Source organism: Erigeron canadensis, chromosome 2, assembly GCF_010389155.1.
Source record: "Erigeron canadensis isolate Cc75 chromosome 2, C_canadensis_v1, whole genome shotgun sequence".
In the NCBI taxonomy this organism is placed as follows: domain Eukaryota; kingdom Viridiplantae; phylum Streptophyta; class Magnoliopsida; order Asterales; family Asteraceae; genus Erigeron; species Erigeron canadensis.
In genome coordinates, this window is record NC_057762.1 from 19,634,561 (window position 1) to 19,706,649 (window position 72,089).

The 72,089-nt window shown below is 37.5% G+C and overlaps 2 protein-coding genes and 1 long non-coding RNA gene across 3 annotated transcripts; all 3 read right to left on the reverse strand.

Annotated features, from left to right (window-relative positions):
* Positions 1 to 1,725: 1,725 nt before the first annotated feature.
* Positions 1,726 to 2,634, reverse strand: LOC122587824. The gene has a single exon (XM_043759988.1). The coding sequence runs from the start codon at positions 2,632 to 2,634 to the stop codon at positions 1,726 to 1,728; it is 909 nt and encodes a 302-aa protein (XP_043615923.1).
* Positions 2,635 to 5,151: 2,517 nt separating this feature from the next.
* Positions 5,152 to 5,979, reverse strand: LOC122590154. Its single transcript, XR_006322408.1, has 2 exons — positions 5,883 to 5,979; positions 5,152 to 5,358 (listed from the first exon to the last, which is right to left on the reverse strand). It is a non-coding gene; the product is annotated as an uncharacterized LOC122590154 (long non-coding RNA).
* Positions 5,980 to 24,525: 18,546 nt separating this feature from the next.
* On the reverse strand, positions 24,526 to 40,234 carry LOC122587826. The gene is made up of 5 exons (XM_043759991.1): positions 38,696 to 40,234; positions 37,807 to 38,540; positions 37,649 to 37,699; positions 37,438 to 37,510; positions 24,526 to 24,960 (listed from the first exon to the last, which is right to left on the reverse strand). Exons 1-5 carry the CDS (start codon positions 40,232 to 40,234, stop codon positions 24,526 to 24,528), a joined length of 2,832 nt encoding a protein of 943 aa, XP_043615926.1.
* Positions 40,235 to 72,089: the final 31,855 nt, after the last annotated feature.

Consider the following 72,089-nt stretch of genomic DNA (forward strand, 5'->3'; position numbering starts at 1 on the left):
AAATCACTTTTATTGACACATTGCTTCAACGTTTGGAAAAAAGGTAAAGATCTTTTTGCTGATCGTGCCAAATAACGGTTAAGGGCTGCTAACCTCCCATTCAACCTTTGCACGTCCTTGATGGATTTAGGAGAAACCATTTTTTGGATTGCCTCTATCTTATCTGGGTTTGCCATCATCCCTTCCTCTGTTATCATGTGCCCGAGGAACCTACCTTCAACCATCCCGAAGGAGCATTTCTTCGGGTTCAGCTTCATGTTGATGCTTCTCAATCTGCCAAAAGTTTCATCTATATCTCTCATCATCATTTCTCCAGTCTTGCTTTTGAGCACCAAATCATCTACGTATGCCTCCATGTTTCTCCCAACTTGGGGACCAAACACTTTATCTATCATTCGCTGATATGTTTCTCCAGCGTTTTTGAGTCCGAAGGGCATCTTCTTATAACAGAATGGACCAGCATCAGTATGAAAGGCTGTTTTATCTTCATCTTCTTCAGCCATTTGGATTTGATGGTATCCCTTGTATGCATCAAGGAAACATTTCCACTTAAACCCCACAAGATCCTCAATCTTCTCATCAATATTGGGAAGTGGATAGCAGTCTTTAGGACATGCTTTATTTATATCTTTGAAGTCCACGCACATCCTCCATGAGTTATCTCTTTTTTTCACCATCACAGGGTTAGCTACCCAAGTTTGGTATCTAACCTCCCTCAGAATACCTGAATCTACTAGCTGCCTTACTTCTTGAAGGGCAGCCCTGCTTCTTTCGGAAGCAAGAGTTCTTTTCTTTTGCACTTTTGGTTCAACTTTTGAATGAACATTTAACCGATGCTCTATGACACTCCGAGGGATCCCCACCATGTCTGATGGTTCCCATGCAAAAACATCTTTGTTTCTTTTTAGAACTCTACCAACCTTTCCTTTGTTCTTCGAGATGGCTCAGCTCCAATGGTAACGAGTTGGTCCGGGTAATGAGAGTGAATCATTACCCTTTCTTCTTTCACATTACTAGATTCCTTAGTAAATTTTAAGTCATCTCTTTCAATTCGTTGGCATTCATCTACCTTTGCAATTTCAGCCCTTACAATGGCTACTCCCCACGGGGTTGGGAATCTCATTTCTGCATGCGGAGTGGAGGTTACTGCTCCCAAAGTTCTCATCCCTGGCCTTCCTATTATCATATTGTATCTTGATGATGGAGCTCTTACTACTGCGAAATCCATTTCTTCAGTTCGACATAATGGAGGTTCCCCCAATCTAATAGGCAAAAGAATTTGCCCAAGGGGCCACACGACCTCCCCTACAAATCCCACAAATGGTGCCTCAGCCCTTGTCATTAACTGTCTGGTTTGAGCAGGGAGCTGGAGGAAGCAATGTTCATACATCAGCTCAACAGATGCACCTCCATCGATATAAATACGATGGATCCTTTCATCCCCGATGATTCCTGTGATGATCATTGGATTGGCAGTCAAATCCACCATTCCGGGGGGAGGGAATGTGATGGGAACGTTCATCCAACTTTCAGGTATCTTTCTTTTCCTTGACTCCCCCATTTGACTCCTTCCAAACATCTGAACCTCTTTCATCTTTCCTCTGTTGTCTCTTTCTTTGTTCCGGGAGCCACTTTGTCTCCACCTCTTGCACCTTTATTCTCCTCTTTAATTTCTTTTACTAAATGGGCTAACTGACCAGATTTCACGGCATCTTCTATCTGCCTTTACAACTGCCAGCAATCGTTGGTGTGATGCCCTTTGTCAGAGTGGAACTCACAATACTGCGCGTTCCTCTTATTAGGATCCCCCATCATTGGTTGGGGTCGAATGAAACCAACTCGTGCATATTCGGTGGCCAAAATTTCGGCAAGTGTTTTGATTAAAGCGGTGTCATGTTCATGCCGCCTCACATTAGCTGGAGAATAAGGAGTATTTTGATGACGCTCAGACCTCTCGGTGGATGAGGTATATGCCCTTCTATTGTTGAATTGGCGTGATTGCTTGTTGTTGCGTCGGGCTGGTGCTTCATCTAATTTTGCAGCTATGATAGCTTCTTTTGCTCTAATGTGAGCTTTAACCACTTCCATCATTTCTTTCACAGTATCAGGAACCTTTGTATTTAATTTTTCTATCAATTGCTTGGATCTGATGCCATGCATAAAACCTAACACCCGCATGGTTTCACTTGCTCCCAAGATCCGCATACTTTCCAAATTGTACCTTTCCATAAATGCGGTGAGGCTCTCATTTTCTCTTTGACGAATGTTATGGACCTCCACCGGGTTTCGAGTGTATTTTTGTTGAACCATGAAGTGAGTGAGAAATTTTTGCCTCAATTCTTCAAAGCTATCAATGCTCCCTCTTGCTAAACTATCATACCAAACTCGGGCAGAACCAAAAAGAGTTTGGCCAAACATGTGGCACCACACAGGCATGGACCATTGTTCCACCTTGGCCGCGCCAGAGAATACGCCCATGTGGTCATCTGGATCTGTGGTACCATCATACATTTTCACATTAGATGGCATTTTAATCTTGGAGGGAAACTGGAAATCAGATATTCTTTTGGTGAATTTAGAAGCTGATGTGGGGCAATAAGGTGCCGACAAGTCTTCTGTTTCAATGAGAGGCATTTCCTTCCTTGTGGGTATGAATACATAAGTACTAGATGTACCAGGAGGTGGTTCTGTCAATTTGGGTGTGACCCCTCATCGGTGCATTGGGTGTCACAAACCCTTGTGATGGACCACCGATGTTATGATTTGGAACCTGATGGTCCCTACTTGATCGAATTGGGGTTTCTTCTCCGAAGCACAACCTCGTCGGAGCTACACCTTCCTTCATATAATTGTGCATCATCATGCTTAGAGTAGCAAAGTTGCTTCTTATGAACTCTGGAGTGATTGGATCTAGATCCTTAGAGGTGCCGGGACCTTCGGCGTGAACCACATGTTGGGAAGGAGGTGGACCTTGTGGACCAAGGGTCTCGACCTCCTCCATTGTATGGTCCGGAGCCGCATTAGTGGTCCTCGAAGGATCTGGTTCAGAGGGTGGTGTGAGTTCCATCGATGCAACTGAACCTGAAATTGTGACTTTACAAGTGTTGGGTTCCCACGGATGGCGCTACTTAATGAAGTAATGGACCTACTTCGGGATGGACCAGGTAAAGTCTGGTTCTTACTTTAGGATGGACCAGGTGTAGTCTGGTCCATCTTGGTGAATGAAGGATGAACTGCACACGATGGAACACACAATCGTTAGAAGGGCCGAATGAGAATCATCCTTCGGGTGGCGATTCCCTCTTGGTAATTCAATCCTTGTTAGGAGTAGAATTAAACGCCACGGTTTGGTTGGAACCAAACCCCGGATGAAGCAGAATTAATCTATGATATTTATGTTTAGAGAGAGAAAGTAAGAGAGTAAATATTGGAATAGTGAGAGAAGTGAATGATTTATTGTTGGTGAGCATGGGGTATTTATAAGCAAATGGGATGTGGATAATAACTAGCTCTGATGGGGCAATGGTATTATCCACCATGTAATGGGGGTGACCAAACTCCACGATGTCACCTGCGGGTGGTCCCTCGAGTATTGGGGTTGTCCCTCGAGTATTGGGGTTGTCCCTTGGTTAATAACCTATACCTTTTCTTACCCATTAAGAATTCTGCTTTGATGATCCTTCTAATTAGTTGGCTCCAGATGAAGCTTGTGATTCCTTACTGGAGGTTCTGCTTCCAAGACGAAGCTCATGAAATGCTACGTCATCACCTCCATTGTCTGGTCCGAAGCAGCATTAGTGGTCCTTGAAGGATCAGGTTCAGAGGGTGGTGTGAGTTCCATCGATGCAAGTGAACCCGAACTTGTGACTTTACAAGTGTTCAAGCCCCACGGATGGCGCCACTTGATGAAGTAATGGACCTACTTCAGGATGCACCAGGTATAGTCTAGTTCCTCTTGGTAAATGAAGGATGAACTGCACACGAAGGAACACACAATCGTTAGAAGGGCCGAAGGAGAATCCTCCTTCGGGTGGCGATTCCCTCTTGGTAATTCAATCCTTGTTAGGAGTAGAATTATATGCCACGGTTTGGTTGGAACCAAACCCCGGATGAAGCAGAATATAATAAATCTATATTTTTAGAGAGAGAAAGTGAGAGAGAGAGAGAGAGAGAGGAAATTAGTGAGTAGTGAGAGAAGTGAATAATTGACTGTTGGTGAGCATGGCGTATTTATAGGCAAATGGGATGTGGATAATAAACAGCTCTGATGGGGCAATGGTTATATCCACCATGTAATGGGGGTGACCAAACTCCAGGTTGTCACCTGTGAGTGGTCCCTCAAGTATTGGGATTGTCCCTTGGTTAATAACCTATACCTTTTCTTACCATTAAGAATTCTGCTTTGGTGATCCTTTTAATTAGTTGGCTCCAGATGAAGCTTGTGCTTTCTTACTGGAGGTTCTGCTTCCATGACGAAGCTCATGAAATGCTACGTCATGCTACGTCATCAACCCGTACGAAAGTAAAACCGATAACGATACTAGCCTAGTTGGGGCATACCCGAGTCAACTAGTTTGTCTAGTCAAGCAGCTGAGATCTAATCCTATCCAGGATGGTCAGCTTAGAACAGAACAACTAATGGCCCAATATTTCATTCACATTATCGTGTGCCACACTTCTAATTTTCTTTTGTATTGCAATTTCATAACTTTTTATTTGTGTGGAAGGGCGTTTGTATTTTGTTTTTTGCTCTGTTTAAATTGTACTTCTGGATTTAAAGAGTCTGATTCTAATAAGTTGGTAAATAAATAACCGTTGTTTGTTATGTGCGCCGAATGAATACGGAATAATCACTACTAGAATAATAGCCTTTAATGAAACCAAATGCGTGTCATAAAAGGGGTCAGATGACACACATTTTGGTGTCATAAATCGACCCGTCATAAAATTTTATGACACGCCTTGCGCGCGTAATGAATTTATGACATGCTTTTATGACACACTTTTACGACATGCTTTTACGACACTCTTTTATGACACGACATTCGCGTGTCATGGTTCAAATATTAAAAAAAAAAATATTTTTTATAAAATTATTAATATCCACACATTAAATAAAAGTAAATCTCATAATAAAAATAAATACACGTATAGCAAAAGAGGGCATTTCGTATATATCAAAAACAATGCGTTTCATACACTACAAGTAATTTTAAATTCTAATATTAACCATAAGTTTACAACCGTTAAATTATATAATGTTCAAGGCCGGTAAATGAAGTTTGCCACATATTCTGCCCATTCTTCACGAACTTCATCCAAATCATCATCCGTGTATTCTTCTTTATCTTCCCCGATCTGACATATACATATACGTACAATACATTAAAAAGGAGATAAATATTATAAAAAAAAAACATGAAACTCCTACAGAGGTGGAGTTGAATAAGAGGCATGGGTACCTATTGTATATCATGAAACTCCTACATTTGATTTAAGATTATCTGAATAAGAGGCACAGACCAAGTTATACAGTACCTATTGTATATCAGTACCTATCCTGTTATTTAATGTGGAACATCTATTGTATATCAGAGGTCTAAACGTCTTTTAAGTGGAACATCTATTTTTAAGTACCATCGAGAGCACAGACCAAGTTATAGCCCCATCTATTGTATATCAGTACCTATCCTGTGTGAGCAAGCAGTTAGCCATGGGCAAATTCCATCAACACCCGAAAATTGCAAAAAACACTGAATGCTTCCTTTCTGCTTGAATAGTGAAACGACTATCATCACTAAATGTTATATATCTATATTGCTTACTATGGACTTGTTCTTTTACAATAACAGTTGTGAATATATATGGGATGCTAGACTTACGTTGTCATATTCAAGTACTTGAATTCCTTGCTCAACTATTTCCTTCATAAACTTTAACACATAATAACCACATTCAGTGCTTCCGGGCTGCATTGGACACTACACAAGCAACCAGAACCTACCCATCACCTTACAAAACCAAATTTTCAAAAGATAGCAGGATTGTCAAAGAGTAGAAAAGAGCAGGCGAAAATTGCAACCAGAAACAAAGCAAAAGAGCAGCAAAGTCCACCATATATATGGTTACCCTACCCATCACTTTCCTCCCTAAAACTTTCTTAGTAGCGTGTGTTATTTTCTACCAGACAAATACTCAGCGTGTGTTATTTTCTACTAGACAAAGAGCAGCAAAGTCCACCATATATATGGCTCCAAAACAGCCCCCCATGAAAACAGTGTAGGGCCGAAAAACGCAGCCTTGTTGTCAACAAAAGGGAATAAAAGATAACATATCAGTTTGTATTTGGTGTTTACCTTAGATGGGACCCAATTGAGTTTACTCTTCTACTTGAATCCGCTTTGTACTTCATATAATGCAATTGCCCTACAAAAAAAGATGATAGCAAGTATTACTTAAGGTTATAAGATGCTTAAAGATAAGATAATTTATTACTTACGCATCAACTATTTATTTAAACTGCAAGTTGACGCTGCTAGTCCTTAGGGAATCAAGATAATAGCAAGTAGCTGTTTTCATGTTTAGCACGCCCAACACCCAATGTCTTCTACAAAAAAGCCAAAACCAAACTATGTCAAACAACTTATATAGGGTTGTTAAGTAGTTCATTCTCTAATTTTTTTTTCTTTTTTTTTTTAATTTAAAAGCTGATGGAAAATCAAACCCGGGATTGTAGGGCAACAAGACGATGTCATTGCCATTTCTCGAAGATAATCGTTCTGCAATGCGTCTACTTGAATCATCAAAACTTTTTTTCTTTGACTTAACATCACTTTGCATGATTGCAGTCAGGCTCATAAAACAAATCCCATGATCTCTCTTTGGTCCATTCTTGATTTTCTCAAACAAGTACCTATTAAGATACAATTTTAATGCATTGAACAATCATATATACTATGTTATATGTAATCAGATTTTTTTACTTCTCAACGAATAAGTGTTTAAACCGGAAAAAAGATAATTTAAAATTAATCACTTACATGGTATAAGACATAACAACAGCACCGGTCATCTCATCCATTGCAAAAACTCTGTCAAAATCATCAATGTTTAAATACGTGAAACTCACGTGCCCATATAGAGAGTCCTCGCACTGCACTCTTATTGAATCGACCTTTGAAACTTTTGCATCAACCATCATTGCAACCAATTTCAAAGCTTTATTATTTTCCAATATGACCCTTGTCGTTCGCTGAGCTCTTGTCATCTTTCTTGGGGTAGTTATTTTTTCATTCACTATAGTTTTTTTTTCTTTTTCTCATTAATGGCGTCATCCTCACCAGGTTCTCTTTGTCGTTTTTTTCCCGTCTCCTTTTCTTTTTCCACTCTCTTTTTTGTGATGCTGTTCTCATCCTTCCTCCCCTCAACCTCCTTTGCATTTCTGTCTACATCGTTCCTCCCCTCAAGCTTCCTGTCCGCATCCTTCTTCTCCACACCCTTCTTTGCTTTTTTGGCCACGATTTTGTTCTGCATTATTATAGACATATATATTTATGTCAAATAGACCTGTTTGACTTTTAATGTCAAACATACCCTATTTTTATGTCAAACAGACCTGTTTGACTCTTTAATAACCAACATACCCTACTTTTATGTCAGACAGACCTGTTTGACTATTTAATGTCAAACATACCCTATTTTTATGTCAAACAGACCTGTTTGACTTTTTAATAACCAACATACCCTACTTTTATGTCAGACAGACCTGTTTGACTTTTTAATGTCAAACATGCCCTATTTTTATGTCAAAGGGCTGCATGCAGTTTCTGATTCTTTGTTGAGATACAGTACCACCAGGGTGCTCAGGGAGAATGAGTCTGTCCTACTTATGCTAATTTATCTAGTTAACCTATATGGCAATATGATTGATAGTGGGATTTGTTATTGAACAACAACAACCTCTTAAGAGGCTATGAAAGGCTTTGAAGATAATCATATCCGGAAAATGAGTATGATTATGGTCTAACCTAATCACTAGTGCTAGAGTTTAGTTTAAGGGATTTGTACTAAGGTCGCTCTAATTGCACTAAATCTCAATTTGCAACCAATTTGGCACTTAACTACATATAGCATTTTTAGAATCAGATTTAGACACATAATTTAGCATATAATGAAATGAAATGAAAGGTTGACTGTACATACTTTGGTGTTTGACTGTATGCGTGGCATTACGTACTTGTATTTGTAGCTCCTCGTGAACATTTAGGAAAACATCGATTTACCGCAGCTTTGTGTGGGGCAGTTGAAGCCACAAAGGTAACTTTTATATGTAATGCACTTTAATTTTCTTTCTACTGAAACAACGAAATTTAGATTTTTGACATAATATATAACAAATTAACAACCATGAAATGAAAAGGTTAAAGACTTAACGTGATATGCACCACTAAGTTTTGAATTTTCACAAACTTTGTGGCTCTGCCCCTGCCTTGCCTACTTATATATACTACAAATCATCAGAAAAAAAAACCGAAGCTAAAATTTACAATTTCAAGCATGCACTCATGTACTAATATACTCCATATAAATAACTTTGACTTTATTATAGATAAGTCTACATTAATCCAGCTTACACATATAACTGATAACAACAGAGACAAGACTATTCCTTCATAACTAGAAAAAATCAATATAGACAACAGAGTCCTATGTTCCTTCATCATAATTCATATAAAACTCAACATAGCTACAACATACATGCCTATATTTAACTGCTAACAAAAATCCATAGCAATTTTCTATAAATTCCCTCTTAACTAGAAAAAATATCAACATAAATCACAGCAGAGACAAGACTATATGTCAATTCATCAAACTCACAGATATATACATGCATATAATTAACTAAAGTATATGATGTTACTTACCAAAACATATTGCCAACAAGCTTCTTTTGTTTCCTCGTCAACTTCCAACCAAGAGTCATAAGTTATGGGAACCATAGATCTTGCCACCATTCCTTCGAAAGTAGTGAGTTTTTTTGCTCCCTCTCCAACTGGGACACCTCGTTTATTGTATTTTACTAATATTTTGCGTTTAGTAGCTTTTGATTTTACCGTCGGACCTCTTTGTGAACTCGAGCATTTTTCATGATCCGAAGTATCAGAATCCTGATCTTTTACATTACCCGAATCAGTACCAGAATTGTCATCTTTTACATCACCCGAATCAGTACTAGAATTATGATCTTTTACATTACCCGAATCAGTACTAGAATTCTGATCTTTTACATTACCCGAATCAGTACCAGAATTCTGATCTTTTACATTACCCGAATCAGTACCAGAATCCATGTCATCAGCTTAAAACCTATTTCAACAATAGCTCAAATAAAAAGTTATGAAGATCATAATCAGTACCGGTACCAGAATCAGTAAAATGCATATATATATAGTTAGTAAAAAGTTAGTAAAATGAATGCATATATATAGCTTATGAAGATCATAATCAGTACGAGTACTAGAATCAGTAAAATGCATATATATAGTTAGTAACAAGTTAGTAAAATGAATGCATATATATATAAAGCATCAGAATCAGTACGAGGCCCTACTTGTATCTTAATGTAGTCACACCTTACTCGTATTAAATAGGTGTTAAATAGGCCATTTCTGAATCTAAAAATCAATATACTTGTATGATAAGTAGTATAGAAAATAAGAGATATGAAGAGCAACACTACATATCACTAATGAAATAGCAGAGCAACATACTACGTTGGAAATTCGCACACGATTACCCAAACACAAATATGAACCCAACAATAGTTAGTTACACCATAGTGTGAGCAAATAAAGTAATTAAACAATAGTTCATGTTGATGCACGTTGATGTGACAACAGCAACTTAGATTTAATATGTTGTTTAGATTGAGACATTATGTTAATTTATGTCGTATCTATATATGTAATTGATAGATTATGGACTTTATGTTTTGGTAATGATCGATTACATGTTTTGGAGTTGTATATATATATATGTGTTATGTATGATGTTTGTTGTGTGATATACAAGTACAAACATAATATGTGTTAGGATTCCTTAAGATGAAACACTTAGGAATATAACCAAGTATTACATCTAACGAAGATAAAGTATATCTTCGTTAGAGGCAAACGAAGATAAACTTCGTTTGGTACAAACGAAGATTAACTTCGTTAGATGGGCTCGTAGCTAAGTTCGTAAGAACAAAGCCCAGCAAGCCCAGTTCGACCTGAAACATATATATACGAACGAATACCCTAAGATTATAGATCTTCGATATACAAGTACTCCAGACACCTAAGTTCGTTCTATAGCTTATAGAAACGAAGATAGCACAATACGGCTGATTATTTACTTGATAATTAGCGATATACCAGTTTACTAATCAAACTAGTTATCTCGTGAGGATTCCGCACTCACGACATAATCATAGACGATCTCGAGAGCGATCTATAGCTATCGAGGGACTTACAAGTGGTATCAGAGCCAATCGATTTCTTATCGAAGGTTCGAGATCGTTTTGTTTGATTCTTTTCTCTGAAAATCAACCTCCCGACACCCTTACTGTCGCTAACTTCGTTTTCTCAAACGAATTTAGCAAACGAAATTAACCACATCTTCGTTTCGAGTTCTTCCAACGTTTTTAGCTTTATTTTCGTTAAGTTCCTTCAAACGACTTTCAAGTTATCTTCGTTACTCTCACCTTACGGATTTTGCTTTATCTTCGTTCTTTCCTTCAAACGAAGATAATTCTATCTTCGTTTCCTCCTGCAAACGAAGTTAATCCTATCTTCGTTTCTCTCATTCAAACGAATTTAAGATCTATCTTCGTTCAGTGCAAAAAAAAAAAAAATTCCGAAATGGCTTCCTCGTCAACCAACACTGCTGTTGCTCAATACCTGAATTCTCTTGTCTATCATGATCATCTCGTTGGACGTACTAATTCTCCACCGAAGTTAGTTTCATTGGCTGACTTCTGGGCGTGGAGAGGTCGATTTGAAGATTATATTCAACGAGAAGATTTGAATATGTGGATTATGATCACTGAAGGATATGAATGGCCAACTCTTACTGTAAACGGTGTTACAACTAATTACAAAGTAGGAGAATTAAAAGGTGAAGAAAAATCCTTGTATGCTGTTGAAGTTAAGGCTCTTTCTACTCTTAGAATGTGCATTCCTCAAGAATTAGTGCACTTGTTTCCTAAACAGGAGTACAAGACTTCAAGCAACTGTTCGATGCTATTGAAGCTCACTGTGAAGGTGATCCATTATTGAAGCAAAATCGAGTTAAGATGCTTAAGAAACAATTTGATTGCTTTAATGCTACCAAGAACGAACTAGTTGAGGATCTTATCTTGAGATTTCAACATCTTCTTGCTGAGTTAGCCTATTTTGATCTTAAGTATACTCTACTGAGATAGTGGATAAATTCTTGGATGGTCTGCCGAAAGCTTATAAAGAATTTCGTCATGGATTGCAAGAAAGAGCTGATTATGCATCTCTTCGTATAGATGGTGTTATATCCACATTAAGAAACAGAGAAATGAAGGATAAGGCAAAGGATCTCCAAGACAACTTCACACAAGATCCATCTCTTTATCATGCCACTATGAAGAATCCTACAGCTGATATTAATGCATTCTTTTCTGGAGTTGGTTCTTCTGGCACGAAAGAAGGTCCTAATTGTGTTATGGATGGAGATGATTCTGCAGGTTTCATGGCTTCTGATGCTGGTTTCAAGGCTCGAAAGACAAATGAGAATGCCAAGCCTGGAAATATGTCGTTTGGTAACATTTCATCTACTTCTGCTGGTTACAAGTCTATGCCTATGGATATGAAATCTGCTGAGGGAAGGATGAATGTCTTTGCTGCAATGTGTGCTGCACATGAAGCTTTTGTTGCTGGGAGGATCACGGATCCAGCACTCATTGATGAAGATTATGACCAAATAGATCCAGATGATGTTGAAGAAATGGATCTGAAATGGAATTTGGCGATGATCACTAGGAGAGTGCAAAGGTTTATGCAGCGAACAGGTCGACAGCTTATTGGGGGTACTCAGGGCTTTGACAAGTCAAAGGTTAAGTGCTATAATTGCGATGGCTTTGGACATTTTGCCAAAGAATGTCAACGACCAAAGAGAGATGTCAACATTACCCCTACCCGTCAAGATAGAGGTGGTAATCGTCCTTTTAATCAGAATGCAAGTAGAGCTCTCTTGTTGACTGAAGATACTACTGGAAATAGCAATGACAAGGCTATCGTAGCTGCTCAACCTGATGGTTCTTATGTCTGGAATCTTCCACAGGATGAGACTAATAATGCTTATTTGGCCGAAATAGTTGATGATATGGCTCAAATAGCAGATTCTGTTGAGGATTTCTTGGACACCTCAGTTTACCACAGTGATGAGCATCTGTATGAAAATGCTCAAAGCTCGAACTTGGAATCTTCTACTCAGGTATATGACACTGATTCTGAGTCGGATGAAGAGGTTGAGGTTGCTGATACGAAAGATTCTGGAGAGGTGAACGCTGCTGAGAACAAAGACGATTCTGCTACTGAAAAGGTTGAAAAGACGATTGAAGAGCAGATGAAAGAGTATGAAATTCCAGCAGGCATGAGTGTGGATGACTTTGTTGCGTACATGGCAGACTGCAAAGAAGCAGATCAACAGGTATCTTATTCTCTTCGTACTATTGTTCATGTTTGCCAAATTGTTAATCGAATGTTTGATGAAATTGAACAAAAGAATGAACGAATTAAGCATTTAGAATCCGTTGTTAATGCTGCTCATGAAGAAAGAGATAAATTGATTAAAAAAGATTTAACTGTCACTGAAAGAGAAAGATTTTTAAAGGATAGGATTAAATCTTTAGAGTCTGACATTAATGCTATGAAAGACAAAGTTAAACATGCTGTGGCTGTAGAAAGAGTAGGTGGTGAAGCTTATGCATTATTAGCTAAGAAGTGTTCTACTATTGAGAAAGAATTGGCTGATGCTAGAATAGAAATAGTGGACTTACAAGCTAAGGTTGATTCAGGTAGACATGATGAGCTTTTGATGCATATGCAAAAATTTGGGGACTCTCCATCTAAGAGTTCTGACTCTGCTAAGGTTTCTTACAATAGCATGCCTCCTCCTTTCAACAATAATTATACTCCTGTAGAACCTAATATCCCGGAAGTCCTACTTCAACCTAGTGTTGATGTTGGTAAATCTCAAGACTCGTCTCCTAAGCCTACTTTGACTGAGGAGACAACAATGTCTAAAGGAGTTTCTTCTCAACCTACCAAGGAAGAGAAATTGAAAGGTGTTGTCCTAGATTCGTCCACTTCTTATGGTCAAAAAGACAGTATTACTCACTTTACACTTCGTAAGAGTAGTAGGGTCTACACTGAGTTAGAATTCCCGTTATCATTAATTGACCCTAAGAGGATTGATAAAGTCTGGGATGTTGATATTAAGGATATGAAGCGATTAAGTCAGTTGCGTCAAACTCCTTTACCTAAGCAGTCTAGGAATAGTCAATCTGAAGATGAATTAGTTGTTAATGTCGAAGCAACTAAGGCTTTGAAGCATATCTTAATGCCTGCTCGAAAGAAGTCCCCAAGTAAGTCTAGGACATCACCGACCAAACGAGACCATAAGGATCCTAGTAAAACAAGTAAATCAGTGGACAATAGTGTATCTGTAAGTACCAATAATAAGGTAGATACAAAGAAACAACCTAAGGTCCTCTCTTGCTTTGCTTGTCATGAAAAAGGTCATGTTTACAGTGTATGTCCTAATCGACCTCGGCGATCAGGTTCTCCTTCAAAGGTTACACCTCGGAAGGTAAAAGGGGTTGGGTAATGCTAAACAGGTTTATGAAACTAAAGTTCAATCTTCTTCAAAACTGTTTACTATCCCTCAACGACGTGACTCTCCACCAAAAGGTTCTTCTCCTATGGGACAAAGATTCACTACCCCCAGTGGGAGTTCAAGTCGGTCACACACACCTTCAAGTCGTAATTTCTTTTATGACCGAAATCATTCAAGTGTTCGACCTTCTTTTGGCCTTCATTCCCCAAGACCTTCTCCAACGAACGGTCAGAAGTCTTCTCCAGTAAGAAGACAAGTTGAGAATCAAGTCACACCCATGGCTTCTAGCAATGGATATTGGACTGAACTGATTCTCAAGGATGAGAAGGGACGACCCAAACCTATGAAGGTTTGGGTCCCCAATGATAACTAATATTTCTCATTTGATGTGCAGGGAGTTCCTAGGAAACCTATTCATTTGTGGTACCTTGACAGTGGATGCTCCAGGCACATGACAGGGGACAAGAAGCTCTTGTCCAATTATACTGGTATAAATGGGTCATATGTTAGTTTTGCTGGTTCCAAGGGCGGCAACATCACCGGTCAAGGAGATGTCGTCAATGGACAACTAACTCTAGAAAGAGTTAATTATGTGGAACAACTTACTCACAATCTAATGAGTGTCTCACAGATCTGTGATAAGGGCAACAATGTTCATTTCACAGAAAAGGAGGCATACATCTTGAAGCCGGGTTTTGTTATTCCAGAAGAATGGATTATGCTCAAAGCTCCTAGGAAGAGAGACATCTATGGTTTAATTTTAGGTGTTGATAATCCAAAGGAGCCCCTTTGTTTGTTGAGCAAGGCAAATGAGTCTGAATCTCTCCTATGGCATCGTAGAATGGGACATATCAACTTTCGGAAAATGAATGAACTTATCAGTCTTGGGTTAGTTGACGGTGTGCCTGTTAAGAAGTTTGGGATGGAAGATAAGTGTGTACCGTGTTTGAAAGGAAAGCAACATAAGAATCCGCATAAATCCAAAGTACTCAACTCTATTTCCAAACCATTCGAATTACTTCATATGGATCTCTTTGGTCCTGTGAACAAACGAAGCATTGGAGGGATGTCTTACTGTTTAGTGATCACTGATGATTACTCGAGGTACTCATGGGTATTTTTTTGAAGACCAAGGATGAGACTGCCGAACGATTTATGGATTTTGTCAAGCAAGTTGAAAATGTCCATGGAGTCAAAGTTAAGAGAATCAGGAGTGACAATGGTACTGAGTTCAAGAATAATACTATTACTGTATTTTGCTTGACCAAAGGAATTCAACATCAGTACAGTGCACCATATGAGCCACAACAGAATGGAGTGGCTGAACGGAAGAACAGGACGTTAATTGAGACAGCCAGGACGATGCTTGCTGATTCAGGGCTTCCTATTACTTTCTGGGGAGAGGCAGTGAATACAGCTTGTCACATTCTGAATCGGGTTTTGACAGTTAAACGGTTTAAGAAGACTAGTTATGAACTATTGCACAACAAAAAGCCCAATTTACAGAATGTTGAGCCTTTCGGTGTTCCGTGCACTTTTCTTAAAACTCTTCCTCAAGGGAAATTTGAACCTAAATCTGAGGAGGGTTTCTTTTTGGGCTATGTTCCAAGTACACCGATTAGGCGAGTGTACAATCAGAAGACTGGCAAAGTAGATCTTGGTACAAATGTTGTAATTGTCAGTCACAAACCTGCTGTACACCTTGGTCCTGCTAATCATTTTGATTATGACGGTGTCTTCACTTCTTTTCGTGGTCCTGTTTCTTTTGCAGGTGTTCCAACAGTGGAGGATGTCGTTACTCTTCATGATCCTTTGGATGGTGGACCGGTTTCTGGTTCTTCTTCTGGTTCCTCACCAATAGTTGAGCCTACCTCTAAATCTGGAGAATCTAGTGGGACAAAAGTAGCAGATTCAACCTTAGAGCCTGCTCCTATAGTTCCTACTGATCCTTTGCATGTACCTCTACCTGATTCTCCTTTCTATGATACTGATGACACGGAAGGTGAAACTCAGGAGGAGCCTAACACTCCAGATTACAAAACTCCAGAGCAACATGTGCAGACGAATTTGGGAGATGATCTTTCTGTCGATAAGGTTCCTCAAACCAGAGTCCACAAGGATCATCCAGTCAAGCAAATCATTGGTGATGCTTCTGCCTCTGTTCGCACGAGGAATCAATCTAAGAAACCGTCGTGTATGTTTGCTGAAGTTAAGGATACTGGGGCAATTACTTGGTACTTGTATTACTGCTTTATCTCTCAGGTTGAGCCTAAGAATGTTGGAATGGCTCTTAAGGAACCGTCATGGGTTGAGGCGATGCAAGAAGAATTGGCTCAGTTTCGGAAGCTTGAGGTATGGAAGTTAGTTGACTTACCTCCGGGTGAATCTCCTTTAACAACGCGTTGGGTTTTTCGTTGTAAACGCGATGACAGAGGTGTAGTTACTCGAAATAAGGCTCGATTGGTGGTTAGAGGATTTGAGCAACAAGAAGGTTTTGATTACGATGAGACATTTGCACCTGTAGCTAGACTTGAAGCTATTCGATTATTTCTGGCATATGCTAGTTATAAGGGTATTAAGGTGTATCAGCTTGATGTAAAGAGTGCCTTCTTGTATGGTGATATTAAAGAAGAAGTGTATGTCGAACAACCTGCCGGGTTTGAGGATCCAGACTTTCCTAATAAAGTATATCGTCTCGATAAGGCTTTATATGGTTTACATCAGGCTCCTCGATCATGGTATGAAAAATTGTCAACTCATTTGAAGGAAAGTGGTTTTACCAGAGGTTCTATAGACAGCACGTTGTTTATTAAATGGAAAGGGAAGGACTACTTGCTTGTACAGGTTTATGTCGATGACATCATTTTTGGTTCATCTGATAACCAAATGTGCAAGGAATTTGAACACAGCATGAAGGCTAAGTTTGAGATGAGTGCTATGGGGGAATTAACCTTCTTCCTTGGACTACAGGTGGATCAACTGAAAGATGGTTTCTTTATACATCAGACCAAGTATGTTAGAGATTTGCTTACTCGGTTTCGCATGTCTGATGCTAAGGATGCTGTTACTCCCATTAAGACTAATCATGGGTTGTGTCCTGATAAGCCTAATGATCCATCTGTCGATGCCACTCAATATCGAGCTATCATTGGATCCTTGATGTATCTGACAGCCTCACGTCCAGATATTACCTTTGCTGTTTCTATGTGTGCTAGATATCAGGCTAATCCGAAAGAGTCTCACTTGACAGCTGCAAAAAGAATCCTTCGTTATGTGAAAGCCAAGCCTCGTCTAGGTCTTTGGTATCCCATGTATGGTTCTTTTGACTTTGTAGCTTATACTGATTCGGATTATGGTGGTGACAACTCGGATAGGAAATCAACGTCAGGTGGATGTCAGCTTTTAGGGGGGAGAATTGTATCGTGGCAGTGCAAAAAGCAGACATCTGTTGCACAGTCATCCTGTGAAGCAGAGTACATTGCTGCTGGATATTGCTGTTCTCAGGTGCTTTGGATACAGCAACAACTGCGCGATTATGGTATGAATATCTCTAATACTCCTATTTGTATTGATAATAAGTCTGCCATAGATATTACCAAGAATCCGAAAAACTTTAAAGTCACCAAGCACATAGATATAAAGTATCATTTCATACGTGACTGTTTTGAGAAAAAGCTTATTCATTTAGAAAAGGTTATTACTGATGATAATCTTGCTGATTTATACACTAAAGCTTTTGATGGACCTCGTCTTGAGTTGTTATTTCAACTCAATGGTATGAAGAATGCCGAGTAGTTTCTCTCAAAGAACTTAAATGTATTTTTCATGTGTCATAAAAAAATACAAAAAGAGTTGTCTTAGTATAAGTTTGTATATATCTAGTGTCAAAAAAAAAATATATATATATATGAATAAAGTATAAAGTAAGGTTACTGCGCTAAATGAGTAGAAGTGACGATACTTTAGCTTTTAAGCCTGCTTAATCGTAATATAACTGATTAGTTCAGTGATTACAATTTGGGATATATCGGTAGACACAAAGTACCAAGGTTTCCTTTAATCTGAACTTAAATTATACAATGTTCTTGTGGGAAACATATTCAGATATATGGCTGAGATTGCTTGCTTTTCAGTAATGAATTGATCTAGTCCTTAAATTTTGTGAAAGATCTAGCATTACTATAAGATTTGTTCAATGAATAGGCAAGAACCTCTACCAATCATGAGCATAAAAGTAAATGTGATATTGTTATGCAAATCAAATGAATGCAAATTAAGGGGCTAATGTGGTCTTTGAGATTCGGACAAGTATGTCCTCGGGGTGTCTTTGTATACCTAGCCTACCTAAAGCTTACAACTTGGGATAGGTTGTCGGAAAGTTCGCTACATGGATCTCATAGAAAATCACGGGTTCCTTATAAATCATGAAATGCAGAAGCAAATATGTGAAATCACAAAGTAATTCAATTCAGTTATCCACAAAGTGTCTCATGATTGGTTAAGGATGTTCTTGAATATATTGAATATTTTTTATCTTAGTGCTTGTATCGATTACGAAAGTATATCTGAATGTGGGTTACATAAGTTCGCAATCTATCCAATGGCATATTAGGCTACTCGGGTTACATGGTGACTGTCCTTGGCCAGGGTATGTCGAAAGTGTCATAACACAAAGGAAACTGGACGTACCGAGTGTTTAAGAGGACTAACATACCGGTAATCGCTGTTGGTCATGGTTCAAAACTTATAATAAGAGAATTATTTCTCACCCGCAGGCTTATGTAACATGCTATACTGATCTAATCAGCAGTAATCATGCTTAATGTGAATAATGTATAAAGTCTAGTTAATTAGAATTTAGATTAGTTTATTGTTCTGCAATTTTTATTCTGTGTTATTTTTCTTTTTAATTGAGTCAAAATAAGTATTTTTATAAGTTCTTATTCCATGAGAGATCCTATTCAAATTCTGAGTATATTTTTGCTGAATTCCTTCATGTGAATTTTTAGTGAAGTTGTGTAGACTGTTCACAAAGAAGATTTTCTAATATGGACATTAATTTGTTTAAAGTTTAGAAAAAGATCTTTTCAAGTGTAATGTGAAATGTCAAAGTCATTTGAAATTTCATGATTTTCACTTGTCACCAAATTATTAATCGGTTTGTTTAAATTTGTGTGGTGACATTTTAGGTTTGACAAGAAATGACCTCCCTTGATCTTTTGTTAGATTTTTAGTTATTTCATATTTGTTAACCCTGATTGAGTATGATTGTAACTTGAATTTTCTGCATTATACTATTTTGTTCTCAATGCGTTGATGAGTTCTGTGGTAAGTGTGCAGTGTTCAGGTTAAGAAGATAACGTTGGAATGCTGACTTCTGTTACTGCATTGTTATTTACATGGATGATATCATTACAATAAGATCCTTGGTGTGTAGTGATAATATTTGTGATGCAGATTAGAGCATGTGAAGGATGAATACATGAACTGGTTTTTGGAATAGTTATTTATTTATGATTCATGTATTTAATGAAAATAATCAAATTTGATATTAGTTTCCTTTGAATTTCATGCTGTGATTTATGACATACTTTTGGAAACTTTACTAAGTTCTTCAGTGAATTTTTGTTGGATAGTTCATTGTTTGTTAAGTCTTGTAGACGGCATTTAGAATGGGACTTAAGTGTTTCAAGATGGTTTGCTGTCATGCATATCTATGATCCAAGGAAGTTCTCGGTGTCATAATCATATTGGTAATGAGGTTCATATTTACATTGATTATTTTCAGGATAGCGTTTAAACCATGGGTTTTCATTCAAGATTACAATGTTCGGTTATCTACGTACATTATGATTATGAATTTGGGTGCTAAGCAAGTTTTTATACAAGGCATGAACAGGTTGCTATCTAACGAGTTTTTGCTATGTACAGATTGTGATAAAGGGTTGTGTTTTGGAAGATTGCTTGGATGAAACTCTGAAATTTTTGCTGAACTACGGAATATTTTCAGATTTGTTCTTACGAAGATAGCTGCTATCTTCGTTCGACACACCTTTGTTCAAACGAAGTTTATCTTCGTTTGGCTAACTTCGTTTGTGAAGTTATGCCCGATCCATAGTTGGCCCATTGTTAGTTCCATATATAAAGGGGTTTTTCTTCGTTATTTCTTTATCAAACGAAAAATACTCTTATTTTCGAGCAAAAACCCTAAAACACAAACTTTTTTCTTTTCTCTCACTTTAATTCGTTTTCTTGATTCATTGTCCAAACTGAGATCTAAGTAAGTTTTTAATGTTCTTTTCATTCACGAATATGATTTAGGTTTCCATGTATCTTCGATTTGATTTGTGTTGATTATGTTTATAAAATTCTTGTAATCATTCACCTGGTTTGATCAAACGAATTTAGATTTGAATTGAACGAATTTACCTTGGGTAGAAACGAAGTTACTTTTATGCCTTACGAACTTAGATCTAAGTTGATGAGGAACGAATTTAGCTTAACACCCTTAGGTTTATTCAAACGAACTTAGACTTCGTTTATAGGTTACGAACTTAGAAGATAAGTTTTATAACTTACGAACTTGCATGTACAGTTTAGTCTTAACGAACTTAAACTTCGTTAGGTGTTAATTTAGGTTTAATTCTTACGAACTTAAGACCTATTTTCGTTTAGTTATTGCTTACGAATTTAGCTTCTATCTTCGTTCTGTCTACTTAACGAATTTATTGGTTATCTTCGTTCAGACTTATTTTGCGAAATTAAGAATTAGGGTTTTTCAGATTAGGGTCTTTTCAACTTAGGGTTTTTCAATTCTACAATCCATTTATCATGATTATTTATATTTGTTTCGATATTGTGATTGGTTTTGCAGAAATGGCTCTTGCTCCTCGTCAATTTGTGAAAAAGCACAATCTTGCCCTGAACCTAGATCCAGATCAGCATAATTGCGAACATTTTCATGAAATGTTCAACTACATTGCTCGCTCGCGATTATCTTTTGCTTTCTGTGATTCGCCGAGACTGATTAAGCTGTATATTGATTCTTTCTGGTCTACTGCTCATGAAGTCATGATTGATGGCCAAAGTTTTGTACGATCAACTGTTGAAGGCACAACATTTGATTTCAATGCTGAATCGCTTCGAACTATTTTGCATCTAGGAGCAGAATCAGACGTAGATGAAGAGGAAGACGTTGAAATGACTTACGAGTTCGAACTCCTTCTTCGCTGCTTTCAGAGAATGGGGTTTGTTGGCCAGGTCAAACTTCCTTTTGACAAGAGTGGTTTTCAGGGAAGATGGAGGTATCTGGCGTATGCATTGCTTGTCTGTTTGAGCAATCGCAAGGCTGGCTTTGATCAACTATCTGCACAGATTGCGTCGCAGATGGTTGCTTTGGTATATAATCGCCCTTATCCTTTCTCCCGATATTTTTATCAAGAGTTTGTTGATCAGATTAATGCTAGGGGGAGAAAGCGATTTCTTCTGTATCCTCGATTTGTGATGGCTATCGTTAGACATTTTTGTTCAGACTTAGACTATGACCAAGGTCCTCGCTACGTTCTTCATGCTTGGCCTTCGCGTCTTTTTGCTGATCTTGAAGCCAATACGAGTAATGTGGCTGGTCTTCATGATCCACCACTTTTTGGTCACCTGATTAATCCAAACTATCGATCTCGTCTTGAGAATGATATGTTTGTGGATGATGTTGATGACGATTCTGAGTCTGGTGATTCTGAAAGTTCGGATGATTCTGTTGATGGTTCTGATGATGACTCCGGGGATGAGTCTGCTGGTTTGGATGTTGGAAATGATGGAGATGATGTTGATAGTTTCGACGGTTCTGCTGCTACAAATGCGACAGACACAGATGATTCTACTGCTGCTGAACGTCGAACTAAGCTGATTCATGATGTCGCCGCTGCTTCTGAAAGTGATCATTCGCATCAGTCGTTTGATCAAGAAGGTGTTGCGTTTCATAGAGAGCGTCGAAGCAAGAATTGTCATGCCATTCCTGCTCTTTCAGATTCAGCTGTCTCTACTCCTGTTGTTGCTGCTGAGATTGATCCTGATGTTGCAGCTCAGCATGACTCTGAATTACGTGAGATTTTTGAGGATATGGAAGATCCTATAAACAGAGCAAGTTCGGTTAGTCCAGCAAAGAGGCAAGGGAGTATTGATCTTCAGTATACCAGAATTAAGCGTCGACGTGTTGTTGAAGCTTCTTCTGTAGCAATGCCTGATTCTCCACGACCGACTGCTGCTGTTGTTCCTGTTCTTGGTCATCGAGTTGATCTTTTGGAGACCAGAGTTCGCACTTTGGAGTCAGATCTCACTGCTACTCGCGCTGCCTTAACATTTTTGATCAACTGGGTCAAAAATCAAGGGGGAGAAGTTCCGGAAGAGGTCTGCAGATTGTCAGCGGTTCAACCACGACGTCAGAATGACGATGATGATGCTGATAATGCTGCTGCAAGGAATGTTTCTCGCCCAGTTGAAGATAGAGGAAAGGGTGCAGCGATCGAGGGGGAGACAGGAGGTGATACTTCTCAAACTTCTCAGCAAGGTGCTTCTGGTTCTGGTGCTGGTCCTTCTGGTGCTCCTCGTGATTCAGGTTTCTAATTTTGTCTATGATAAAGATTGATAGATAGAATGTATACTTGATTGTGTGTAATAAGTTATGACATTTTATGTAATGAAAATGTAATTTATCTTATTTTAATACAAGTACATTTCATCTTTATTATAATTATTATGTTTATTCTTTTATTCTGGTGTTCATTTTGTGTAAATTTAAATAGATGATCCAGATTATACAGATTTATTCTTTGATGGTGATGAGCTCGAGGAAGGCGAATTTGTCCCTGAACCAAATCTAGATATATTCAAGAAGCCTTATGGGTTTGATGAAGTGTGGGACTCAATTCCTGAAGATCCGTTGATTGAAGAAAATAGAGTGTTGGATCAGCAGAGATCAGATATTAGAGAAAGAATGCTTCAAGTCCCATTCAGCAGCCTAACTCAAGTTCTACATTTTGTTGTGTATGCTAAGAATGGTGATGTGTCGATTCCATCTGAATATGAGATTAATGTGACAAGACCATTCAATTCAAATGATTTTCCAGTTTCTCTCAGAGATGATGATTCATTACATATTGTGGATCGACGTGTTCCCGAGAAAAGAGTAAATGATTGGATAGTACATAGGGAAACGTGGAAACCGAATTTGTATTGGACTCATATCTCAGATAAAGATGCTGCAAAGTACAAGACAATCATCTGGAGTTGGTTTTATGATGATGAATTGAAGTTGTTTGTGCTTAAAAGACCAGAAGGTTGTCAGTACTTAGCATGGTGTGAGAGACATTTCAGAAGTTTGTGTGAAGAAGATTTACATGAGCTTGGAAATAACTGGATTATCAATCCAAGTGATGATGGCTTAGCTGACGTTGTTGGTAAGAATCTTAGAAAAGATTTTTGGTTAAGGAAGAACATGAAAGATTCTGATAAACCACAATTTAAGATTGAGCCAAGATCGAAGAAAAGAGTGGTTAAGCCAGATAAAACAGTTGAGTTTGTTCAACATGATATTAAATGTATGATCAAGGTTCCTGCCAAGAAATGGGCACAAGATGTCTTGGACAAGATGGATAATTGGGAAATTGATCGAAATTCTGGTGAAGCCAAAATGTATGCAGATTCAAAGAAGCAGATTTTGTTGAGAAGAGTTTATGATCCGATGCAGCTGGTGAACTTCTCAAGAAATGATCTGAGGAAGTTATACGATACGGAGTGCTCGTTTTTGCCATTTTGGAAGCATGAAGAAAGTAGATATCGTAAGATACTTCAGCTCTGCTTACATGAAGATATTCATGCAAATAGCAAAAGATTGTTGTTTGATGAATGATCAGATTTTGAAGACTAAGAAATCGAAGGTGCTGCTGTCAAGGGGGAGTTTGTTGATGCACGTTGATGTGACAACAGCAACTTAGATTTAATATGTTGTTTAGATTGAGACATTATGTTAATTTATGTCGTATCTATATATGTAATTGATAGATTATGGACTTTATGTTTTGGTAATGATCGATTACATGTTTTGGAGTTGTATATATATATATATGTTATGTATGATGTTTGTTGTGTGATATACAAGTACAAACATAATATGTGTTAGGATTCCTTAAGATGAAACACTTAGGAATATAACCAAGTATTACATCTAACGAAGATAAAGTATATCTTCGTTAGAGGCAAACGAAGATAAACTTCGTTTGGTACAAACGAAGATTAACTTCGTTAGATGGGCTGGCAGCTAAGTTCGTAAGAACAAAGCCCAGCAAGCCGAGTTCGACCTGAAACATATATATACGAACGAATACCCTAAGATTATAGATCTTCGATATACAAGTACTCCAGACACCTAAGTTCGTTCTATAGCTTATAGAAACGAAGATAGCACAATACGGCTGATTATTTACTTGATAATTAGCGATATACCAGTTTACTAATCAAACTAGTTATCTCGTGAGGATTCCACACTCACGACATAATCATAGACGATCTCGAGAGCGATCTATAGCTATCGAGGGACTTACAGTTCAAATAAAGCTTTTAAACAAATATGCCCTCGTCATCCGAGCGTGTACAATTAAAATCATCGTCAAGGTCTACTAAAGTGGGGTCTAGTGTAGCATCAGTAGTAGCATCATATTCGAACATATCATCAGCTTCACCACAATCGCCATACTTGTACATCTTATGTGGTGTGAAGCCAACGACAGACAGATTCCTATCTTGTTGATCTTGAACATAAAAAACTTGTTTGGTTTGACTAGCTAATATGAAGGGATCAGACTGGTGACCAAGCCTATTAAAGTTAACAATGGTGAACCCAAAATCATCTTTTTTTACTCCACGACTATCAGCCCAATCACACATGAAGACAAGAACTGTAAATATGTGATAATCAAGATCCCATATCTTCTTTATATGACTGAAGTAATTAACAGTGCCATACACGGGATTGGAGTCTTTTGCACTAGCAATCTGCAAAGTATGAGCAACTATGGATATAAGTCCCAAACTATTACTAGATGGGTGCTGAAGACACTTCTATGTCAATAGTGAGTGAACTTTGCAACACAATCAATTAATCTGGATGTGACCAGTTTGGATTGATTGTGTACCAAGTTAACTGCAGATTAATATATTAAGGTGATAGAATGTGTAAGTAAATACAATGCAATAATATAAATGAGAAGTATATAAATCGGTGAGACAATATGTATTTTTCAAGTGTATTTTATTTATTATTTGTTTAAATAAAATACAAGGTTGTTGCAGAACCAAGATAATACAAGAATGTAAATATCCTAACAACCCATGAAATACAATTGATCTAAACTTGGAAATTCTCCTAAACAATCGAAACATTTAAAGTTGTGAAATGTTCCTTTTTGCGATTGAGAGAATATTGCACAAGTTCACCAATATTGCAGAATGTATGTGTTTGCAAAGTTGTGAAAATGCTTGTGCAAGGACCTCTATTTATAGTCGAATATTGAGCATTGGGATCTCAACTTTGACGTACAAATATGGTTGACAGCACACAAAAGTATTGTAAAATAATCCTTTGTGTGTGCCAAGTAAAGTAAGACAAAAGGTTACTTTATTCAACCACTCTACATCTTTGCACTTTTATCCCCAGACAAGATTATTGTCCGGTTAAAAGGATGTAGTGTAAAAGGTCCTCCTCGTGATCAGTGTAAAGCTTTATAAGAACATTTACACTGGAGGATTCTTCAGTTGATTGATCTGGTAGATTGTCAACTGGGCTTCGCTGCTATTGCCAATCTCTGTCTTCCATTTGTTGTCTTCGACTTCAACTGGAAGGTCTTCAGATTCTAGTCTTCAGATCTCAACTGGAGGAAGTCATCAGTTGCTAAAACTGTACAATGCAACTGGAGTTCTAATATTTCGGACAATTTTTCACGCTCTCCAGATGTCGCTGGAGAGCTCCAATTTATAGCTTAAACTGGACCTAACAAATTCCCCCTAATTTTCCTGAAATATTGCCAAGTATTTTCAAACTTGTTTCTATACAAGTTTAAGTTTGAAATACTTGAGTTTGATAAAACCTATTAAGTTTCCAAGACATTTTTATAGATCATCAAATGTCTTGGGTTGAATTTTAATTGTTTGTAAATCTTATCAGATATCTAACTTGTGAGTTACAATCTGGCAACTTGTATATACACAACTTTTACAAAGAAGTTACAAGAAAGTAAATAAAATTACAAGCAGATAGATAGAAGGAAAACTTAGACAGATGGCCCTTCGCCAGTTTTCCTTCTTTTGGCAACTGATGAAATTGGCTGTTTGTCCTCAAGATCAAGGCCTAATCTCTCTTCAATGTTTTCCTTGAACTTGATCAGATTTTGCAATACATATTCCCAGCCTTTTTCAACCTTGTTCTTCCTCTGTCTCCCTTCCAGCAATCCCAACAACTCTACATGCTTTGAATGACCATACTGATGGACATCAGGGTTCTCAGTTGTTCTCTTAGGTCCACCAAAGTATTGTACCTCAACAACAAAATGTTTGGCACCAGGCTTGATCGATACTTTAACATCAGTGATCTTACCTCTATTGTGCCTTCGACGATGTACATCAGATAAATATGTGTGAGCCTCTGATTCATTTGTCAGCTTAATCTTGCTCGTGCTCAATTTTTGAGTAGCAACTCGAATATCATCAGTTGTGGGTTCAGATGGTTCTACCCAAGTCCTCAGATTTGCATCTCTTGATAAAGCTTTCTGTTTTCTTCCTTTGGACTTGGGTGGAGTCAATACTTTGCTGACCACCTTCTTTACCTGTTCAATTTTTTGAGAATCCCTTCTGACCTTATATCTTTGGCCTTCTCCACCGATACATTCAAACACTTGGCATCAAGTCCAGCCTCATCATCTTGATAGTGTTTCTCCAGTTCAACTTCAAGCATTTCCTTCAGTGCATTGACAATCCTTGGATCTTCTTTGATTTTCTTGTATTCCACAAGTGTTAAGCCAAGGAGTTGAGCATCAGTTACATCAACAAGAGGGGTTGGAAGATTTTTCCTTCATTCGAATTGATTTGCCTTCATTTGTTTCTTCCTTTCCTTGACCAGATATCCCACTTTTGCTAATTTTTGACTTTCGCTTTCAGTAACTGGAGGCAATTGATCAACATTGCCAGTTTCCAACATGGGTGCATCGGTGGCAGGTTCCATAGAGTCATCAGTTGCAATGGCCTTTCCCTTATCCACATTCCCCCTCACCACATCATCAAATGATTCAATCACCTGCTCACCAGCCTCAGTACTGGTAGCAACAACCATCTCCTTCCCTGCACTTGAAGTTTCAACAAGAGTGCGAGGGGCACGAACAGACCTTTCCCCCTTGGCAGCATCTAGTCCTTGCCTAATAGCTTCAAAATCGGCATGACTGGAGAGCAAGCGATCTAGAGGCTGCCATGATTGCATTGTCTTGCACTCTTTGAAGACTCCACATATCATGCGAACTGTCCTTCACAGATGATTGATCTCTTGTGACCGAGTCATTACATTTCCACTTGTTTGTTCTTGACTCTTTAAAATTTGTGTAAGTATGGAGAGATCATCTGGAGAAAGCCCAGTTGCAGGGACTTCCTTAACAACTTCCTGCACAACCTCTTTACGTTTACCAACTTCAGTGGTCAGATTTGATATCGCTGTAGAGTGATCAGACACTTTGCTGGCCAGTGTATCAAGACTGCACCTCAACCGATCGATCTCAGATGTTATGGGAGTGAGATCAACCTGGGGCGTTGCAATCTTGGTGATCTCAAACATCACCTTTTCAATTAAACTTCTCTCACTGGCAGCCAAAGTTTCTTCAATCTTGAGACCCACCGAAGAGGCCAACTGATTGCCAAGCTCAGTCACATCTAGGCCAGGTTTGTTACATAATTCTTGCACCTGCCTTTCCAAGTTCTTAATATCAACCTCTGATGATTTGACAGTATTGTTCAACAGGTTGGTTATTGAAGATGTGACTCCAGATTGAGTTAGTGCGAATGCCTCCCTTAAAGATGTTGCCAGTTGGTTGGAGGATTCCACTAACTCATTGAGCTTGCCAAATACCAAGTCCTCATTAGCTGAGAACTTGTTTATCCCCAGGTCAACCATTTTGACATTCTGCATATGATCCTTTTGGTACCTGGAGAGGGACTTGGTGTTTTTGTCCAGTGTCTTTTGAATCTCCTCAACCCTCGTGAGAAGGTTCGAGAGATCGGCTTGGAAAGACACAAATTGGCTTTCCAGTGACTGAGGAGAAGGTGTCACTGGACCAGCCCGAAAAGCTACAGGTGCAACTGGACGAGGTATGACAATATTTGGTTCTCCAGTTGCAGTAGCATCAGTTGATAGAGGAGGAGGGGTTGTAGAAATGAAGGGAAGAGATTCAAATTGTTGTTCATGCTGAGAGTGCTCAGGTGTGAACGACGGCGACGGTGGTGTTAGGATGTGTCTATTTCTAGGCACACACATAGAAGAAAGTAGTTGGCGAGAGGCGAATACTGGAGGTATATCTGAGCTTTGTAAGTTTATTGGGGAAACTGAAACTTGGGGTTGACCAAGGAGAGAAGGGAGCTGATCAAGTACAGTTGCATCAGCCATCTCCTGGTCAGATTCAGTCTCAGATGAATCCGAAGACTCAAGCTGAAACTCACCCTCATTTATGCCAAGATCCATAAATGTTGGGGGTGGCTGAACAGGTTGTTCAGACTCCTGATGACCAGTTTGAGTATCCTCAATGGTTTCATCAGTTATAGGATCCATTGCCAAGGCATCTTCTCCCTGGAAAGAGGTAACTTGAGCCTCAACTACAACTGGTCTTTCCTCAGTTGCAGTATCACTGGCTACGGCTTTAGGGACCACAATCACAGGCTGTGACTGGTCAGATGTACCAAGTCCTGATCTGGATCTTCTTCTACTTTTGGTAGATCTCCTTGCTTTTGGAACCGCCTGGATACCTGAGGGGAGGTCTCCAGTTTCTGCCACAGTCACAGCACCTGCAGACGAACTAGTGGGTCCCTCATTATTTTAAGGCCCGCCCAGTTGTCTTTCTGACTCACCGGATGGTGGTGCATCAGTTCTAGAGAATGCAAGTAGCATTCTTGGGGAAATCTGGACTTCATCAGAAGTGGACACAAGATTATCCAGATTCGTTAATAATTCTGGCATAGAGTATAAGGATTGCGTGTTATTGTACTCTTCTCTTCCCAGAATATGGATGAAACAAAGGGATAGAAATCGAGAGAATGGGACACAAGGACCCCTGTTGCCTTTCAACTTAACACCAGGCTTCTAAACAAAATATTTGCAAAATCCACCCTCATTCCATTCCACAGGCAGTATGCCATCTCTGCCTGAAAGGAGTTTATCTGGTCCAGACCACCAGAACTCCCACCCAAACTTTCCACCAAGTGGACCATGAAGTACTTCCAGGATAGTGAAAGCCCTCTCATAGTGATAGATCCCTTGGTCTTCAATGCATCTCCCTCCAAAACTTCTTTATTCCCCATGTCAAGGAAGACCTGACGGAAATTGATATTGGAAGGAATCACCACTGGACTTTCATCTTGTCTCCAGTAACTAAGGTTAAGGGCCTCCCTCAATGTTCCAATGGTGATGGTACACAAGACTGACCCATCCTTTAAAGAGAAGGAGATGGATGAGCAGTCATCAGAAAGAGAAGTTGTGTACCAGAACTCGCACAAGTAGTCGTGAAACAGCTTGCTTGGGTTCGGAGAAAAGGCATCGCTGAGGGGAGAAATCCGAAGAAAGGATTGGATTTTCCCAATAAGAGAGTCAGCAGCCTGATGCCCTTGAAGAGAAGCCATTGGATTATTTGGATTTAATTTTATTAATTTAGAACTGATGGGAGCACCAATAGCACGAGAAACATTTTCTGATGGAGTATACTCAATAGTGAGTAGATTAACATCACGGGAACGAGATGAAGAAGATGATGATTTAGGAGCCATTTGTGATATTGGATTTAGGGTTTTGGATTTAAAGAAGAAAGAGAGAAAGGGATCTCGAATTGTGAATGATTGGAAGAGTAAATGAAAGAAATTTTGAGTGAAGTAAATGAGAAAGATATTAAGTGGGGGTATATATAGGTAATAAAATATTACCAAAATATATACGAAAAGATATTTTAATCCCCAAACTTAGGGATAGTTTGTAAAAATTGATTTTCAGTAATTTTGAGAATTCAAAAGCATTTAATGCCTCCCATCAAGCATTTAATGCTATGACGGCTGGTATTCCCACTCACCCACTAACTTCACCAATTTCCATAAAAAGTACAGTAACTTTCAGCAAAAAGTGTTGACACGTAAGACATGTCAGGTGACGTTTGTGAGTGCGAGATAAGCACTCGAGTAACATCACGTGTCACAAGTATCCACCAAGTAAAACATAACGTTATGAAATCTGGTTGATCACCAGTTTAAGACAAGACCAAACTAGCAAACTGGAGAGATTTTTCAGATGCCAGTTTCAACTGATGACTTTCAGTTGCATTTTTCAAGGAAAAATAAAACGAATTTTAATTTGAAAAATATTTTAAGTCTTTTCCCCCTAAAAATATGATCCATTTGATCAATGACTAGTCTTTGAGTACATCAAGGCGTTCAATCTCCAACCAATCAAGGATCACGTGGACCATTCTCAACTGGAGGGCCTCTCCAGTTTAATGAGGATTTAACATACCTAGTTCACTGATGAGATGTTTAAAAGTTTTCTCATCAAGAGGTTTTGTAAAGACATCAGCTAACTGTTTATCAGTGGGGATGAAATGTATTTCAATGTCTCCTTTCATAATATGATCACGAATGAAGTGATACCTGATGTCAATATGCTTTGTCTTTGAGTGCATCACTGGGTTGTGAGATATAGCAATGGCACTAGTATTGTCACAAAAAATTGGGGTTCTTGAGTATTTCATACCATAATGAAGCAACTGGTTTTTGATCCAGAGAATCTGGGCACAGCAATTGGCCGCAAAAATGTATTCTGCCTCAGCAGTAGACATTGAGACCGAAGTCTGCTTCTTACTGGTCCAACTTACCAGTTTTCCCCTCAGGAAATGACATCCACCAGTTGTGGATTTTCTATCAATCTTACAACCTGCATGATCTGAATCTGAGTAACCCATTAGATCTAACCCTGAGCCTTTGGGATACCAAAGACCAAGGCTAGGGCACCCTTTCAGGTACCTGAAAATGCGTTTAGCAGCATGCAAATATGATTCTTTTGGATTAGCCTGAAACCTGGCACATAGACATGTTGCAAACATAATATCTGGTCGACTGGCAGTTAAATACATCAGTGGATCAACCATTCCACGATATTCCTTTTGGTCCACTGGTTTGCCATTTGGGTCAGAGTTCAAATTTAATGGAGCTAAAATAGGTGTGGTTTTTGATGGGATAGAATCATATTTGTATTTTCTTAACAAATCTCTGACATATTCTTCTTGGTTAATAAAAATATCATCCATGGTTTGTTTGATTTGTAAACCTAAGAAAAATGTTAATTCACCCATTAAACTCATCTCATATTCTTGAGACATAATTTTCGAAAACCTTTTACACATTCCATCATCAGTTGACCCGAATATAATGTCATCAACATAAATTTGTACCCGTAAGATATTACCTTTTTCTTTCAAGATAAACAAGGTATTATCTATTGCACCTCTTTGAAAACCATTTTTGAGAAGTTGTTTAGTTAGAGTGTCATACCAAGCTCTTGGGGCTTGACGAAGACCATACAAGGCTTTGTTCAGTCTATATACCCAGTGAGGATGCTTTTCATACATGAAACCTAGAGTCTGCGTAACATACACTTCTTCTTCCAACTTGCCATTCAGAAACGCACTTTTGACATCCATCTGGAAGACCTTGATATGCAAATGAGCAGCATAAGCCAAGAAAATTCTGATGGCTTCAAGTCTTGCAACTGGAGCAAAAGTTTCATTGAAATCAACACCTTCTACTTGACAATAACCCTTGGCAACCAATCTTGCTTTGTTCCTTACAACGTTGCCATCTTCATCCATCTTGTTCTGGTAGACCCACCTCATTCCAATGGGTTCTTTCTTTAACCCTGGAGGACAAGGAACAAGTTCCCAAACATTGTTCCTTTCGAACTGGTTGAGTTCTTCTTGCATAGCTTCAACCCAGCTTGGATCTGCCAAAGCCTTGTCAATCTTCTTCGGTTCAATCAGTGATAAGAAGGTGACGTTCAAGCATTGATCACTTGTGGCTCTTCTAGTCTGAACCCCAGTATCTGGATTGCCAATAATCTGCTCGATGGGATGAGCAGCAGTCCATTTAGTGTATTGACTAGGTTGATAAACTACAACATCAGTGCAAGACACCTGACAATCTCCAACAGATGTAGCAACTGGAGGAGGATCAGTCCAAACTACTTCAACTTCATCGTCAGTGTCAACTGGAGAGTTAACACGATTATCTTCAAACAAAGGTATATCTTGAAGAACTGGAGAAGCTTGAACTGGTTCTGATGTTGTTGTGGCACGTACATCTGATCCAATTACCAGTTTTTAAGGTAGGTTAAAACTGATAGAGGGATAAAATGAGGTGTCACTGGAGCTCTTCTTTTCCTTAGCTGGTTCCAAGACTTGATGACTGGAAACATTTTCTGGTGCAGTAACTGATTGATGAACTTGATCAGATACACCAAAATCAACTGGGACAACTGAAGATAAATCAAGGGTTGGTCTTTTGTTGATTGCTTCATTTGATTCATCGAATGTGACATGAATTGTCTCATGTACCTTTTGGAGTCTATAATTATAAACTCTGTAGGCTTTTCTTATATCTTAATACCCCACAAAGACACCTTCGTCAGCTTTTGCATCAAACTTTCCCAACTGACTAGAATCGCTTAAGATATAAACTGGACAACCAAATACATGAAAGTATCCAATATTTGGTTTACGATTCCTGAGGACTTCATAGGCAGTCTTCCTGTGTCTCTTAACAGAAACTGACCGGTTTTGGGTGTGACAAGTAGTTGCCACAGCTTCAGCCCAAAAACAGGTGGGAAGACCAGATTCAGATAACATACTTCTGGCAGCTTCAATCAATGTGCGATTCTTTCTTTCAACCACACCATTTTGCTCTGGAGAACGAGCTGACGAGAAGTTTTGAGAAATGCCAGTGTCAGTGCAAAATGTCTCCAATTCTTTATTAATGAATTCTGTACCATTATCACTTCTCAACTGACACACTTTCTTGGTATACTTGAGTTCAATTCTTTTGATGAGAGAGATAATTTCACCAGGTGCATCACTCTTTGATCTGATAAATATCACCCAACAAAATCTAGTGTATTCATCGACCACAACTAAAGTGTATCTCTTGCCAACTTTAGTTTGAACATTCACTGGACCAAAGAGATCCATATGAAGCATGTGAAGAGGTTCAGTGATACTGAAATTCTGCCTGGTCTTGAAATTGGCTCTCTTCTTTTTGCCCATTCCACACCCTGGACATGGCTTCTCCTTTTTAAAGGAAAACAAAGGTATCCCATCCACCAGTTGCTTTCTTGACAACTTATTGATATTTTTCAAGTTAAGGTGGGATAACCGTTTATGCCACAGCCAGTTGGTGTCCTCATCAGCCTTGACATAGAAACAATGCTCTTTTGGAGCAGGCTCCATGTCCATGATGTACACATTCCCTTTTCTTGGTGCAATCATAACCACCTTCCAATCCTTGTTAAAAACAGTGCCTTGAGCAATATCGAACAGTACCCTATATCCATCATCACAAAGTTGACTGACACTTATCAGGTTATATTTCAAACCATTAACAAATGCAACTCTTGTGAACTGGATCTGCCCATTGTCAACAACACCATATCCTTCAGTTTTCCCACTTCCATCATTACCAAATGTCACTGCCGGTCCATCACAAACAGTAAACTCTTCCAGCAGGGGCTTACATCCGGTCATAGTCCGGCCAGTAGCGCTGTCCAGATACCAAATATTCTTCATTCGATCGCCCTGCACACCCAAGTAAATAATTAGTTATTTTTGTGAACCCATCTTTTCTTGATGGGTCCACTGGACTTCTTCTGAGAAGTCCCAGGAGTTTGACTAGGTGTAGAACTGGATGAAGAAACTGGAGGGTTCTCTCCAGCTTCAGGAGTAAAAACCATTAGTTTGAGTAGAACTTTATCCTCCTTTTTCTTTTCAGAATTTGCTCCTTTCTGAGCAGATTGTTTTGTCTTTTGTTTTTGAGGAGGGGTTTTGACATTTTGTTTTTCAACTGAAGAAGATGAAGCTCCTTCCAAATTTTTAATTCTGGCAGTACAACTTTGTACCTGCCTTGACAAATTTTGGAGTTGATTCTCCATTTTTAACAAAATGCTTTTCTCATCAGGCTGCTGGCCTATGGACTTGGGCTCAGCGGGGGTTTTAGTCTTTTGAGTTGTGGACTCATTGGACTTGTGAGGTAGAGGATTGTCACCAGATTCCTTTTTAACTGGAGCTTTAGCCTTCTTGGTTCCAGTTTTGACCTCTAACAGATTCTGGCATTTGGTGAATTGTGGGTAAAACAGCTGCCATCTGAAGATCACCAGATTTCCAGGCAGTTTTTTGAGCATCAATGGTTTTTGAAAAAGCGTCATAATTTTTACAAGATGCTTGTACCCAAGAATTGATAACCATGTGTTCCTTTTCAAGATCAAATTTTAGTTTTTGGTTATCTCTTTCCAATGCCTCATTTTTCAAATCTGACTCTTTAAGAGCCAACTGGACACTTTGCAAATCATTTATTTGACCTTTCATGTTGTTAGATTCAACCAAAACTGTTTCCAAGTATCTTTCACAGTCAGTTCTGATGGTATCAACAAATAACAAGTCATCATTCATTGATTCAGCAATATCCAGTTTTAGTTCTGAATCTAACTCGACATCATAATCCCTTACCTTCTTTAAAATGATGTCAACCCATCTTTCAGAAACAACATCATCTTTCACCACTGGTTGTTGATTTTCTAATGCCATGAAACAGACATCTCTAATCTCTTCCTCATCATCAGATGAGTCATCAGAGAGTTCCCATTTCCCTTCAGTTTGAGCCATCATGCACTTGTTATTTTCTTTCTTGTTTTCTTGTTCAAGAGACATGAGAGCAATCTGGGCCTTAAGTTTCTTGTATATGGCCTTATAATCATCAGTTTTAACAAAATTTGGGACAATAGGACTAGTTTGGTTGTTCATCTGACTAGATCTGCATTCCTTCATGAAATGACCTTTCTTACCACATTTGTAGCAGATAAGATTAGCCTTATCCAGAGAAATAGAACTGGAAGCATTATTGGACCCATTAAATCGATTAGATTTATGCTTAAACCTATTAAAGGTTTTAGCAATCATGGCTACCAGATCATCATCGTCAGTTTCCTCACAACCATTACTTAGATTTGTGGTTAGGCTAGAGTTCAGTAAGTTGTTTAACATTGCCTTCATAGAATGTAACTGGACATTCTCAGTAGACATTAAAGCAGCACAAGGTTGCCCAGTAAAGTTGGCAACCTTGGAACTCTGAGCATGGTTTAAAGCATCTTGCTCTGCCAATATTCTTGCAGCAACATTATCTTCAGTGAATCTGAAGGCTCCATAAAGGGAAGCAAGAGTATGGCTGTGCAAGGTCTTACCTTGTCTTAAGACAAGAACCATGTGTGCCCATTTGGATGGCAAAACATCACAGAATTTTTCAAGAAGAATATCCTTATCCTTCTCCACTCCCAAGCCTCTAAGTTGATTAATTAGGCCAGTAAATCTGGTATAAGTACCAGTTAAGCTTTCATTGGGAAGAGCAAAGAAGGATTCATACTTCTTGTTAAGAGCAACCTTTCTGGTGACAATGGTGTCATTTCCTCCTTCAAACTGGAGAACTAATTCATCCCACATAGATTTAGCACTAGGAAATAGCACAAGTGTTGGAATTAGTTCCTCAGGAACAGCAGCAAGGATCATGTTTTTTAGTCTGGTATCAAGATCAACCAGTCTTCGATCCTCATCTGACCAATGTTCCTCAGATTTTTCCCTGGTGCCTCTTCTCCCAGTAGGGTCGAGAAGAGGGCTAACACCACTACACATGGGTATATATGGTCCATCCTTAAGGATTTTTAACATATACCTCTCTATCCCACCAAAATGCAAGAGCATTCTAGCCTTCCATGTACCAAATGTCTCACCATTCCCATCGAATTTGGGAACAGGAGTGTTGGAGTAATGTACATGAACATGGTTAGCTCCAGGAGTAGGAGGAGGAGGAGGGGGGTTAGTATTTAAAGGAGTTGTAACATTAGGATTAGATTCATTTGGACCAGAACCATTCTCACCTTCAGTAGACATCGAAGCAGACCTAGGTTATAGAATTGAAACAATTCAACCTGCCTGCTCTGATACCACTTATAAGTCCCAAACTATTACTAGATGGGTGCTGAAGACACCTCTATGTCAATGGTGAGTGAACTTTGCAACACAGTCAATTAATCTGGATGTGACCAGTTTGGATTGATTGTGTACCAGGTTAACTGGAGATTAATATATTAAGGTGACAGAATGTGTAAGTAAATACAATGCAATAATATAAATGACAAGTATATAAATCGGTGAGACAATATGTATTTTTCAAGTGTATTTTATTTATTAATTTTTTAAATAAAATACAACGTTGTTGCGGAACCAAGATAATACAAGAATGTAAATATCCTAACAACCCATGAAATACAATTGATCTAAACTTGGAAATTCTCCTAAACAATCGAAACACTTAAAGTTGTGAAATGTTCCTTTTTGCGATTGAGAGAATATTGCACAAGTTCACCAATATTGCAGAATGTATGTGTTTGCAAAGCTGTGAAAATGCTTGTGCAAGGACCTCTATTTATAGTCGAAGATTGAGCATTGGGATCTCAACTTCGACGTACAAATATGGTTGACAGCACACAAAAGTATTGTAAAATAATCCTTTGTGTGTGCCAAGTAAAGTAAGACAAAAGGTTACTTTATTCAACCACTCTACATCTTTGCACTTTTATCCCCAGACAAGATTATTGTCTGGTTAAAAGGATGTAGTGTAAAAGGTCCTCCTCGTGATCAGTGTAAAGCTTTGTAAGAACATTTACACTGGAGGATTCTTCAGTTGATTGATCTGGTAGATTGTCAACTGGGCTTCGCTGCTATTGCCAATCTCTGTCTTTCATTTGTTGTCTTCGACTTCAACTGGAAGGTCTTCAGATTCTAGTCTTCAGATCTCAACTGGAGGAAGTCATCAGTTGCTAAACCTGTACAATGCAACTGGAGTTCTAATATTTCGGACAATTCTTCACGCTCTCCAGATGTCGCTGGAAAGCTCCAGTTTATAGCTTAAACTGGACCTAACAATGGATACTCCACTACATTGAGTGACTTTTGACTCATCTCGAGATGTTGTATGGAACTGATACTCATTAATGGAAAAACCACTGTATTTATTAACAGCAAAATCAGGCCCTCTAGCCAACCAACGAACAGTATCACAAATAATTTCTCCGTTAGCCGAACGATTTTCAACCTCTTTCTTAAACCATCCAATAAATGTCCGACTATGTTAGCCCTCTAACCATGTACTATTTCCACGGGGGTTAAGATCCTTCAATTCCAACATATGCTGCCTGAATTATAATATAAGTTAGAAGAGGATTAATGAATTACCTATAGATCATAAATAATATGAACTTTTATGTAATTCTTACTCTATAGAAGAGGATTAATGAATTACCTATATGGTGTAACAGCTGCAATATTTCGTAATACATAAAGATGAGCTTTATCAAGTAAGTTAGCATCCACAACACCGATGGTAGCCTGTGATAAAGGCTTTCCGGTGCGAATTCTTTCATCAGCACGTTCATGAGGATTGCCAATAGATTTAAGGTTCTCGAAGTAGTCTGAGCAGAATTCTAAGGCTTCCTCTGCCACATAACATTCAGCAATGCAACCCTCGGGTCCATGATGATTTCGTACATACCCCTTGAGTGTCTTCATGTATCTCTCAAATGGATACATCCACCTAAAATGAACAGGGCCACATAACCTCACCTCTCTGACTAAGTGCACCATTAAGTGAATCATGATATCGAAAAATGAAGGAGGAAAATACTTCTCTAGCAAACACAAAGTTAATACAATGTCATTTTGCAACTTGCTTAGCTTACTGACATCAACAACTTTAGCACACAACTCGTTGAAAAAGTGACACAAACTTATGATTGTCTTTCTCACCTTCACGTTTAACACCCCCTTGATTGCAAAAGGAAGACGTTGTTGCATCAGCACGTGACAATCATTAGACTTCAAACCATTCATCTTTGAAACATCACCAGATACAAGATTCTTGAAATTAGAGCAATAACCATCCGGAACTTTTATGGTAGACAGAGTATCATAAAATAGACGTTTCTCTGAGCTATTTAACGTGTATATGGCAGGTGGAAGATAAACTCTGTTCCCTTTCTGTTGAGTTTGTAATTCAGGCTTAATGCCAACTCTTTAAGATCTTGTCGTGCTTTTAACCCATCCTTCGTCTTGTGCTGCAAATTCAATAATGTTCCATAGACACTCTCACACACATTTTTTTCTATGTGCATAATGTCTAACTAATGACGGACAAACAACTTCTTCCAATAGATTTTCTTCTTTGGTGATTTCTTCTTTGACGTTTTCTTCTTTGATGTTTCCTTCTTTGACTTTTTCTTCTGCCCCCATGTATTCTCAAACCCCTCCAGATAGTCGTAACTTTTGTCACCTGATAATGGTTTTTTAGCAACACTGCTCTCTTGTTCATTGTTGAAATCTTTTTTCCTTTTACGAAGAGGATGCTCAAGCGGGAGGTGTATTCTATGCCCACGGAAGCACACTTTTTTGGACATTGGCAGCCATTGTGAACATGTATTCTCTGAACATATTGGACAAGCGTTGTAACCTTTGGTAACACACCCTGATAAGTTACCATATGCAGGAAAGTCATTTATAGTCCAGAGTAATACTGCCTTTAGATTGAAGTATTCTTTCTTATAAGAATCAAATGTCTTAACGCCAGTTTCCCACAAGAGTTTTAGATCTGCTATCAATGGTACCAAGTAGACATCAATATTGTTACCAGGTTGTTTCGGCCCTGATATCAATAGAGTCAACATCATGAACTTTCTTGACATACATAAATAAGGTGGTACGTTATATGTTATTAGGATAACCGGCCAACAACTATATTTTGAACTTAATGACTTATGAGGATTGATACCATCGGCAGACAAGGCTAACCTGAGATTCCGATCTTCTTTTCCAAATTCTTTCCAGTTGTTGTCAACAAGCTTCCAAGAGGGGGAATCACGAGGATGAGCTAGCTTACCATCATTAACCTGACCTTGTGCATCCCAAATTAAGTCTTCTGCCACTTTGGGTGACGAAAACATTCTTCTAAATCTAGGGACAGGCGGAAAATACCACATAACTTTTCTCGACACATCTTTGGTATTCTTTTTCCAACGAGATGTGCCACAAGTTGGACAAGTAGATTTGTCCTTATGTTCATTCCAAAATAGAACACAGTCATTTTCACATGCATGAATTTTCTCATAATCTAGAGTAATTCCTTTTAGCAACTTCTTGGCCTCATATATCGAGATAGGAATCGTATTGTTTAAAGGCAAAACATCTTTTAGAACACCCAACAAAGCTTCAAAACTAGTATCTGACCAGCCAAATTGACCCTTCAAATTTTGGAATTTTAATAAACCATTAAGAGCATTATACTTTGACCCTACGTATAATGGCTTATCACATTCTTCAAGACGTGATTTCAATGAATCAGGATCATTCTCTTCATACGTGAAGGCATCATGTACCATATCCTTTGTATAATCAAACTCAGGAAGCCTAGATTCATTAGGGTAAGTAGAGAATGATTTAATATTAGAAAAAATTTCTCCATGGAAAGACCAAATCTTATAATTCTCATCGAAACCATGGGCAAACAGATGATAACGCACCATATCAATCGAGGGGTGAATCAAATTGATACAATTCACACAAGGACATGGAATAACTTCTAAAATTTTATCATTACTTTGCGCAAACTCTAAAAAGGCTTTCACGCCTTTGTCATATGCCGTTGATAATCTATCAGATGAAATCCATGATTTATCCATGACCTTTGCATTAAAAAAAGAAACTGAAATGCAAAAATTTCAACCTTTTTGCATTCAATAGATAATAAGAGAATGAACATATAGATATATAGACACAGATGTTGGAATTTCGGATGCCCAAGACACATATTAAATTGACGTGGCTAGTATGTGATGATCCAAGTCAGGTCATACCCAAAAACAAGTTAGACAAACACTTATGATATGTATTTATATGATATGATCTTTAAATAAATATCAATACTTGAAGCATTTAGAAAATGGATTTCTAAATAAATGCACTTGAGAAATATGAGTAAATTATATGGATAATTTATTTTGAGAAATATGTGAATGTGTTATTTGGCAAAATAAACACTTATGTGTGTTATGTATAATACATAATATGTTACATAAGGTATATAACATGTTATAATACATTTATATATTGTATAAAAGGAAAATGCAAGTGGATTTTGAGTTGGTGAGACCCATGTGGTCTCACCTTGAGGCCGGCCACCCCCACCCAAAATGCACATGCATTTGCTTGTTTTATATAACCCACTAGCTACATTGGAAACACACACTTAATACATGCACTTGCTATAGTGTTCTCTCAACTCTCAAGTGCAAAAACTCTCTCTTTTTCTCTCTTGATTTTCGGCACAAACAAGGCAAAAGGAGAAGGGTTTTTCAAGTCTAAATCCTAGCATATTTGGGTGTTTGTTGGAGACTTGGGGTATGCAAGGTCGAGGTACTTCTATCTTGAAGACTTGGCCTTTTTAAGAACATCATCTTCTTCATATCAACCTTCTCATAAGCTTGGAAGAAGGTAGTCTTCTAAACACCCTATGGTTGTTATTTTGATTGTATGACATTCATATACACGGATCCTTATTGTTTGGGGTTTTCTTTTATAAGTTAAAATTTGGTTTTAACTATATATAACATAATGAAAGGTTCATTTTTCTGCTGCGTTTTTCATGTTATAAGGATAATATGACTTTGATAAAAACCCAAAAGACCCAACAATGGCATCTAGAGCCGGTTATATGGATGTATGCATCAAAAGTTGATTTTTGTTTGTGTATTATAGTGTCACAACTTAGCCAAAAGACCTTGTGATTGTTTGTGATGTGTGGATGTGTTTGTATTTTATTTAATTATTCAATGGTTGTAATAGTTAAATAGGATTTTCTTCATTCATTTGGTTATGTAATTTTATTTATTTCATTTGGAATGTAATAAGTAGACTAGTTGCATTTTTTTCTTGTAAATGTAATCTCCAAGAAGGCTTTAAAGAGTTTAGGGGCTGTTTTGGAGGCCAAAAGGAAGAGTGAAGAAAGACATTCAAATCACATCACAAAAGATTACTTGAAGCATTTGGATGCAAGATCAAGTGGGAGTTCATTGACACAAATTTTGTGTCACTTTGTCCCTTAGGTTGAGACCTTTTGACACACTTGTTTCGGCTAACAAGTGTGGTCAAATTAGTTGGCTAATGTTGTGCACTTATTATTATGTTTGTCATGTTTGTGTGGTTGTTTGATAATATTGTCATGTGGATGTTCAAAACTACAAACTAAATGACATACATAAAAGTTTAAAAATTGGTTTTAAAATTGACATTAACTTGGTAAAATAAAATGAGTTTTATTAAAAGTTAATGGCTACAATTATAAAAATGGATTTTATAAAAGAACTTTGAAATATGGATTTCAAAATTTTCATCATGATACAAAGTTTTAACTAGAATATAAAAAAACTCAAACGACCCTTTTAAAAACAAGTTAAAACGCCATCTTTTATACAACACTTAATTATTTGGGAACTCTTTGTAGGATAAAGGTCACCTAACTACCTTGAGGGAACTTATAAGTTAAGGTAAATTCATTATACTTGTGGGATAAAGGTCACCTAACCATTTGTATAGATAAATTTACATGTGTGTATAAGTAAGACAACTTGACTTGGAAGCCATGTGATTAGGGTCACCGAAGCATGGTAACCAAAGGCGTTGATGGGATTAAACATGCCGACTTAACATAAGATGTTAAAACCGATCCCATACCACTAGAAATTGTAAAATGTTACAATTGTCAAACGTTGACTACCTTGTTAATTTAAATAATGGGATAAAGGTCACCTAACCATCATTTAAATGTAACATTGGATTCTAGATTTTAATTATTAATTGTCCATGAGACATAAAAGGGTATTAACAATTAAAATTTATATTTGATATCGAAAATACTAATAAAGACTTTGTTAATCTTGTAGATGGCCGCTAACAATCCAATCAACCCCAACCCAAACGTCCATAATTTTTCACTAAGATCCATCCTTGAAAAAGAGCGTCTTAACCAAAACAACTTTGTGGATTGGTTTCGTAACTTGAGAATTGTTCTCAAGCATGAAAAGAAATCCTATATACTAGACGATCCTATTCCCGATGAGCCCGAAGAAACAAATGTTGATGCCTACAATGATTGGGTTAAATATGTCGATGACTCCGTGCAAGTTAGTTGCATAATGTTGGCGAGTATGACTCCCGAACTCCAAAAGGAGTTCGAGCACCATGGGGCATACGACATGATTACCCAACTCTAGGAAATGTTCCAACAAAAGGCAAGGGTTGAACGCTTTGAAACGGTTCGAGCGCTTCATGCATGTCATATGGATGATTCTCAACCCGTCTCAACTTATGTTCTTAAAATGAAAAGCTACATTGATCGCCTCGAAAGGCTAAATTGTCCCGTTTCAACCGAGTTGGCTACGGATTTGATCCTCAACTCCTTATCTAAGAGATTTGAGACCTTCGTGTTAAATTATAACATGAACGGATGGGACAAAACCGTTTCCGAGCTCCATGGGATGCTCAAAACGGCCGAGGCTAGCATGGGAGGAAAGGTTCAACCCGTTCACATGATCAATGAAGGCGGAAAGAAAAGGGCCAACCCTGGACCAAAGGCAAATGTTGCTAAAGGAAAGGGAAACAACAAAAGGAACAACAGAGGAACAGGAAAGGCAAAAATGGATACTCCAAAAACGAAGAAGCAAAAGGTTGTTGTCAATGACCCATGCTTTGAGTGTGGGGAGGTAGGACATTGGAAGCGTAATTGTCCAACCTATCTCAAAGAGTTGAAAGCTAAGAGGGATGCAGGGCAAACCTCAGGTACAATATTTATGATATATATTGAGCTTAATACTGTTTTTTCTTACATATGGGTATTGGATACCAGATGTGGAACTCATATTTGTAATATGTTACAGGGGTTCATAAGAAAAAGGAACATCAAGAAGGGGGACATTAGTCTCTTTATGGGCAATGGTGCGAAAGTACAAGTTGAAGCCCAAGGAGACTATCTTTTGAAACTTCCAAATGGTTTGGAAATTGTATTGAACAATGTTTTGTATGCACCCAGTTTGACTAGGAGCATTATTTCAGTTTCCCGATTAAGACATGTTGGATATGATTTTAAATTTGTTAACAATGATATCCATATTTCTATGAATGATGTATTTTATTTTAAAGCCATGCCTATAAATGGTATTTATGAATTGGTTCATGAAAACACAACATATGATAACTCAATGTACCAAGCTACCACCAAGAAACTTAAATTAGATTTAAGTGAAACCTATATTTGGCATTGTCGTCTTGGCTATATAAATAAGAATCGCATACTAACACTTCAAAAGAATGGTCTTTTGAAAACAAAATCAAATGATTCATTTGATGTATGTGAATCTTGTTTACAAGGCAAGATGACTAAGGCTCCTTTCAATGGCACTAATGAAAGGGCAAAAAATTTATTAGGTATCATACATTCGGATGTATGTGGTCCTTTTAAGCCAATGACAAGGAATGGTGAAAGATACTTCATCACATTCACCGATGACTATAGTCGTTACAGTTATGTGTACTTATTAAAACACAAGAGTGAAGCTTTTGAAATGTTCAAAATTTTCAAGAATGAAGTAGAAAACCAACTCAGCAAGACAATAAAAATTCTTCGTTCTGATAGAGGAGGTGAATACCTAAGTGATGCTTTTCAAGATCATCTCAGAAGTTGTGGGATCATCTCACAGCTAACTCCACTTGGAACACCACAACATAATGGTGTGTCTGAAAGGAGGAATCGAACCCTATTAGATATGGTTCGTTCTATGATGAGCAAAAGCTCACTACCTCTGTCATTTTGGGGTTATGCCATAATCTCTGCTGCCCGAATTTTAAATATGGCTCCAACCAAGAAAGTTGAGAGAACACCTTTTGAAATATGGCATGGAAGAGTTCCATCTTTGTCATATTTAAAAGTATGGGGTTGTGAGGCTTATGTAAGACATGATACCTCAAGCAAATTAGAACCCTGATCCACTAAATGTATCTTTGTAGGATATCCTAAAGATGATTTGGGATATTATTTCTACGATCCTAATGAGCAAAATCTATTTGTTGCTCGAAAGGCTGAGTTCTTGGAGACTAAATTCCTTATGGAAGGAACTAGTTCTAGAACAGTGGAACTTGAAGAAGATCAAGAACCACTGACAGATACACACTTGGGTGAAACTAGCTTTCAACAAAAGTATGTTGAAGATGATCAAGGAGTTGATCAAGACACACAAAACGTTCGCAGATCTGGTAGAGCTTCTTATCCACCTGAAAGATATGGATTTCTTATGGATGAATGCTATATGATGGTTTCTGATGAACCTACCACCTACCATGATGCAATGTCCAAATCGGATTCGGACAAATGGTTAGAAGTCATGAACGCTGAGATGCAATCCATGTATGATAACCAAGTTTGGGAATTGGTTAATGAACCACCAAATTCCAAAGTAGTTGGAAGTAAATGGGTGTTCAAATTGAAACACGATATGCATGGAAACTTGCTTACTTATAAAGCTAGACTTGTAGCAAAAGGTTTCACTCAAACTCGAGGGGTCGACTATGATGAAACTTTTTCGCCCGTGGCAATGCTAAAGTCTATTAGGATATTATTTGCCATAGCCGCTCATTATGACTATGAGATATGGCAAATGGATTTTAAAACCGTGTTTCTAAATGGATATCTTGAGGAAGATGTCTATATGGATCAGCCTGAAGGTTTTGTCGATCCTAAACATCCTAATAAAGTATGCAAATTAAAGAAATCAATCTATGGATTGAAACAAGCATCAAGAAGCTGGAATCGTCGTTTTGATGAAGAAGTCAAGAAATTTGGCTTCATCAAAAACGCTGATGAAGCTTGTGTGTATAAGAAGGCTAGTGGGAGCATCATTACTTTTCTAGTATTATATGTCGATGACATTCTTCTATTTCGAAATGATATTCCAACCTTGGAAGGTGTCAAGGCCTGGCTTGGAAGTTCCTTTTCCATTAAGGATCTTGGTGAAGCCGCCTATATTTTGGGGATAAGGATCTATAGGGATAGATCAAGGCACTTAATAGGTTTGAATCAAAGTGCATACATAGATAAAATCTTGAAAAGGTTCAAGATGGAAAACTCTAAGAAAGGCTTAGTACCTATTCAAAGAGGAACTATATTGAGCACTTCTCAATCCCCTAGCTCAAAAGTTGAGCAAGAGAAAATGAGTGGAATCCCATATGCATCTGCTATAGGATCCATCATGTATGCTATGATATGCACGAGACCGGACGTGTCATGCGCTTTGAGCATGACAAGTAGATACCAGCAAAATCCAGGAGATAGTCATTGGATGGCTGTCAAGAATATATTGAAATATCTTAAAAATACTAAAGATATGTTCTTAATATATGGATCTGGTGAGGAGGAGCTCGTTGTAAAGGGTTACACGGATGCGAGTTTCCAAACTGATCGAGATGATTCTCGATCACAATCGGGGTACATCTTCATTCTAAATGGAGGAGCTGTTTCTTGGAAAAGCTCGAAGCAAGATGTGGTTGCATTGTCCACTACAGAGTCGGAATACATCGCCGCTTCTTTGGCAGCACAAGAGGCTGCATGGTTGAAGAAATTCATTGCCGATCTAGGGGTTGTTCCTTCCATTCAAGAACCCCTAGAAATTCTTTGTGATAACGAGGGCGCAATTGCTCAAATCAAAGAACCTCGTGTGCATCAAAAGACTAGACACATTGAGCGGAGATTCAACTACATAAGGGATGAAGTTGAAAAAGGAAAGATATGTATTCGCAAAGTTCACACCGATCAAAATATTGCGGACCCACTCACAAAGCTCCTTGAAAGGCCTAAGCATGAAAGTCATACTTGTGCCATGGGACTTCGATATTCTAGTGATTGGATTTGATCTATTTTATGTATTTGGATATCGGAACACTTGTATTTGTTAACACTTTATATGAATATTGGTATTATGCATTTAAATTGTGTTATGTTCCATTTTTTGCATGTTTAAATCCATGAATAAATTAGTTATTCTAAATGTCCGTAGTCGATCATATTTGTGGGAACAAATATGAATATAAGACTGTTATGAACTTGGATTGGTAGATGTTCAAAAGGTTTTGAATATAGAGCAATCTGTTGCTGCCAAGGTTCATAGATATTTGTGGGATACAAATATTGGACTGACCTGCACTCAAGCATTACTACATGGAATCTTTGTGATTGATCATAAGTAATCTTGATTTAAAAGGCGAATATCATTGTATCCTCAGACCTGAGATACATATTGGGTCTTGATATTCACTGAATATTACACTTTGACTTGGTTCTTCGCTGTTCTGAAACATGGCAGTACATAAGGCTAAGCTCAGGTATGATATAAGGTGATTGTGAAAGACATATGTAGTCGAAATGAGATTTGTTCCTCTTATTCGTTGAGAGTTAGATGTCTAAGGCCTGTTACAAAGTTAAATCAATAGAGAATGATCACTATATGTCTCTAGGATTTAACATGACATCTGCGACAAAAGGATAAATGATCGATTCACCTAAATCATTTCAAGTAGGGACTTGAAGGGGATGATGTTATTGAATGGCACTACGTCACACGTATTAGGGGTAGCAAACCGTTGTTAGGGGGTATTTGCTACTTGCGTCAATATTCTATGAATCTTGTGCAAGTGGGAGATTGTTGAAATTTCGGATGCCCAAGACACATATTAAATTGACGTGGCTAGTATGTGATGATCCAAGTCAGGTCATACCCAAAAACAAGTTAGACAAACACTTATGATATGTATTTATATGATATGATCTTTAAATAAATATCAATACTTGAAGCATTTAGAAAATGGATTTCTAAATAAATGCACTTGAGAAATATGAGTAAATTATATGGATAATTTATTTTGAGAAATATGTGAATGTGTTTATTTGGCAAAATAAACACTTATGTGTGTTATGTATAATACATAATATGTTACATAAGGTATATAACATGTTATAATACATTTATATATATTGTATAAAAGGAAAATGCAAGTGGATTTTGAGTTGGTGAGACCCATGTGGTCTCACCTTGAGGCCGGCCACCCCCACCCAAAATGCACATGCATTTGCTTGTTTTATATAACCCACTAGCTACATTGGAAACACACACTTAATACATGCACTTGCTATAGTGTTCTCTCAACTCTCAAGTGCAAAAACTCTCTCTTTTTCTCTCTTGATTTTCGGCACAAACAAGGCAAAAGGAGAAGGGTTTTTCAAGTCTAAATCCTAGCATATTTGGGTGTTTGTTGGAGACTTGGGGTATGCAAGGTCGAGGTACTTCTATCTTGAAGACTTGGCCTTTTTAAGAACATCATCTTCTTCATATCAACCTTCTCATAAGCTTGGAAGAAGGTAGTCTTCTAAACACCCTATGGTTGTTATTTTGATTGTATGACATTCATATACATGGATCCTTATTGTTTGGGGTTTTCTTTTATAAGTTAAAATTTGGTTTTAACTATATATAACATAATGAAAGGTTCATTTTTCCGCTACGTTTTTCATGTTATAAGGATAATATGACTTTGATAAAAACCCAAAAGACCCAACAACAGATACATATACATATATAGATAAGATACAGATACATATAGATATATATAGATATAGATACATATACATATATATAGATAGATAAGATACAGATACATATATATAGATACAGATACAGATACACATAGATAAGATATACAAATACAGATACGTAAAAGGGATTGTAGATACAGATACATATAGATATATAGACATAGATACATATATATATATACATGTAGATATATACACTATAAAAGCGAGTAAATTATTATTTACCAATTTTAGGGCTTCATTTTAAACAGTAACTCGTCTTCAACAGATTTTAGGGCTTCGATTGTAGCAGCAAAGAGGATTTTAGGGCTTCGATTGATGACTGTAAAGAGGATTTTAAGGCTTCATCTTCGATTGAAATAGATTTTGTATCTATATTTTGTATTTTGATTTTTGATGCTAATGATGATTTACACTTTCTTCGTTTGATTTTTTTTTTAACAGTAAAAGGGTTTCTTTTTAGGTACTTAGGTTTTTTTTGGGGGGTTTTAATTTGGTCTAGTGGGAAACAAAGCTTTTGTCAATAGCGGGAAACAAAAATAATAAGACGACACTAAGGATGACACGCAAAGAAAGTGTATCCCGTGTTACACCACCTTTTTTTATGACACTAACAATTGCGTGTCATAAACTCTTCAAATTTTATAAATTATGACAGGATTTTTATGACATCTGTTTTTGCTTGTTATTAAAATATGTGTGTCATAATTTTGGTGTCATTAAAGGCTATTTTTCTAGTAGTGAATATGAATTTTATTATAATAAAATTAAGAGTTTTGGGAGGATAAATATGTATAAGTTATTTCATCTAGACTTTTTAAGTTCAAAACAAACATTTATATATGACTTAATCAAATTTTACATTAAATCAAGACTTTTTAAATAAGTCCATAACATCTTATCTTAGTATTTCTATTCTTTTTATATATACTGTCAAGTAGTTATCTTCCTTAAAAGTGAAGCATCATATTTTGGGTTTTATGCTGAAACCCTCTTTACGTACATTAACGGTGAATGGAATAACAATGCAGTTTTAAAGTTTCGATTAAAACTTTGTTTCTCTAGCTTAGGGAAATCGTTCATTACTAGTTTAATTACGACTATCTTATTCGTTGGCAAGGAGTGAGAGGTGAATTTTGGAAGTTGATTCGAGTTCATGAGGCGTGCTTGTATCGCGTTTTGAATTAGAAAGCCCAACAAAAAGCTCGAGTCATGACTCATGAGACTATATATATTTTGGTCCTGGCCCTCCCAAAAGTTCGATCGGGTTATATATATTGTTTTGCAAATTCTACACCAAAAGATTTGTAGCTCCGTTGGTCAACATGAATAACTTAAGCCTTTTGGTTTATTAATAAAAGCCTTATAGTCATTGATATTTGCTATTTATTCCTGATACATATTTTACTTATTTAGGATGTGACTAATTATTTTATAGGGATAAGTACCCAGAAATGCAGTCAACTAATGCTCAAAAGTTATTATGTGTACGAACTTTAGGTCAGCTTTAGTGTTCAGGAAACTTGTTCAATAGTCCTATAGCATGCAAAAGTGACCGGGTCAAAAGTTAGTCGGCCACCACTTTCACGTTGACCCGTTGACTGCTTACGTGACATGCACACAATAACTTTTTGGTATTAGTTTATGCACACAATTAAAAAAAAATAGATTATCTTTTTTCAAACTCGCCGGAAACTACAAATACTCGCCGGAAAACATAAAAATCCGATTAAACCTTTGTTTATTCGAATTAAACCACGAAATTGGCACCAAAATACTCAAAAATCAGTCGTGAACAAACCCTCGGCAAAAGTTAAACCAATTGAGACTCGCCGGATAATTTAAAATCACCATAACTTTGTTGTTTCTTCCAGTTTCGGACAACAATTTTGAGCAGTTTGGTGTTGGTTTCAAGTCGAAACTCAAATAAACAACAAAGTTATGGTGATTTTAATTTTTCCGGCGAGTTGGTGAATTTTCCGGCGAGTCTCAATCGCTTTAACTTTTGTTTAGGGTTTGTTCGCGACTGATTTTTGAGTATTTTGATGCGAATTTCGTGGTCTAATTCGAAGAAACGAAGGTTTAATCGGATTTTTAAGTTTTCCGGCGAGTATTTGCAGTTTACGGCAAGTTTGAAAAAAAATAATTTATTTTTTTTAATTGTACGCATAAAATTTTTTTGAAAGGTAATTGTATGCATAAACTAATCACAAAAAGTTATTGTGTGTATGTCACGTAAGCAGTCAAAGGTCAACGTGAAAGTAATCGGTCCCACATAGCCATAATCCCGTTTTATGTTCACAATAACCAAAACTTCAAGTGTAGATGCAGATTCGTTGTGACAATCGCAACATAGATTTGATTATCGTTTATGTTTTAGGAACTATGTTTGTAATCATTTAAATAAGAACTTGTGTTGATATTTAATGATTACGTTTGAACTTCAATATTATATCTGTTTTTGTTTTGTATTGTGTTTGTGTGTTATATATTGTTTTGCAGGTACAAGAACATAGAATCAAGGTTTATAAGTGTCGTAGAACACTTGAACGATAATTGGATGTTATGTACGAGCCAAACGCAGCTAAACAAAGAGTCAAAGGTCGTCCCTCGTGCTGACGTCATCAGCATGTAGGAACAACCTCGTGCTGACGTTAGCACGAGGCAAGTCGATTGACTTATTCTTTCGGGCCTAATCTTCGATTAACGCCTAAGCCCACACGATTGAATACTTAACTAGTATAAATACAAGACCTAATCTACGGAATTAGGTTAATCGTTTCTAATCTTTTTAGATCTTAGTGATTATACACGAATCAAGGTTATTTGTTCCTTTGTGTGACCTCCTACACGAACCACAAGCCTTGTGCATCTCCTTGGGTTGGTTAATTTCTTATTAATCAGTAAAAGGCAATAGCAATCTAGTTATCTCAAGAGGATTCCGCACTCTTGACATAACGAATCACATCTTATTACGATCCACACAACAATAGGGTACCTTACAAGTGGTATCAGAGCCCTAAGGTTGATTACCAGAAGGTTTAAGATCGTTTGATTCGCTATTGATTGCAAAATCAATTCGAAATTCGTATTTTTAGTCAAGTTCGTGCTCTTCTTCGCGTGACTTCGTGCTTACGTCAGCACGAGGTAGTGTATGCTAAGTGCTTACGTCATCTGTCTTCGTGTCACGTGCTACAAGTGTGACTTCGTGTCACGTGCTACAAGTGTGACTTCGTGTCTGTTTTCGTGTTACGTGCTACTCGTGTGACTTCGTGCCTTACTTCGTGTCACGTATTACTCGTGTGACTTCGTGACGTACCTCGTGTCACGTGTACTTCGTGTGAGCTCGTTTGACTTCGTGCTGAACGAATTACTTGTTATTTCAATTGATTTGTTTACTGAAAGATTCGAAATGACGACTATACCAGTTGCCGCAAACTCTCCTAATGCTCTACTTATCAGCCAGATGATCATGCATGATCATGAGGTTGGTCGTGGAAACACACCTCCAAAATTTTTCCGTATGGAAAATTATTAGATGTGGATGAGACGTTTTGAAGACTACATTCGTCTCACCGACATGGAAATGTGGCTTGTGATAACTCAAGGTTTTGATTGGCCTTCGTATGAGAAGAATGGAGTGATCGGTAGGTATACTTATGCTGATATGCCGATTGAAGAACGTAAAAGATACGCAATTGAAGGAAAGGCCTTGTCCACTCTTACTATGGCCTTGCCGCAAGATAGTGTACATTTGTTCAAAAAGTACACTACTTCAAAGGATTTATGGGACGCTCTTGAAAGATATTGTGAGGGCGATGTAACCTTGAAGAAGAATCGTATCAAACTCCTGAAGCGCTAGTATGAAGCCTTTAATGGACTGAAAGGAGAATCTCTTGACGAGATTATTATTCGATTCAGTCATTTAACCACTGAGTTGTCGTATTTTGAGGTTGTTTATCCTCAAACTGAGCTAGTTGATAAGTTTTTGGACTCATTGCCTAAGAGATGGACTGATTATGTTCATCAACTTCAAGATGATCAGGAATACAGTACATGGGACTTTGAAAAGGTAGTTTCCAAGCTGATGAACAGAGACATGAAGAGAAGAATTAAAGATACTCACTCGGATTTCACACAAGATCCATCTTTATATCATGCTAAGTCTGTTCATTTAGCAAGTTCTAGCTCGGGAAACAATGCATTTCTAAGTGGTGCAGAAGCTACACCAATAGTAGATGCTGAAGGTATTGCTGGATATGTTGCTTATGACAATACACATACGAATGTCAAGAGCAATGTACAATCTTTTCATTCTATGCCAATGAGTATGAGTTCTGCAGAAGGAAGAATGAGTGTTTACTCAGCCTTTTGTAATGCTCATGAAGCATTTATCGGAGGAAAGATTACTGATCCTGCAGTAATTGATGAGGATTACAATCAGATAGATCCCGATGATTTGGAAGAAATGGATCTACAATGGCAGCTAGCTATGCTCACTATTAAGGTAAGAATATTCACTCAGAGAACTAGGAGACCTATAGGTAATGGCAGTAAAGGCTTTGACAAATCCAAGGTGAAATATTATAACTGCGATGGATTTGGTCATTTTGCAAGAGAGTGTCAACGACCTAAGAGGATTGATAATACCGTTGGTGGTCGTCAAAATTACAATCAAGGCGGTATTACTCCGAGTAATCATAAAACGCAAGCAATGATTACATATCCTGCTACTCCACAACAGCCAGTTTCGTCACCATTTTCGGAGTCAAAGGCTATTGTTGTTCAGAATCCAGATGGTACTTATCAATGGGATACACAATCTGATGATACCTCGAATCATGCCTACATGGTAAAATTATATGATGAGGTAGCTGCAACAATTGATTATGCTGTATACTCAAGTGAAGAAAGTGCATCTGAGATAGTTCAGAAGTATGTATGTAATGTTGCTGAGACCGTAAGATCTGAGAGTGAACAAATGACAGCAGTGAAAGCATCTGAAGAAAAGGAAGAGTCATCGAGTCCTGTTGATGACATTTCTATGAAGAGCATTGAAGAACAAATGAAGAACTTTGTGATACCTGAAGGTATGACAACTGAAGACTTTGTTGCATACATGGCAGATTGCAAGGCTGCAGATCAGAAGGTATCTTGTTCTTTATCTTCTATAATTGACGTTTCTAAAATGGTGTCAGAATTAAAACTTGAGATATTGAAATTGAAAGAAAATTTAACTAGTTTAACTGCTGAAATTGTTATTCTTAAGAAGGAAAGTAACATGTCTAAAGATTCTGATTTACTTCTACAAAGAGATCACCAACAAACTGAATTAGGTTTTAATCCAGATGAAGTAGTATACTACACGTTGATAAAGAAGTATCTATAAATAGGATTGAACCTAAATCAAAAATTGATAAAGTTTGGTGTGTGGAAAATAAAGAAGAATGGTTAGCTGAACAAATTCTATATAAGGATAGACATTATGCTCCTTTTAAAGCAGTAAAAACTATGGAAGAAGCAATACAGATGCTTGATACCATAAATGAATCGAAGGAGTATGGTATACCAATCCTTGAAATAGAAAATGGTCAATCTAGAAAACAACAAGTAAAGAAGTGTTATACTTGTCGTGAGAAAGGCCATATAACTATTGAATGTCCAAATAGGAAGGTCAAGAATCCTAAGAATGACAGTCAAGTCAAGTCAAAGGATGTTAGTGATATTCCTAATACTAGAGGGAAGGGTGAACTAGTTGAACAAGTAGCTTCACCAAAATTTATGAGTGCATATAAAAAGGATTATTATGAGGAATATGCCAAAAGATATCATGATAATAAAAATGCACAGAATTATGTTAAGCTACTTAGAATGTGTCATATGGTGAGTCTACTGTTACAGATCAAAGAATTAATGTCAATAGATGTAAGACTCCAAAACGACAAGGACCTTCACAGAATACTACTTCTAGTAGTGTAAGTCCAAGTCGTTCTTGTACACCTCAAAGGAGTAATTCACTTAGGAAGATGGATCAACAAAATCGATCTCCTCCTTCTAGAATTAATAGTTCGTCTAAATTTTATGATCGATTAGGGAGTCAACCTAGATTTGGTACTCACTCACCAAGGAATTCACCTCCTAAGACTCGTTTCACTTCACCTAAGAAACAGTCTGTGACACCATCTTCATCCAAGGCTCCATTACAGAGCGATGGATATTGGACCGAATTGATCATTCGAGATGAATTCGGAAAACCTAAACCTCAAAAGGTTTGGGTTCCCTTCAGAAACTAACCATCTTATTGTCCGATGTGCAGGGAGAACCAAGGAAGCCTATCAGTCTTTGGTATGTTGACAGTGGATGCTCTCGGCACATGACAGGGGACAAGAATATTTTGTCCAATTATGAAGATGTAAATGGTTCGTATGTTAGTTTTGCAGGTCCCAAGGGCGGCAACATCTCGAGCCAAGGTGATGTTCTCAATGGGAAGATTACGCTGGAGAAAGTCAATTATGTGGAACAGTTAGCACATAATTTATTAAGTGTTTCTCAGATTTGTGACAAGGGTAACAATGTCCATTTTAATGAGAAAGAAGCACTTATATTGAAACCAGGCTATGTTATTCCTGAAGACTGGATCCTGCTAAAAGCTCATAGGAAGAGAGACATCTATGGCCTTGTGTTAGGTGTTGATGATCCAAAGGAGTCTGTTTGCTTGTTATCGAAAGCAAACGAATCTGAATCTTTACTATGGCATAGAAGAATGGGACATATCAATTTCTGAAAGATGAATGACATTGTCAAACATGGTTTGGTTGAAGGCGTTCCCATGAAACGGTTTGGAATGGAAGACAAATGTGTACCTTGTCTGAAAGGTAAACAACAAAAGTCTGCACATAAACCGAAACAAGAAAATTCTATTGCCAATCCTTTCGAGTTACTTCACATGGATTTGTTTGGTCCAATGAATGTAAGAAGTATCGGTGGAATGTATTACTGTTTGGTGGTTACTGATGACTACTCGAGATTCTCATGGGTATTCTTTCTTAAATCGAAAGATGAAACTCCGCAGATTTTGATAAATTTCTTTGTTGAAACTGAAAATATTTATGGAGTTCGTGTTAAGAGAATCAGGAGTGACAACGGAACTGAATTCAAGAATAATGTGATGGATGTCTTTTGTTTGTCAAAGGGAATCCAACATCTATACAGTTCTCCGTATGAACCACAACAGAATGGAGTTGCTGAAAGAAAGAATAGGACTCTAATCGAGACAACCAGAACTATGCTTGCAGATTCAGGGCTTCCTACTATGTTTTGGGGGGAGGCGGTGAATATAGCTTGTCATATTTTAAATAGGGTTAATGTAGTTAAGCGTCATAATAAGACATGTTATGAGCTTCTACATAAGAAGAAACCAAATTTACAGAATGTTGAACCATTTGGTGTACCGTGTACTTTCTTGAAGTATCTACCTCAGTCAAAGTTTGATTCAAAGGTTGAAGAGGGATTTCTCATGCGTTATAAACCGGGAACATCAATTCGACGGGTTTACAACAAACAGACCGGCAAAGTTGATTTGGGAATAAATGTCAAGATTGTCAGTCATAAGCCCGCTATTCATTCTGGAAGTGGTAAAAACTTCGATTACGATAGTGTGTTTAGTTCACTACATGGTCCTGATTCTTATTCAGATCCTGAGACAGTTGATGATGTGATTATTTTAAGAGATCACATGGATAATACTCCTATATCTTCGCCTACTCGAAATGTCGATACTACTCCAACCAATGTTCAGTCTACTACTGATGTTGATGAAAGTGGTAAGGACAAGAATAAGACACCAGATTCAGATAATAGTGAACCCGAGAACACTACACCACCTACTCCATCGAAGGTTACACTGCCTGATGATGATCCTATTTCTGAAGAATCGGAAGATGATTTTAGCTCTCTTGAGTTTCAGATTAGAACAAATTTAGGAGAAAGTCTGAATGTTGATTCGATTCCTCAATATCGAATTAATAAGGATCATCCACTTGAAAATATTCTTGGTAATGCTACAGAACCTGTTCGAACTAGAAATCAGTTAAATAAGGACCTGACTAGTTTGTTTTGTGAAGTAAAAGACACTGGACTAATAACTGAGTGTTTATATTCTGGTTTCATTTCACAAGTAGAACCTAAGTATGTTAAGGCAACACTTCAAGATCCATGTTGGGTTGAAGCTGTGCAAGAAGAATTAGCTCAATTTGAAAAACTTGGAGTTTGGGAGTTAGTAGATGTGCCTAGAGGTAAAGAACCGATTGGAAGTCGTTGGGTATATAAATGCAAACGAGATGACAAAGGGATCGTTAAAGCACGTTTGGTTGTTCAGGGGTTTGCATAACGAGAAGGATATGACTATAACGAAACTTTTGCACCAGTTGCTAGGATTGAAGCTATAAGGTTATTTTTAGCCTATGCAAGTTTCAAAGGTATAAAGGTGTATCAGTTAGACGTTAAGAGTGCCTTCTTATATGGTGAAGTCAAAGAAGAAGTGTATGTTCACCAACCACCGGGGTTGAAGATCCGAATTATCCAAGAATAGCATATCGACTGGATAAGGCTCTTATTGGATTGCATCAAGCACCCAGAGTGTGGTATGAAAAGTTGTCAACACATTTGTTGACAAATGGTTTTACAAGAGGATCGATAGACAGCACATTGTTTATCAAGTGGAAGAAGCGAGATTATCTGATTGTACAAGTTTACGTGGATGATATCATCTTTGGTTCATCTAATATAAAGATGTGCAAAGAGTTTGAAATGAGCATGAAAAATGTATTTGAAATGAGTGCTATGGGGGAATTACAATTTTTCCTCGGACTACAAGTAGATCAAAGGACAGATGGATTCTTTATTCACCAGTCTAAGTATGTCGATGACATCTTGGAGACGTTTCAAATGCTAGAGTCCAAGACATATGGTACTCCTATTCAGCAAAATCATGGTTTAGGAGTTATTGATCCGAAAGATGAACTTGTGGATGCAACTTATTATCGTGCTATTATTGGCTCATTGATGTATCTGACTGCTTCACGTCCAGATATTATGTTCACTGTTTGTCTTTGCGCTAGATTTCAAGCTAGTCCGAAAGAGTCACATTTGACTACAGCAAGACGTATTCTACGTTATCTTAAGGGAAACCTAGGGCTTGGTCTATGGTATCCAATGGGAGGAACGTTTGATTTTGTTGCATATACTGATTCGGATTTTGGAGGTTGTCAGTTGTTAGGAGGAAGATTAGTATCGTGGCAGTGCAAGAAGCAGACATGTGTTGCTCAGTCTTCATGTGAGGCAGAGTATGTGGCTGCTGGTAGTTGTTGTTCCCAGGTATTGTGGATTCAGCAACAACTTCGTGACTACGGTATGGATTTTCTTGATACTCCTATTAGAATAGACAATAAGTCAGCTATAGACATTACAAATAACCCTGTCATGCATAAAGTCACCAAGCATATTGATATTAGACATCATTTCTTGCGTGATTGTACCCAAAAGAAGTTAATTCATTAGGAAAAGGTTATAACCGATGATAATTTAGCTGATCTGTATACCAAAGCATTTGATAAGGGTCGATTTGAGAAGTTAATTCTTCTCAATGGGATGAAGAATGCTGATTCATATTAAATCTCTCAAAGAACTAATTTTGTAAGTTTGTGTCTGTAAATAGCTAGAGTCATAAAAATACAAAAAGGGGTTCTTAGTGTATAAAAACCATAAAAATGAGAAAATGACAAAAATATGGGAGAGATTTAAGTTAATGCTTTAAGACGATTAGAAGTGAGGATACTTAGCTTTTAAGTCTGCTTAATCGTAATATAACTGCTTAGTTCAGTGATTACAATTTGGGATATATTGGTAGACACAAAGAAGCAAGGTTTCCTTAATATGAACATAAATTATACAATGTTCTTGTGGGAAACATATTCAGATATATGGCTGAGAATGCTTGCTTTTCAGTAATGAATTGATCTAGTCCTTAAATTTTGTGAAAGATCTAGCATTACTATAGAATTCGTTCAAAATATAGGCAAAAACCTCTACCAATCATGAGCATGAAAGCTAAATGTGATATTGTTTATGCAAATGAAATAAATGTTAATTAAGGGGCTAATGTGGTCTTTGAGATTCGGACAAGTATGTCATCGGGGTGTCTTTATATACCTAGCCTACCTAAAGCTTCCAACTTGGGATAGGTTGTCAGAAAGTTCGCTACATGGGTCTCATAGAAAATCACGGGTTCCTTATAAATAATGAAATGCAGAAGAAAATAAGTTAAATCACAAAGTAATTAAATTCTGTTATCTAAAAAGTGTCTCATGATTTGTTTAAGAATGTTTTTGAATATATATTGAATATTTGTTATCTTAGTGCTTGTATCGATTACGGAAGTACATCTGAATGTGGGTCACATAAGTTCACAAACTATTCAATGCCATATTAGGCTACTTACATGGTGACTGTCCTTGGCCAGGGTATGTCAAAAGTGTCACAAGTCAAAGGAAACTGGAAGTACCAAGTGTTTAAGAGGACAAATATACCGGTAATCGTGGTTGGGTCACTGTTCATAACTAATAATAAGAGAATTATTTCTCACTTGCAGACTTATGTAAATGTTAATCTGATCTAATCTACAAAAACTTAAGATTTCTTGTAAATAAATAAAGTAGTTTAGTTTTTACTTTATTTTTATTTTATTTTATTTTATTTTGTTTTGTTTTTATTTTTATTTTTATTTTTATTTTTATTTGTGTAATAAGTGTCAGTTTGTGTGTCAAACTAGTCTTATTGCACAAGAGATTTGATAAGCATTAAAAGTTATAATTCTTAGTGAATTATATAAGTCTTGTTGCTTACGGTATAAATGTTTATAAGATGGATTTTCTAATTAATACATAAGTTGTTTAATGTAGAAAATGAAATGGATTTGAAATTGAAAAGTCAAAATCTTTTTGAATGTGTTTCAAGTAAATTTTTGAAATTTCAATTGTTTTTGGTTGATAAGTATGTTTGACAAAGATTGGACTTGCCTTAGATCTTGTAATGATTGCTAGGTTAAGATTTTGGTTGTTTTGCATATTTATGATATTTTGTTGATTTTGGTGCATTGATAAAGTTTGTTAAGTGTGCAGGTTACAGATAATAAACTCATTTTACAATGAAATTGGCATCAAAATTTCAGTTTGTGATTGAAGGCAAAATTGTTTTCGCTTGCTTTTAGAATTGCATTGCGACGGACAATAAAAGGTGCTCAGATATTACAAGAACTGTGCTACAAGGATGGATTTCCTTTATTATTTAACCTAAGACTTAGTGTGATAGGTTATAACTGTATTATCAAGATCACAACCTAAGATGTAATGTGATAAGTTGTTGATATGATATTTTGATGTATTGTAATGCATTATACATTAAATATGTTTTGATGTAAGTTTGCATTTGTTTAAAGTTAAACATCAATGAAGAAATGATCGATTTTATGTCAAGATAATAATGTAAGATTTATTTAATACATTATTGTGATGACAAGTTAGTACGGATGATCTACGATTGCATATTCGAGTAGATACAGGTTTTTGGTAACGAATATCTACAGGTTTATGTTTCTGGAATTTTCGTAATTTTTCCTTGTTTAGAATTTTGGAAAATTCACGAAATTTGGCTAAGGAATGAAGCCTGTGTGAATAAAAATCTGAAAAATTCGAAGTCCTTCGTGCTGACATCAGTATGCCTCGCGCGTCAATCGAAAATTAACCCTAAGTAATTCACACGAACTACATCCTTCGTGCCACTGTTCATTCGTGATCTCTATTCGAACGATTTCATTTCCCTTTTCCGTTTCTTAACCAGATTTGTTGGTACATTCATGATCTAGGATAGTTTATTGATGTTTTAGCTTCGAAATTCATCTATTACAAGACGTTATAATGCCCGATTTTCGATTTTACCTCGCGTGTACAGTAACTCGGACGAACCACGAATTAGATCTTTGATTTTTGATGATTTGGACTTAAATTAGACTTAAAATTAGATTAATTGATGTTTAAACATGTTAAAATCTAACAAAACTTTAAGGAAACAAGTGTTAAATCAAGCTTAATCAAAGAGGCTTGTGTTTCGGTCACTATTCACACGAAGAACACGAACCAACTTCGTGTTCATCGAATTAGTTTTGATTTTGATTTATGGGCATGATTCACAAGTAAAACAAGTCCAAGTTGATGATTTAAATTCATTTATTCATCGAATGGATATGTTTATGCTTCGTGTTTCTGGGTTTCATTTGAAGCTCATGCTGACGTCACGACGAAGAGGATATTCCTCGTGATGACGTCATCACGAAGCAGAATACCAAAACCCTAATTTTTTGATTTCATTTATTCTAACTTTTCGTTTTGTTGTCATTTTTGTCTGTTTTTGTGCTGGTATGGCAGGACAAGGTAATAGTGCTCGTGTGTTTGTCAAGGAGCACAATGCTGCACTTGATCTCAGTATTACTCAGACGGGGTGCACACCAGAGTTTCATGGTGTCCTACAGTTTCTTGCACGTTCTCGTGTACATTTTGCAGTGATAGAGAACCCTCCGTTGGTGATAAGTCTCATTCGGGAGTTTTGGAACTCAGCCCGATCAGTGCAGCTGGGTGATCGTATGTACATTCGCACTACTGTTGGAGGAAGTTCTTTCTCGTTTTCGGCTGGAGACCTACGGATGATATTACACTTAGGTGATGTCGAGATAGAGTAAGGTCCGACTGACTTTTTAGAGGAATTTTGTGATGGTGCTCTACGTCGTATGGGGTATACTGGTGCTATTTCTCACCCATACTTCAGGAATCATCTTCGTGGCAAATGGAAGCTTCTTGCTTATTGTTTGTTGAGGTCCATTAGTCATCGGAGTACAGGCTATGACCAGATGAATATCCAGAATGCTTCTCAGATGGTTGCCTTGGGGCTGAACAAGTCGTATAGCTTTTCTCAGTACATTTTTGATAATTTGAAGAAGCAGTTGAGGTCATTTGGTACAGACAAGAAATTCTTTTTGTTTCCAAGATTTGTGATGATAATTATTCGTCACTTTGCAGCTGAATTGCCATTTGACGGTCCTACATTCAATTTAGGTCGTCTTACTTATAAGGCATTTGTTGAAAATATGAAGCACTTGTCGGGTAGAAATGTTCCGGTACATGTTGATAATCCACCTCTGTTCGGACATTTGATTGATCCTAACTATGTTGCTCCTAGACAAGGTTGGGAAGATGAAGAACCCGTTGTTGCTACTGCTGGTGATGATCAGGCTCAAGAAGGTCCTCAAGAAGAGCGAGCTGATCAGTTTGAGGGACTCAATGATGTTCCTCTATATGCTGGAGATCTGGAGCATGATCCAAATATGGATGCTCTTATGGAGGATATTGATGATCCCGCAAATCTTGTGCCACCAACTACTGGAGTTTCTTCTTCTACCTCTGCTCCAGTTGATGTTGATGTTGGTCCTTCTGAATTTCCTGTTAATGTTGTTGAGAATTCAGAAGATGAAGAAGAGGAAGAAATATTGCCGAAGCGAAGAAGAAGACAAGAAAGATCTCAAGCTGAAGTTGATAGAGAATTTGCTGCTTATAATGAAGCCATGGAGAGGTCTCATGCACCTAATGTTGGTGATACTCCATTGGTTGCTGCTTTAAGAGCTTCAGTCTCTGATGTTCCTGTTTCTGTGTCTGCTACTTCTGCTATTGGTGTTGTTGTTGGGGAGAGAAGGTCGAGACCAAAGTTTATCATTAGCGGAATTGGTTCTCGCGCACAAGTTGTTACTGAGGCTACAACTGTTACGATTCCTACTGCTCCGGAGTCTACAGTTCGTGAAGAGCCAGAGCCGACACTTGTTGCTTCTAGGCCTTCGTCTGCTCCTATTCAGGCGACAGTTCCTGTTTCTACAATCATGGGACGTCTGTTGGCTCCTTTGCAAAGACCTCAGATGCCTCTCACAGGAACTTTCAGTGCTCGTATGCCTTCTTTTGAAGCTACGATGCCACCTCAGGCCTCTACATCTAATGTTGCTCCTGTTCAAGTGCAGCTGAGTCGTTTATTTTCTGAGAAGAAGATGTTGGAGATGAGGGTTCAAGCTTTGGAGAATAAGCTACAGCTCCAAGCTAACAAGGATCAGGAAGAGATGGACTTGATGACAGCTCTTGTTCAGTCTCTTGGTTCTAGACTTGACCAATTCTTGGCTCAAGGGGGAGATAAAAGTAGTTGTAAGGATGATGAGCTTGCTAAGAAGACTAGAGATGATGATCATGATGATCAAGATCGAGCTCAAGATCCAAATCAACAACAAACAGATGGTGAGCCAGAGAATCAGGGTCAAGGTCAAGATGCTGGTAATGATGCTATGGATACAGAGACTGCAAATATTCAGGGGGAGTCGTCAAGACAAAGAGAGTCAGAGATTTCTGGTACAGCTGGTGCAAGTACTTCTAAGACTCAAGATAAAGGCAAAGTTGTGATGACCACTCCAGATGCAGATCCTGATGATCCAAATAATGATGATGAGGAAGATTCCAATTCAGGTAACTCCAATTCTAATTCTAATAGAATAGAAATGGAGATTCGAGAAAAGCTAGTGAATGATCCTCATAATCATATAGAAAAAGAAAATCTTAGCAAAGGAAAATCTACTCAGGATAGTGAGTCAACTAAGACTGATTCTACTACCAATGCCTCTACAGAGTCTGATTTGCACCATTTAATTGTGCATAGATTAGAAAAGAGATTGGGATATGATCCACAAGCTCATATGAGAGCTAGAGCAGAGATTATGGATTATGATAATTATTATGATCCAGGATCACTTAGGGATCAAATGAAAGAATAGTCAGGGTTAACTCATACATCTTCAGAGTCAGAGTCAGATTCGGATTCAGATTCGGATTATGAACCTTAATGCTAATGATTTTTTATTTTTGTTTTTGTAATTATAAGATAAATATGAATGTATTTGTTACATTATATTTATGATATAATATTATTGTTGTAAGTTAAAATAGATAAAGATTATAAGATAAATATTAATGTAATTGTTGCATTATTATTGTGATATAGTATTATTTATTTTAATTTCTTTTATGTATTTATACTATTTTATTATGTCTTGACTTATAATTTATGTTCTCTATCTTTGTATATGTAAATCGTTTGAATTGCAAATAAGCTTCAAAGGATAGGTGCATTGGACGATCTTGATGCTGAGGAAAACTTAGAAAGTATCAATGATGAAGATATGGAAGAAGGAGAGTTCATTACTTCGGAAGCTGATAGAAAATGTTGCTTGAGATACCTTATGACTTTGATCGTGTCTTTAATGAAGATGAAATCATTCAAGCTGAACCAATAGCTGAAGCTGAACCTAAGAATGCTGCAAGTTTTAGATTTGCTGTATATGCAAATATAGTTGATGAAGGACATGATAATATTTTTGATCTATACTGGAACATAGATACTCGCGAGAGGTTGATCTTGGAAGATTTAATATACCTCCGGTGTAGCAAGATCATGAGTTTATAATTAATAGACTAATTCCAGGTTATAGAGGACATACTGGTTTGGTAATACGTGATAGGTATAAACCATCGATGTTTTGGGAGTTTATCTCAGACAAGGATGCACCCAAGTACTTCTCAGTGATACAAAGTTGGTTTTATGATCAGAGAATCGATTTATTTGTTATCAAGAGAAAGGAGGGATGCCATTACATGTCGATGAGTCAAAGACATTTCCATTCTCTTAGTGATTCAGACATGATAGATTTGGGTAGACGATGGTTTGTTAATCTTCAGAGTAATGGACTTGCAGATTTCTATAGGAATAGATTCCGAAGTGAAAGAATTTGGAATTTCAGTGATAGAGGTTTGTAGCCTGAAGATAGGTTGATTAAACCTACACCGAAGAAGAAGATTAAAAATCCAGATGGCACATTTCGGTTTGTCTAGAAAAGGATTAAATGTGTTAAAAAGGTTCCCACTATCAGATGGGATCAAGATATGCTGACAGAGATGACATTTTGGCAAATAGATATCAAGTCAGGCGAAGCAAAGATGTTCGTTGATGATTCACAAGAACAAATGTTGCTACGCATGTATGATCCAATGTAGGTTGTCAATTTCTCAAGAGGTGATCAGAGAAGACTTTTGGATACACCTTGTTCAACAGTGGAATATTGGAAAGTTGAAGAAAGGCGCTATCGCAACATTCTCGCACATTGTTTGCAAGAGAGAATTCATGCGAATAGCACAAGACTTTTATTTAATGGATAGCTTTGAAGTTCAAGTTCGAAGACTTTAAAGAGATCTAGTTGCAATCGTCAAGGAGGAGTCTATAGATGCAGATTCGTTGTGACAATCGCAACATAGATTTGATTATCGTTTATGTTTTAGGAACTATGTTTGTAATCATTTAAATAAGAACTTGTGTTGATATTTAATGATTACGTTTGCACTTCAATATTATATCTGTTTTTGTCTTGTATTGTGTTTGTGTGTTATATATTGTTTTGCAGATACAAGAACATAGAATCAAGGTTTATAAGTGTCGTAGAACACTTGAACGATGATTGGATGTTATGTACGAGCCAAACGAAGCTAAACAAAGAGTCAAAGGTCGTCCCTCGTGCTGACGTCATCAGCATGTAGGAACAACCTCGTGCTGACGTCAGCGCGAGGCAAGTCGATTGACTTATTGTTTCGGGCCTAATCTTCGATTAATGCCTAAGCCCACACGATCCAATACTTAACTAGTATAAATACAAGATCTAATCTACGGAATTAGGTTAATCGTTTCTAATCTTTTTAGATCTTAGTGATTATACATGAATCAAGGTTATTTGTTCCTTCGTGTGACCTCCTACACGAACCACAAGCCTTTTGCATCTCCTTGGGTTGGTTACTTGCTTATTAATCATCAAAAGGCAATAGCAATCTAGTTATCTCAAGAGGATTCCGCACTCTTGATATAACGAATCACATCTTATTACGATCCACACAACAATAGGGCACCTTATATCAAGTTTCGTGAACACAATAAAGCTGACCAACAGTTCGTGCACGCAATAACTTTTGAGCATTAGTTGACTGATTTTTAGGCACTTATCCCTATTTTATAAGCTTTTTACTATTCATGCTATACACATCTTAATAAATAGAGAAAATTTAATTTTTGATCTCTCAAGTTGACAGGATTTTCAGTTTTTGCCCTTTAGTGAATTAATTACAGTAAAAACCCTGAAGTTGGTCAAATTTTTCACTTTTCACTCCGTGACTAACAACCGTCTATTGAGGGACATATTCGTTATTTCACCATGATCTCTTCTTATTCTACTTCCAAAGTCAAATACAAACCCAGAATTTGAAAATCACGAAGGACGGAAAAAGAAATGTCAACTGAAAAACACACACCAAGCATACACACACACACACACACACACACACACTGAAAACATACATCTGAGCTCAAAAACAAAGGTTTTTGGATTCGGAATTTGGTTGGATTCGAAGTGCAATTTCTTTGTTGTCTTTCTTTTCGATTCAAACAAGTTTTTCCGGCGAAATCTACATCGGATTTATTTTGGCTAGCGTTCCTGCGTGATTGATTTCTAAGTCGATTGTTTTTGTGTTATGTTGTAAATCCCTCTGATCTTGCACTACTATCAAACCAGAGATCGACTAAAGGGATATGTCGAGGTACGGAAATTCCTTGAGATAACCCACGGTTTATATATCTACATCGGATTTAGGAACACACAAATGGCACTTTGCGTGTTCTTAAACACGCAGGCCCATGCGTGTTTCTGAGCCCAAACCTATTAGGGTTTTGGCCTGTTTACGTGTTTTTGTGGGCATAGCATACTTTTGCTTGTTTGCACAGAAACTCTCAAACCATTTGAGAGTTCTTGAGAACAAGCATATTTTTGCTTGTTTCTTAGAAACTCTCAAATGAATATTTGAGTGTTCTTACTTTGACCAAGCAAGACTTTTTGTTTGTTCCTAAGAACCCTCAAATAACACTTAGGATATGGTGAGTAAATGTCTTTACTGTTGTCAAGACGCAAAACCGACATTGTACTATGAGTTAATGTCTTTACTGCTGTGAAGACGCAGAACCGACATTAACTCAACTAATGCTTTAACTGCTGTAAAGATATGCAGAACTAGCATTAGCCTTTGACACATTTCAACTGTTGTGAATACGCAGAAACAGTGTCGACAATATTACCTATTGGAAGTGTGTATATAAGACTAATGTTCAAACTGCTGTAAATACGCAGCAACACAAATGTCTTAACTTCCCTCTGGAAGTACATTAAGTTAATATCTTAACTGCTGTAAATACGCAGAAACAATATTAACTTAATGACTCTTTACATGTAATGTCTAATGTAGATGCAGATTCGTTGTGACAATCGCAACATAGATTTGATTATCGTTTATGTTTTAGGAACTATGTTTGTAATCATTTAAATAAGAACTTGTATTGATATTTAATGATTACGTTTGAACTTCAATATTATATCTGTTTATGTTTTGTATTGTGTTTATGTGTTATATATTGTTTTGCAGGTACAAGAACATAGAATCAAGCTTTATAACTGTCGTAGAATACTTAAACGATGATTGGATGTTATGTACGAGCCAAACGAAGTCAAACAAAGCACCAAAGGTTCGAACCTCGTGCTGATGTCATCAGCATGTAGGACTGACCTCGTGCTGACGTCAGCACGAGGGAGATCGATTGGTTGCTTAATCGGGCTTAATACTTAATTAAGGCCGAAGCCCACACGATCCAATACACAACTAGTATAAATACAAGACCTAATTTACGGAATTAGGTTAATCGCTTTTAATCTTGGTTAATCATTTGAAGATATTCACGAATTTACGAATTTAAGTCACTTGTTCCTTCGTGTGAACTCCTACACGAACCACAAGTGTTGTGCATCTCCTTAGGTTGGTTAATTACTCATTAATAAGCAAAAGGCAATAGCAATCTAGTTATCTCAAGAGGATTCCGCACTCTTGACATAACGAATCACGTCTTATTACGATCGACGCAACAATAGGATACCTTACATCTAAAACCTGCAAAGTACAAATAATAAACAATCATATAAACATAAGTTGGAGCCCAATTGGCTTACACAAAATATGCCAGGGTAATATTAAGACAAACGATAATTACAAGATAATTAGATGACTTGAAATTATACACAAATATACAACACATATCTAGAATGCTCATGTCACCGAGAATCATGCACTAACAGTCTCCCCCTTCACATCAGCATCTAGATATGGCCTTCAAGTCTTCGTTTGTCATCCTCAGTGTGGCCAAAAACCCTCTTCAGGAACTTTAAACGTTCTTCACGCTCTTCTGGTCTTCTTTCTCCTTTCGACCTGAGCTTCCTTCTCAAAATCTGAGTCAGACTCTGTCGGTGAATCTGTGCTTCTACTTGCAGCAAGTCTTCGAGCTTTTTCTTGATTTGCCCTAGATCCAGGATCCTTTGGCTTGATCATGTCAGCCATTACATCTTGATATGCCACGTTATCATGTCCGAACTTCAGAAAAATCTCGTTCTTCAGGTTTAAGGTTCCAGAAGAGTCTGATGATATCACATCATCTCCAGAAAGAATCGGAACATTCTGGTGACCAACTCCTACATCTCCCGTTGGTCATTCCTGGGCACCAACTCCAACATCGCCAGTTGGTGTGGGACTAGCATCGGCAGGTACTTTCCCTTTTTCTTCAGCTATGGGGGCTCGAGAGGTTTGCTCCCCCTAAGATATAACACTCCTCGTACCTATTGGAAATCTTGCAGTCTCCCTTTGTTTGCTAGGATCATCTCCCTCGTCCTCTCTTCTTTCCCTCCTAAGGGCATCATCCTTGCAGGTTCGCTGTATCTCCCCTGAGACTTAAGATTTCCAATGATCTCATTCAGCTGGTCATAGTCGTCATCGAAGCTTGTCAAACGTACAGTCTGGCTCTTTATTACTTCAGTGTGATTCTCCAATCTTTCGAAGATCAACTTCAGGTGCTTGGTTGTCTCAGATTGGATCGATTGTAGAGCCTCCTGCCTTGTTCAAAGCTGGGTATTTTTAGCCCTCAGCTCTTCAAGCTCCTGACGATGTGATTCTTCCTGCTTAGACAGATTCTCTGTCAAGCTAGCAACCATAGCTCGCACATCAGCCACTTGCTTTACCAACCCAGATATGTCATCGTTGTCGGTTCTGGAGCTGCTTGGTTGGGAAGACATCACTGATGGTCGAGAAGGAATAGTTGGTGGTGCAGTTGGTCTTGGTGCAGCCGGTCTGATGATAGCTGCATGTGGTTGTTGGATTGTAGAAGTTCCAACAACCGGAAGAGTAACTGTAGTTTGTGTCACTGATATTGTTGCGGCACTGGTGAAAGATGTGAATGCAGACCCTGTAGCTGAAAGTCTGATTCTTGTACTTGCTTGCTCAACTGGTGGCCTCATCATCAAACCCTTACCTCATCCCCTAGGTCTAGCAGTTACCTCCTCAGAATCTCTCTGCACATGCTCAGACAAACGACTCTACCCTTCTTCAACTGTCGCACCCATCGTGGCACCAAGTCTCTGAGACTTTTGAGTGCCAGATGTGCCTTCATCAGCCCTCTTTCTCCTCCTAGGCTGAAGAGGCTCACTATCTTCTTCTTCCTCCTCCTCAGGCTGGAAGTCTGCATCAGCCCTGAGTTCCCTTTCAGATTGAGTAGCAAGCTATTCTTGTCTAAGCCTGCGTGCTCTTTCTTGAGGGTCCTCTTGACCATCATCATCATCATCATCATCATCATCATCATCATCATCTCTAGAGTCGTCCTCTATACTGCTCATAGTGGCATGAGAATCACTACTTGCCGTATCATCGGCCTCGTGATCCTCGAACAGCTCTTCGATCTCTTTATCTAGATCGGCCTGAGCATCAAAATGTTGAACCTGATTTAGAACATCATTTGGTTCGAACATTTGTTGTGCAACCTCCGCATCTACTTCAGCATTACCATGACCCTGTTCCACTCGAAAGAACAGGGTATGATAAGCTACTTGGGACTGAGTCTCGATATTCAGCTTATCATACCCCGTCTTTCTGTTGCTAAGAGCCACCAAAACCACGTGACTGAAGAACTTCCATCTTCCGTGAATGCAGTTCTTCGTGAAGGTGTTCTGGTTTTGAGCACCAACACAACCCATTCTTCTGTAAACTCCATATCGTAGTGCTAATGGGTATCTGGTGGGACCATTTGCTCCTCCCTCTTGGGCTTTAGTACCCAATCCAAGTATCTGGATCAAATCTTGAGGAGTGAAGTGGATGACTTGATTGTTCACCGTAGCTTCTATCCTCTCATTATTCCCAGCTATATATCTAGTAGAAGCCCAGAATTGACGAAGATACGTCAATCTGATCACCGGGTTAGCAGTGAGAACCCTTCGAATTCTGGATTGTTGAAAGAACTCCAGAATAGGAACAAACTCTGCTGCATTCGCCGGGTGGACATCCAGGTTAATAAGTAGTTATGATTGTTGTGGAATTGTCTTTCAGCGATCTGCATAAAGATATAAACAACAAAACATTAGCAACAACAAACCAAGTCGAACTTTAAAGATTTTAAACATTTCCTAAGCCCCTGATACACATTGTTTCATTGGCTCTAGAAAATGTTATGTACTCTAACAATTGACCAATAATGTCAATCTTTAAGGTTCTTAAACATTTTCTAAGCCTCTGACATAGAATGTCAAAATTAAAACTATCGGCTCTGAGAATGTTATCCGCCTTATCTATCGACATACAATGTCAAAATTAAAACTCTTAAACATTTTCTAAGCCCCTGAAACTCTTAGTTTTATCGGCTCTGAAAGTATTATCCATTTTAATTGTTGACAAACACTGTCATGGTTTAAAGTCCTTAATCACTTTCTAAGCCCCTGAAACTCTTAGTTTCATTGGCTCTGAACATGATTATACACCTTAAATAATGACAAATACGTTGAATGATAGACCTATTTTTTATTTCCCATGAAATAGAAACCATTTGTTTGCATATGTCGCAAAAAAAAAAAAATTTAAGGTTTCTCTAAACAACATGTCGAAATTAAAACTTTTAATAGTTTTTCTTTTATAAGAAGTGAGACCAATTTTCTCAAAGTATTTTAAAAACTTGATTAAGTTTTAATGACCCACAACATAAGATACATGTCTTTTCTAATTTGACTAGTTTAAAATTTTCCCGATATGAAAAATTTAAAAGTCCTAGAATCGACATTTTCCTTATACACACACATATGATGACAATGCACACATATGGTGTCGGGTTCGACTAGTCAATGCGAGCTGTGTTTCATATTTTACTTAATTTCAAATTTAATTTTTAAAAAAATTTTATGTCATGAAACACGCATATAGTGCCACAACACGCAAATGGTGACAAGCGTGCATATGGGTTTGTTTGGCAACAAGAACTCGCAAAGGGTGTTGACTGGTCAAATGCGTGTTTCTTGTGATGACGTCATTACGAACACGCAAAACTGGATCCTTTTGAATTTTAAAGATTTGGGCTCCAAAGAACACGCAGATGAAGAACACGCATATGGCTGCTCATCTTCTTCAAACACAATTCAGTTGGTTTTGAACTCAAAACCTTTAAATCTGGTATGATTAGCATCGTATTGACCCGATATAATCATTTTTACGTTCTATTTCCTTATTCATTTCGAGTATCTAGTCCTTTTTAGTGATTTTATAACCGAAAATGAAAAAAAACTAAATCTTGACATTTAAACTTGAAATTTGGACTTAGAAATCTAGTTAATCATATACCTTTGTTCAAGAAGTGTTAATGAAAGTGTTATTAGTCACAAAAACACGTAAAGATCAAGTGTTGTGAATCGAAGACGATGAATAGTGCTCGGTCTAGGGAAACGCGCAGATGGAGAGTATTTTTCAAGAAACACGCATATAATTTACGATAATGACCCAATGCGTGTTTTTTTTATATATATATACTCAATATAAACACGCAAAACCTACTATCCACATTAACACGCAAATCCAACCCACTTGTCTAAACACACATATCGGCCCATTATGCCAAACACGCATATAAGCCCACTTGGTCAAATACGCATATTGGTCCAACCAGATGAAATATGTGTATAGAAGCCCACTTGACACAAACACGCAAGTCAATATAGAGTAAAATACACAAAGTTAATCCCACTTGACTACAATATGTATTAATAGCCCATTTTGCTAAAAACGTACATATGAGTCCACTTGGTGTGCATTGTGTATTAGACATGACCTATCATTCTTAGATTCAAGGAACCTTGACTTATAAAAAGTCAATTTTCACAAACTTGATTAACACATTTAAAATTCACATAGAATTTTACTGAACTCGCAATGATTAACGAAAAGAATTCTTTAGAAAGCATGACAATAGTAATATAAACCACTTTTTCACATTGACAATATCATACTTTTCTCAATAAAGAAAATTCTTCAGAGTTGTCGCCACTTAAAACATCTTGCAAGGTAAATAAAAACACTAAATTATGACCCACTTTGTCAATAACTAATGAAATTTAACGCACCATCTTTAAGTGTTGACATTGACAGCAATTGGACACACACAATGCTGTAAAATAAATTCAAATACAACAAAAATAGATAATACAAAATTAATCACCCTCAAATAATTTTTCCGTTATCATTTTTGTCTCCATTTGAATTTAACTGAGT

Bases quoted from the DNA above. Each gene is read 5' to 3' on its own strand.
- LOC122587824 (XM_043759988.1), bottom strand. From the start codon at position 2,634: ATGCCTCTCATTGAAACAGAAGACTTGTCGGCACCTTATTGCCCCACA.
- LOC122587826 (XM_043759991.1), bottom strand. From the start codon at position 40,234: ATGGATAAATCATGGATTTCATCTGATAGATTATCAACGGCATATGAC. The intron at 37,700-37,806 runs GTAATTCATTAA...ATTATAATTCAG, and splicing joins GCAGCTGTTACACCATATAG to GCAGCATATGTTGGAATTGA. The intron at 37,511-37,648 runs GTTAGAGGGCTA...TAATAAATACAG, and splicing joins CCCCGTGGAAATAGTACATG to TGGTTTTTCCATTAATGAGT.